General features: G+C 36.4%; 2 protein-coding genes across 2 annotated transcripts in view; both read left to right on the forward strand.

Moving 5' to 3' along the window:
* The first annotated feature begins 261 nt into the window (after positions 1-261).
* Positions 262-35,682, forward strand: LOC149073474 (TAR DNA-binding protein 43-like). The gene is made up of 4 exons (XM_089247424.1): positions 262-600; positions 3,784-3,959; positions 11,273-11,413; positions 33,189-35,682. Exons 1-4 carry the CDS (start codon positions 366-368, stop codon positions 33,993-33,995), a joined length of 1,359 nt encoding a protein of 452 aa, XP_089103550.1. The 5' UTR covers positions 262-365; the 3' UTR covers positions 33,996-35,682.
* Positions 35,683-62,820: 27,138 nt separating this feature from the next.
* The window catches only part of LOC149073475 (divergent protein kinase domain 2A-like), a 9,811-nt gene continuing 542 nt past the window's right edge, over positions 62,821-72,089 (forward strand). The window contains exons 1-3 of the mRNA XM_089246692.1: positions 62,821-63,761; positions 66,899-67,199; positions 70,732-72,089. The exon at positions 70,732-72,089 is cut by the window's right edge and continues 542 nt beyond it. Of these exons, the coding sequence (XP_089102818.1) occupies positions 63,156-63,761; positions 66,899-67,199; positions 70,732-71,039 (1,215 nt within the window). The 5' untranslated portion in view covers positions 62,821-63,155 and the 3' untranslated portion in view covers positions 71,040-72,089. The remainder of the gene's footprint in view (positions 63,762-66,898; positions 67,200-70,731) is intronic.

The raw sequence follows: 72,089 nt of genomic DNA on the forward strand, positions 1-72,089 counted from the left end.
ATAGTGTAATCCCGGCCTTAAGTCGATGTCGGGATGGCAATGGCGTACGTTGTGTTAAATAGAGGCTCATCTCTGCGTTCTATGGCGTTTTCCTTTACAATCTCGCCCAGAACATGTTTGTTTGGAATCGGCGCTGCCGGTCGTGACGTCACACTAATGCGCCCTACTGTAATTTTTAAAAATAAATACGAAAGTGCAGCGAGAATATTTTATCAAACACAGTAATTATTTTTGTTTGTGTTTAGTTGATTTACGGATCTGGCAACGATGTACAGGAGCCATTTTTTTTCTACGTTCTCAATGATTAAAGATAAAATTAATTAATTTTTAGCTGAAAAAGTTGGTAATTCCTTTGGGAAATTAAAATGAGTTACATACAAGTTGTAGAAGAAGAGAACGATGAACCTATGGAGCTTCCTTGTGAGGAAGATGGAACTCTATTATTGTCAACCTTGGCAGCTCAATATCCAGGTGCTTGTGGATTGAAGTATAGGAATCCAACTACAAATTCCTTGAGAGGAATTCGTTTGAGTGATGGCAAATTACAGCCCCCCGATTGTGGTTGGGGTACCCTCATGTACATAGCGGTATTTCCGAAAGGTATTGTAAAATATTTTGATTCTTTACATTTTAATGGTGGATCACTTGTGAACCTCGAATATTACAAATTCGTGAATTTTTAACCTGGTTGTGATTTCAATATAAAAATGCATGGGAGATAGAAACGTGGTCTATTTCGAGGGTGCTCACCCTTTTTTGGGGGAGTGCGGGGCCACTCAATCGGTATTGTAACGTGTTCGTGGGCCGCTTGATTGATCTGGAAATGTGTCGTAGGCAGTTTAAGTGATCTGGAAATGTGTCGTAGGCAGTTTAAGTGATCTGGAAATGTGTCGTAGGCAGTTTAAGTGATCTAGAAATGCGTTAAGAGTTGCGTAAGTGGTGTAAAAAAATGCAGCAAGCCGCTTAAGTGATCTACCAAAATGCAATCAGCCACTTATATAAGTGATCTCAAAAGTGCAGGGAGCCGCTTAGGCCGGTGGTCCACTGGAAGTGACAACAGCTAACATTGAATCAGGCGACAAGGGGCGTCTGACATTGTCCTCTGAAAGTGACCTTTACCTGCTATTGAATTCATAACTGCACTCTCTGTAGACAAGTGTTTGTTAATTTTGAAGAAATATTGAAAAACTGAAATTTTTGAGAAATGGATCCAGGACCTGTATTTATCAAGTCCATACTGAAAGAGACACCTGACACTAAATGAAAGGAGAATTTATGGGTTTGATTAACATGTATTTTATGAAGGGTCTGTTTTTCAGATCCAGAAGTTTGATTGGTCGTCTGTTGTCGTCGCGGGAAAAGATTATTCTTAGTGGAATCTCTTCTGCACAATGGGATCAGTCTTGCGAATGCAAACAACTAAGCATGACTTATTTGTCACTTCCAGTAGGTGACCAACTGTAAGTGATCTTTAAAAATACAGCGAGCCACTCAAATGGTTCAAGTTCCATGCCCGGAATTCCTTATGCCCCGATCTTTTTATTATTAAAAAAAATGGGCCAGGTGTAATTTTTTTTAACTGATATTTTTTTTTATTTTTATGCTTGGTGGTTTCTATTATGTTTTGCACGCTGTTTTTTTTTTCGGCGTCCGTAGTGTCTGATGGCCTTGGTGACTCTTCGTCGGGCCATCAGACGTGTGGCGCCAAAAAATCGCCAAGTGGCGGACCATACGATAGCTGTTCCTCCAAGGTTTGTATCAATAGAAGTGGATGGGTCTCGCCATTGAAAGTCCGGAACAGCTATCGTATGGTCCGACGAAGAGTTGCCAAGGCCGTCAGACACTACGGACGCAGAAAAAAAAAACAGTGTGCAAAACATAATAGAAACCACCAAGCATAAAAATAGAAAAAAATATCAGTTAAAAAAAATTACACCTGGCCCATTTTTTTAATAATAAAAAGATTGGGGCATAAGGAATTCCGTGCATGAAAAAATCTGTAGGTTCATTTTAAATAATAAACTGATAAAACACAAGGCATGGCAATGGATGAATAACTAATAAATACAACGAAATAATATAACGGTATGATACAACCTAAGCAGTAGATAATAATCCAAATAATAATATAATGATAATAATCCACGTAAGCTACAGAAGGGAGGAATAATAATCAAAGAGAGAGAGACGCGCTGGAAATAGAACAACGGCTGCTTAGAATTTTTGAAAAAACGCGGTGAACAAAAAAAATCCTGTTTGGCAAAGCCAGCGCCATCTAATATCACCCAGCGAAAACTGAAAAGATGTTAAAAAATACGGTAACCCAGAGCCCCATTATGACGGTCTTGGCGACTTATCACGAGGAAAAAGTTGCCAAAGTCGTGGCGGGCCATACTGCATCTGTTCCGAAAGTCCATATCCATTTTCATTAAAACATCTTCACTGGACTTGCCAGGAACAAGAGAACTAATTATATGTTATCACAACATTCTGTTACGATTTTATTACATTTAACTAATTATATGTTATCACAACATTCTGTTCGGGCCATACTGCATCTGTTCCGAAAGTCCATATCCATTTTCATTAAAACATCTTCACTGGACTTGCCAGGAACAAGAGAACTAATTATATGTTATCACAACATTCTGTTACGATTTCACGACCGAAGTAGAGATCTAATTAATTTTAGCTATTTAAGTAGTAAAAGCAAGAAGTGAATAATTGAAGTAATAGTGTGAAGAAAAGAGCAATTGTGACAGTGTAACTGCTGGTATTTGAAGGTATAACTCCCTGCCGCACGTGTTTAGACAAGCCAATAGGCTTCAAGGTAATTTCATTTACATATCGTGATCATAAGTTGGGAACATCATGATCGGCCTTGATCGCCACCACCGCTGCCGATAACAACGAAAAGTAAACATTTGTTTTTAAGTGATGACGACTTCTGATTTTAATGCTGGGGGCCATGGTTGCGTTACAACACTCCCAGCACAACTCAGTCTGTAGTACATTGTCATTGGTTATAGACTAGTGCTGTGCTAGGGTTGAAAGAAAGGGTCACTCAAGTGATATGGGAATGTTATGCCAGCCAATATTAAGTAATCTGCTAATGTACCTCGTGCTACTCAAGGGAACTGGCGGTGTGCAGTGGGTACCATTGGCAGCTTAAATGATTTGCAAATGGGTCATAGGTCACTTAAGGTGATGTGAAAATCTTGGGCCATATTATTTGGCTCTTCAGAAGAGCAATTGCTCCCATTTCCTTTTGCTGTAGATCCACGCCTGTGTTGGTCAGTATTTTGTCGCAAAAAAATTTTATACTCTTTACTCTTCTCGGCATATCGGCAGTTCTGGAAAGTGTCATAACCAGCTCACTGGTTCATCCCAAAGAACCTCCATTGGATTAAATTCAGGACTCTGAGCAGGTCACATCTGAGCTATTAAATCACTACTTAATTATGTATCTAATTCTTCAATTTACTGTGTATTGTGACTGGGCACATAATCATTTTGGAACAGGTATGACGCCATTACATAGTACAGAAACAGTATAAACAACACAAAATTGTCTATAACATCCAAATATGTTTTGCCATTCATTACCACTGGCATCACCCCTTTATGTAATCATAATTTGCATATTCCTATAGTTCATCAGGTGCCCGCCCGGATTTTAGTATAAATTTAATTCCTCAAGAACTATTTATCGATTGTGTTTATGAACTATTCCCCCAATAGAACTTCTTGGTATAAGTTGAATATTATCACATTTTCTTTTAGTTCCTGAAAATAAAAGGAAACTCTGTGATCAACTAGAGAATTCTACAGCAAAAACAAAAAGAATGGAAGCAAAACCAAAGTGCTCCGATTTGATTGTTTTAGGATTACCCTATAAAACCACTGAACAAGAACTAAGAGAATATTTCCAAACATTTGGAGAAGTCATCATGGCTCAGGTATATATTTCATTACATTTATGTTTATTGCATGGTAAACACTCATTTTGACAATCTTGAACATTTGGACTTCACAAATAGTTCATAAATGAGAAACTTGTTTAAAGACAGGCCATCTTTTCAGGGTTCCAAGCAACCTGTAAAGTCAGAGAAAGGGTAAAATATTTGGCTAAAGTCGGAGAAATATATCCAAATATTTGATAAAAATCAGGTAAAATTTCTGTGAAGGGAAAAAACAAATGTTGAAAGGTTACAATTTTTTGAATTATACTTCATTCTTCCAGAGTAGGGGTCATTAACCTTTTTTTAGTTGGAGCACTGCCTATATCCATCATCAAAAGAAGAGCACATTTTCGGTAAGTTTGACCTACCCATGAATGAAATCGGAATGATTTCAATCTTTCAATGCAATTTGTGCAAGCTGTTCACTCGGGACGTTGGTCAACTGCTCGCAAGCATGAAATCGGACACAAGCATTGAGCATTCTAAATGCTTCGTAGAGCACTGGGTTGAAGATCCCTGTTCCAGAGGAGGGTCAGGGAAATGGTGAAGCAGATTTTTTGCTGGGAACCCTGCATCGTTCAGAACCAGAGGTCTAGCTCGAAAAAACGTGTCAAATTATTCATAAATTAGAGGTTCCCGAAATTGAAGGGAGACTAATATTTTGATACAGTGAATCATCCCCCCACTCCATCTGGGAAAATCTCCAGATTTCTGGATTTCTAAAGTTGGTATATCTGTGCTCAGTTTTTGTTATATTAATCAGAGATGGCAATGACGCGCTATAGTGTATCTTATACGGAAGTTTGGAAAAGGACTCATAAAAATTTGGTTCATGCATCCTCCAGGACGCGTTCTTTCCTAGTTCTAAGAAGGAAAAAATAGAGAAAAACCTCCCCAACCTTTTTCTTTTCACCGTTTATCACGATCGCGTGACCTTGAAAAGGTGGCTTTACTACTTCGTGTATTATATTGGTATACACGCGGGTTGTAAGGTGGCAGATTTCTAGTTGCTTCCCTGAATGAGGGGCAGTGTACAGAATTTGCACATTTCAGAGTTTTTTATTCCCCTGTAGATTTTCTCCCCTCTGGTGTGCAACTGGAAATTACAGTACTTTCGCGGCTATCTGCCGGCATTTAAAGACAGCGTCTATACGGCGTACATTCACCTCGTTCTTACAAGATTGCAAATGCACATTTTTTTGAAAAATCATTAAGGATTGGGAACGCGTGTTCAAATTGTGAAACATTTTCTGAGATCGTTCAGAAAAAAAAAACTGAAAACTCTACCTTTAATATCCAAAGTTCTGTTATCTAGCTGCTATGTGATAGTCACTATTTCGCATCGTAAAAATCATGGGCGTGTACGCAGAATCAGCTTTATGACTTACAGGATTTCTCCTCAATGCCTTAGGAGGGAGACAAGAATTTCTTCCACAGAAATTGTGGGTCACTAATACTCAAAAAGAATTTCAAATTAACAATAGTATAAGAATGTATTTTCTTCCCAATATTTTAATTTTCTACAAAAATATTTTAAATTTTTGATCTTCTTGGGGGGGGGGGAGCATGCGTATAACCCCCCAGATTTTTCCTTTGGTGAAAATGCGGGTTTAGAACCTGCGATTACGCAGTTTTAATTGGCTAAAAATACGATTTTCTAAGGTTTTCTAATTTTGAGTTTGCTATTCCTTTGAAAAAAGCTCTGGTTGTCACGACAATCACACATGCCTACAACAAATGTATACATTAAATTTCAAATCCACGCATTACTAATTTGGAGGATATGCAGGGCCACAACTAGGGGTAGCAGCAGGTTGAACTAGTGCCCCAGGCTCTGGACTAGAGGGGGTGCCAAATTCAATCTTTAACTTTTTTTTCTACATTATACTGAGGTGCCAAAATGTGTGCTTGCCAACACACACACACAAGCATACTGTTAAGGTCCACCAACACAAATCTTACATACAAAGCGCCCATATTCAGGTGTCAAAATATGTGGCCGTTCAATTGTGACTGATCAGAGTGGTGGACCATCAGGGAAAGAAAATCATTCTACCAGAAAATCGTTTTCAAAGGATTTATATGAATAGGGAATCGGAAGTGTCTGAGAGAGTGTGTACTGAGAGAGAGAGAATTTTATTTGCTTCAAATTTAATCAGAAGATATTATTGAAAGAGCTAAGATTTTTTTTAACGAAATAGAAAATTACTCGGAATTAATAGATTTATTTATTAGTAAATATATGTGCCTCTAAAAAAAAACTTTTAGTTACAGTGGATTCTGCTTATAAAAAAACCTATGACAATTTTAAGCAGGCAAACACTTTAAACAGGAAATCTTAATGAGAATTACTCAAAAGTGTTGGAAAAAATTCATAGAAATACCACTGAATTGTGAGGGAGGGGACCATATATTTTTTTCAAGATATTTTTTTTTTGAGGGACCCACTTTCACTCAAAAAACTTGAAAAACATTTGTAAGGTTAAGATTTTGAATTATATTTCTTTACAAGTGTTTGTCAGAAAAATAATCAAGTAGCGTTTGCTGGGAATTTGTATTGCATCTGGAACAGAGCTATTTCCTCTGTTATCAGGTGATGTTGATTTGTGTGATGCTCAAAGAACTATTGCTGCGGAAAAAAAAAAAAAAATTTATTCCATTTCATTGAGGAAATTAAGATCATAAATTTTCCAAAAAATTACAGCAGGATGTGTGATTAACTTTTCGCATAGTTTTAAAATTTCTAGGAACACTAACCTACACATTTTTGAGACTAGGCCAGTGCCTCCCAGCTTCCACTTTAATACGAAAAGAATTCACTGGGTAAAGATTTAAAACCACTAATTTATACAAGGTGGGCAAAAAGTCTGTAGAAACTTTAAAAATTCATAAAAACTGGAAAAATAACCGAAATAAATGGTTTGCAGTGTTAGTATCGCTAGGTCACAGGAATTTTAAAAAAGACAGCCGATAGGTGGCACTGATGTACACAATGCAAATAATGAACAGAATGCCTCCAAATCGTTTATTACAGCAGTATGTGTTACACATGACCCCCAAAGCAGAATGTTTAGCACTGTTTTACGATGAGCCTTCAGCTGACTGGAAATGTTCTGCTGTAAAAATCCCCATACATGTAAGTGTTTTTTTGCACTTTTTCTTAACATTCTTCCAAATTGTTCTGCGACATACGTCGCAGATTTTGGCACATTCTGCTTTGGGGCACATGACCACCACCACAGGGAATAACACATTGCAGGCGAGTCACAAATCCAACTACAACAGAGTGCAGCAGGTCCGGATGTATACATGACACCTCTCTGTGCAGGGTTCGCACATCCTTACAAACTCCTTAAATACTCCTAACTTTTCATTTCCTTCTGGAAGGGCCCTTATAACTCCTTACTTTTTTACGCCTGAAAAAGTCTTTTTTTTTTTTCTCTGAAGGGATGATCTTTCTTAGAATAGGCATTCCCCATGGTGATGAATAGCAAGCATTGCCTAGAAAAATAAGAGGAAGCTTCCCCTGAATATAAAGAGGAAGAAAAGAGAAAAAAAACCCCGCTCTTTCCCTTTGTAATAGGAAATGTGAAAGCAGGGGATGGGATTGGAACATCCAATGGTTGTGCATACCTGCCAACCGTTACGATTTTGTCGTATTTAGTAAATTAATACGATTATACGCTTTTGCTTCTAAAAATACGATTTTTTACCGAATCGCTAGTTTTGACGTGTTTTCCTGCCTACGTCGCAAATTGGTCAGCGTTGGAAATCGATGGTCCGTAGAACGACATCACTCCGCTGAACCAGTAGCCGAAAATTCCCCCATGCCCAGTGGTGAGAAAGTTTTTTTAAGTTTTTACTAATGCGGCGAAACGATGTCTCGAACCTCCTATATTACGCAGTATACTGAGTGCAGACCTCGCAGCTTTCCTATTTTTCCTACTATTTTCCTACTTTCACAGCAATCAACTTTTTTTTTAACCGCAATTCTCTCCTACTATTCCTATTTTATCCCTCCTTCCCATTTGCTTACAGTCAATATCTCACTACGAAAATTCCGAGAAACCGCGAAATGTCATTGCTTTCCGCAGTTTTTTTTTACGTGTTTTATTCACATTACAACTCGCTGCTGAAAAGAAATGAGTTACATAATGACGTTACACATTTGCGTTTTCCAAGCGTGGCGCATCGGCTCAGGACGGCTATATAGTATATGACCCTGGCGTCATATACTCTATAGGCTGCATGCTCCGGTTTAAAGGGAAGAGACACAACATGAAAATGAAGGGAAGATCGCTGAAAGGCGCTGCACACGACACTTAACTCCTCCAGAAGCAGTCTGCCAATCACGTCCGCCGTAAAGCGCTGTCGTGAGCGGTATTGCGCTCTGTAGGAAAACAGTCGTACTGCTTTTCATATTGATGAATAGACGGCGTGTCGCGCTGGGTGATTCACGTTGCGCGCAGCATAGAAAACCTGCTAGTAAAACCCGGCTTTTAAAAGTGACAGCCCGAGCCACGTCTGGTTTTACAGGGGGGGGGGGAAGGACGAGCCGCTATAGCTGAACCCATTTTTTTTAACTTTCAGAAAATAACTTTCGGGTATCTTTATGTTAGGGGTCATTCAAGCATTACCTCAGCATGGATGGGGGATTTTCGATTTGCTGACTTGATGACGTGGAGGGGGGGGGTGGATGATTCTTACGTCATCAACCACCCTTTATAAAAAAATATGAAATATTCTTAATGGCGTTTTACTCGGTACGCGAAAAACGAGTAAAACTTTTCACTAGTTTGTGGGCACCTGAACTAACATTCTCCCTATTGAGTCCCCTACAGAGCCACTCTAGTGATCTTCAAATACTTAGCGGATCCAAATGCTCTGGAGCTGTGCTGCGCGTCATATAAGTGATCCGTGATTATGCCGCAGATCAGTTAAGTAATCTGGGAATGTGCCGCGGATAACTTGAGTGATGTAGAACCGCACTGGTGGCAGGACCAATGCTCTAAAACTTTGACACATGTCACTCAAGGGATCGCTTAATGTGCCACAGATCGCTTAAATGGTCTGGAATTGTGCCACGAGTCACTTAAGCGATCTGTAAATGTGTCACTTGGTTCATTGTTACAAAAATAGATTTAGGGACAGGCCACATCATAACGCCAGGGCCACATTTGGTCCACACAGGCCGAATGTTTACCACGGGTCAAGAGCTTAGAGAGGTAGGGTCGCTTCAATTGAGCGGCCCGCGGCACATTCCAAGATTGTTTGAGTGAGTGATTTCCGGGGGGGGGGGCCTTTCTTTCTTTCAAACCAAGGTCTTTCTTTCTTTCAACTCAGGTCTATTACCATCTAAGGCAATTTACTATCTAGGAAGTTGTGCTGGAAGTGTGTGTGTGTGCCTAGAGCTGCTGCAAATATAAATAATTTTGTAAGAAAAATCTTTGTCGGCTGGGGTTTTTATTTTGAATAATTGGAGGGGGAATGAATATCACTTTTAGAATTTTTATAATTTATGTGATGCTGTTATGAGTTATATTTTTGACTAATACTTGAAGGTTTTAGAACACTTTGGTGATGACAGAAAGCATGTATGTGGATTGATTATTTTATGAATTCTTATGATGCTGGGTAACAAATCAAAACTTGTAATTTCTGAACCACTTCTACATCTATATTTTTGAGAAGAGGGAAAGTTTATTTGCAAATTAAAAATAAATTTGTATATGTGCCCCGCCCCTTTTTACTGTAAAACTTGTAAGTTATGAAGTTCGCCATGACTCCTTAAAAACTGTTTGAAAGTCCTTAAAACTCCTTACTTTTCATTTTGAAAATTTTGTATGAACCCTGCTGTGGATTGCATCTTCGACAGATTGGATGGACCGGGGATTTCAAATATCCCCATAACCAGAAGTATGCCGATGTCAAATCTGGAGATAGGATGCCATGGGAATCTGCAACGCCTGCTGATTTTGTATTCCCTGAACATCTGTATCCCTTGACTGGGGTAGCAGTGCGACTAGTTGCTCCATCTTGCGTAAACGTGACTGTAGAAAGCGTATCTCTTTCACACAAACATGGCACAACCTTCTCACGCAAAAGCGTTAAATAAAGTTGTGCATTCACCGTAGCCGTTTTCCACCCATTTACTGAATTTTACTTATAACTACTTCTCACTCATTTACTGGGTGGAAAACCCAGTATTATATTGGTATACACGCGGATTGTAAGGTGTCAGATTTCTAGTTGCTTCCCTGAATGAGGGGCAGTGTACAGAATTTGCATATTTCGGAGTTTTTATTCCCCTGTAGATTACTGGGTGGAAAACCCAGTAAATTTTTCCACCCACTGCGTTTCAAAGAAGGAGGGTCCTATGATGAACGAACCTGTGAACCCATGCCACACTTGTCACTTTTGGGGAATGCAATGGTTTCTGCATGTACTCACATGGATTACACGTCACCCAGATGCGACAGTTATGGGTATTAATGTCGCCATTAAAGCGAAAAATGAGCTTCATCTGTCCATAAGATGTTAAAGACCCAGGTGGGATTCTGTTCGATTTTGGAGAAAGTCCACCTCGCAAATGTTTCCCACTGTACGGTATCTGCTGGTAAAAATTCATGACACCACTGCAATCTGTATGGGTACAGATCAAGGATTTCATGAAGAATATTGCGTACCCAGGATGGTGGTAAGCCCAAGCGTCTGGCAACTTCATGAGCGCTGCTGGTCCCTACAGCTGATTCGGACACTAACTTCTATTTCGGCTGCAACATGCGGCGAACATGCCTTCCTTAAACAATGGTCGTCTGGCTTCTACACTATCCTCCAGCATTCCAGTTTCCTCAAACCACTAAACAAACTTTATGAGGCCTGTCATTGTTAAAGACCCTTTTCCAGTCCTCACATTCTTCTGAACTCAGAATTTACGTAAGGCAATGGTTGCCGATTCCTGGTACACGTAAAACATCACCAACAAAGCTTTATCCTTTGCACTCAGCATCCTTGTCCACACGCATGGTTTACAACGGTGAACTGGTTGTGGATTAGGAGCGGAAGTTCTTATAACTGTCTCATTTGCATATTTGCACTGAAGTCGCTCGTACCAGCGCCATCTAACAGGTGTTTCTTTTCCTATTTAAAAAAATTCCTTTGACCTAGCTATGCTAACCCTGCAAAACGTTTTTTATTTCGGTTATTTTCGTATACCCTGTAACTCTCCTTTCATACTTGGTGACTTTTTTTCTGAATCTGTTGTTACTTAATAGTTCTATTTAATTTTATCTGTTATTGTTTTGTTTCAGGTCAAGAAAGATCCAAAATCTGGTCAGTCCAAAGGATTTGGTTTTATAAGATTTGCACAATATGATGCGCAAGCTAGAGCATTATCCAAGAGGCACATGATTGATGGCAGGTGGTGTGATGTAAAAATTCCTAATTCAAAGGTCAGTGACCGTCTGATATTAATTACACTATAGCAAGACAAACATTGGGCAACATCTATATTTGTAACTGAAATTTCCTGTATCCCAGAGTTATATAGTTAGGGCTGTTTTCATCCCTTTGAAGCAGGGTTTAAGCTAGATAAAAAATTCCTTTAGGAAAAATTTTAAAATGGAAAAAAAGCTTAGGGGTCATGCAAGTATTACATCAGCATCAATGGAGGGGGGGGGGATTTCCTGATTTGCTGACTTTTAATGGGGAAGGGGGTTTAAATGATGCTTACGTCATCAACCATCCTTTATGAAGATATGAAATATTCTTAATGGCATCTTATTCTGTGCTCCAAAAAACGTAGATAAAACCTATGGATAGTTATTGGGCACCTGAACTAACATTCTCCCTATTGATAAGTCCTCTACACAGCGACTTTAGTGATATCTAAATGTTTCACGGATCCTTTAAGTGCTCTGGAACTGTGCCACGCATCACTCAAGTGATTCGTAATTATGCCATGGATCACTTTAGTAATCTGGGAATGTTCTGCGGGTAACTGGAGTGATGTAGAACCGCACTGGGGGCTGCTTAAGTGCTCTTAAAATGTACTACGTGCCACTCAAGGGATCTCTAAATGTGCCACGGGACTTTTAAGTGTTCTGCAACTGTGTCGTGGGTTACTTAAGTGATCTTTGAATGAGAAAGTGATCTTTGAGGCCTACTTCAGTGATCTGGAAATGGGCCATGGACCACTTAATTTTTCTGGAATTGTGCCACGGGCCATTCAAACTATTTGTAAATGTGCCGCTTAGTCCATTTTTACAAAATTAAGTTTGAGGGGGTCACATCAGATAACCTTCAGGGCCAGATTTGGTCTGCGGGTCAAGTGTTTACCATATATGACTTAAAGGGTGAGTCGCAATGAATTTCTTAAAGAGAAATTTTGAGTTCTTAACCTTCAAATAGCATTGAATTAACAGAAATTTATTATAATAACATATTAAAAGGTATTTCTTTAGAAATTTTAATTAAAAAAAATTTTTTTTTTTTCGTCTGGGGGAAGCACGAGCCCCTGAAGCCCCTCCCGTGTACGTTTCTCATCCCACCAATATGCATTAGGAAGTAGGGGGCAGTGCCGACAAGAGGGGGGGGTCAGAGTTTCGCTGACTTTTGCTAACAAGGGAGAAGGGGTCAAAAATGGCTAAAAACTTGCTGATGTAATACTTGAACGGCCCCTTAAGCAAAAAGCTAAAATGTTAATGATTGATGGATGTCTACTCATTTCGTACTTCCTGTATGTATTTTTGCGAACGATTTTAGCTTCAACCCCCTGTTTTGAAGTCACGCTTGCCACCTTGGCTCAGTGGGTGTGGTCTCGGAGCTACTGCATGATGTCTGTTCCCAAATGCACTCAGCAGGCATCACATGAAACATACTAATTTTTTTACATTTTAGTTGTTTACTTTACGGTTTTAAATGAATGATTTCTCATTCAGTGTTTTAGTGTCAAATGGGTGTGTGTGGTATTTTTATAATATTTTATTATCTATAAGCTGAGAAATGGATTAAATCTATGAAATAGTTGGTAAGTAATGTGTCTTTCGATACTAGCATTTAAAATAATAACTTCAAACATTTTATACTAGGATTTTTTTATATTCGTTTCCCATGTTTTTGTTGCAGTTGTATGTAGTAACAAAGTCCAAGGCTTTCAAAAGCTACACTTAATTCAAATGAATTGGCTTTGAATCACAACCCAATAAAAGTTAACTAACGTACATTATTCAACTGAAATGGATCTGAGAAAAATATTCATAGTGGAAGTTACCTAATAAGTCAGTGGCTCCTAATAAGCCTGAATTTTAAAAATACTTTTTGGGGTGAAAAAAATTGCAGAGATTTTTGTTTTTATACGACATCAATATTGCTTCAGGAATAGTATGGTTTGATTCAGTATTTGTATTCACTGTATACCGAATTAGGATAAACCCAATAACTCTAGTTTGAAAGGGAAAAAAACTTATCCAATTCACATTACTTTGAATAGTTTATTCTTTTATAACAAGTTCTCCATCAAGGTATACATTTCAACAATAGACTTAAAGGGGAGAGAGATGATTTTTTCCTCAGCCCAATTTTTGAAAGAATGACTTTTTTTCTGGATATCATTCCGAGGTGAACTCTGTAAGAAAAGTCTACTGGGCTCTGCTGTGAATCAAACCCTGTCTTCTTGCAAACTGAGCAAGTGTGTATTCACATACACCACTGGAGACATGACCATTCCTTCCTTATTTATGCTTTGTGGCATTATGAAGAGCCTAAATGAAGAAGGAATACAGTCCAAAGGCTTGGGGGGGGGGGCATGGCTGAAAAAGGGCAAGAAACACTGGATAGAGCATAAATCAGTTTTTCCCAAAGTTGGTAATATATTCCCCCTAGTGGGCAATGCAATGGGGCCAGGGAGCGGTAGCAGCTACGGGTGTAACATAGGATCCTATAGGTTCACTTGAGTTGGAGACAATGAGAGAAAAAATTTCTGAAGAAGGGGACGATGGAAAAAGGCGTGGGAAACTAGGGCATAAATGAATGTTTATAATGCTTATTAACAGATGTTCCTGCTTCCTGTGATGCTAATTAAATGTCAAGTCACCAGTCCACTTTGAGCAGCTGTTGCATACAGAGCAATGTTCCAGTCGTGTTAATGTTGGTATCAATCAATGCAAAATTTTTAAAATAGTATTTTTAAATTGATTGAAATGTAACACTTACTGTATTTGTGTAGTTTGCATGGAATTTTGTGAAAAGAATTGTTATAAATTCCTACTGTCTGCTATGTGGGGAGAAAATACAAGTAAGCTTCAAGGAAATGTATATCACTTGATAGTTCCAACTATCACAGATCTATAAGTGAGTTACTTACCTCAGTCAAAAAAATGTAAGCTTCAGTCCATATTGTGTCCACGTATACCATGACTATTAATAAGTCGCAGGGTGATGTGTTTGACCCTCATATATATAATCTATATATATATATATATTACAAGAATAGGGTATGTGACTTTTTTAGTTGTGTTCCAACACGTTAAGGCATATATAAAGATAAGGAGATTTTAAATTATATCATAGCTATGATATAATTATGTTATATTGTTATATCATATATTTATAATATAGTTATGTTTGCTGTTTGCTAGAAATTAGCCATATAAAGCCAAATTTGGTTAACTTGAAGTCCAAAGTCACTGAAAAAAGTCTGAATAATAAAAAATTTGAATTATCCAATTTATTCCGGAACCGTAAAATTACTAATTGCAACCTAATCATCAATATTTATGGATGAAGGATATGATAATTATCAGTTATTAAAATTATATCCTTATTTACAAAACTGTTTCCTAAATTTTAATAGTTTATAATTATAATATAATTGTTCTTTTTCTGATGTATTATTCCACTGTTCTGGAATCGGCATCACTGCAGAATTTCTTGACCATGTTCAAAGCCTGATTTACGGAAACAGTTCATGATCATTCATTATGAAACTGTTTCTCAAATTTTTGTTATCATTCTTATGTTACCTACCAAGGATATATATTTTCATTAATGTATTACAATCCGAACTTTCTGATACTTCCATTCTCTTAATGATCACAAAGAGATTCAGCTTTTGAATGTTACATCTTGATCAAAATGTTACATCTGGTTCAAAAGCATAATTGGTAGTAAGTGGTACATATTCTTGATGCACTCCATGCCTGTTGGGCATTAAATTGTCAAAAAGTGTAGAGGGGAAAAAAAAAGAATTTTCAAAACTTTTGTCTTTAGAGATTTATTCTTAACAACCTTGTCGAGAAAAGCAAAGTCTGGCTTTAGAATTTTTAAAACTAAGTTTGCTCATACAAATATCATAATTTTTTCCTTTCAAACTTCAAATTATCCAAACCATTTGAAAAAATTTTAACATTAAATTTAATTAGAAAACTCAAGGGAAGTTCGTGAGAGTTCAAATTATCCAAAATTTGAATTAACCAAGTTCTTCTGTATATTGTATTTTCCATACCACAGAATTGTACTCAATAGATTATTATATCCACTAACAGCTGGGGACTCTTAGTGAAGTGTCCAGACCCAAACTTGATTCACAGAGGCTTCCGAGATAGGTTGTGCAAATCCAGTTACAGCCAGCAGTGGTTAGATCACAGCCCAAACTTGATTCACAGAGATTTCTGAGATGGGCCATATAAATCCACTACAGCCAGGGATTCTTGATCTGTGGGTCACGACAAAATTATTGATTATATACCAAAAACTGTAACATGTTGCAGAACAATATTGGGAAGAATTTACCACAGAACATGTTCAGTTGCAGAATAATGCAAAACATTCTGCTTCGGGAGCCAATTGTGTATGTGACATACTGTTTGGAAATGACTGCCTTATTGCATAAACTGAGTGGAATGGAATAAATATGGGGGTAGATCTAAGGGGGGGGGGAGATCTAAAAGCAATAAATTTTTTCTTGAGCGTTAGAAATGGACTTAACTCCCATATTTCCATCTGTTCTAGGTTGATGTTGTACACAACTTTGCCTTCTAAATTAATTGACCAAGCATCACCTTTGAGAAAAAATCTACAAAGAGTTCTTTTGGAAGGCAGGAACAGCAGTAGAAACTCTGAAAATGCTAAAATAATATTTCACATCAACTCTTTAGTGACGCCTGAAGCTGCCTCAGAACAGTAGTCTATAACTTTCAGAATAACACTTGCAGACAACACGAGAAGTCAGGTCAGACCATGGAACTTTCAGAGCAGTATAAATACTACTAACATATATAGTCTGTATCTTAAATTCTGTGGCATATCACAAACATACAGTCGAATCCAGATTTAATGAATCTGAAGAAATTTTGATTATGATTGATCATTTTTGATTCTATCCACAACTCACCCCCTATATCCTTCTCCAAACAAGGTATCCTAAAACTTTTGAAAAAACTGAAACCCTATTCTGTTGGCCCTGACGACATGTGCTGATGAAGTCGCCGACTATCTTTTAATCCTGTTCAATGTTTCACTAAATTCTGCTACCCTCCCGAACGACTGGAAAATCAATAAAATTATTCCTATCCACAAAACGGGTTCACTTTCCAATCCCCTTAACTTCAGGCCAATAGCAATCACCTCCTCCTGCTGTAAAATCTTCGAGCATATTGTAGCAAAAGAAATCCGTATCCACTTAGACTCCATTAGCTTCTTTTTCCCCAACCAACACGGCTTTAGACAATCTCTCTCTACTACCTCTCAACTGGCCCTCTTCATCCACGACCTCTCTGAAGCCATTGATAAAAACCTACAAACTGATATCGTATTCCTAGATTTCTCTAAAGCCTTTGATAAAGTTCCCCACGATAAACTTCTCAAATTCTCATGCCTTGGCCTTAACGTACAATTACTTAATTGGGTGGAGGCTTTCCTAAAACACCGTAAACAGTTTGTCCATTTTAATGATCATAACTCACCATCTGCCTCCGTAAAGTCTGGGACCCCTCAAGGATCGGTCCTCTCCCCGTTACTTTTCCTAATTTATATCCATGACCTTCCTCAATCCCTCAACTGCACCACTAGACTTTTTGCTGATGACTGTGTAATTTACCGTATCATTCACCATCAATCTGATCAAGAACTTCTCTAACATAACCTGGCTTCCATCGCCGACTGGTGTTCCCTATGGCAAATGCCAATGAATATCTCAAAAACGGTTCACATGAAAGTTACCCGTAAACTTCTTCCTCTTGAATACTCCTACTCCATCAATCATTTACCGTTATCCCAAGTTTCACATATCAAATACCTTGGTGTCATTATTTCAGCCGACCTACGTTGGAACAAACACATCGACTACATTTACCAGAAGTGTCCTAACAAACTTTTCTTCCTCCGCCGCAATCTTAAACACTCTACTCGGGATATCAGACTTCTCTGTTACCAAACTTACATATCCCCCGTCCTCTCCTATGCTGCTGAAATCTGGGACCCTTACACCTCCAGTAATATAGACAAACTTGAATCAATTCAAAATAAATCCGCCCGATTTGTTCACGACTGCTGGTCATCTTTCATTTCTGTGTCCGAACTTAAAAATGAACTTCATCTCCTCCCTCTCTCTACTCTTCGTCTCATCTCTCGATTAACATTGCTTTATAAAATTTTCCATGGTCAGTTCAACATGGATACTTCTGGTATCTTAGCCAAACCATCCTACATCTCTAGAAGACTCGACCATTCCCTTAAAATAAAACCTATTTTTGCTTCCACTGACTGCTTTAAATACAGCTTCTTTCCTCATACCATTGGTGAATGGAACAAACTCCCAAGCTCTATTGTTGAATCTCCCTCTATCACTAGTTTTTTATCCAACATCAAACAATATCTCTGTCATTCTCAATCGCATCCTCTTGTATAGGCCCAAGGGCCAACAATATTGTATAAATAAATAAATAAATAAATCATAATGCAATAAAAAATGAGCACTCAATTTAATTTTTAAAAAATTTTAATTGGAAGCTCATTAAAAACAGCACCTAATTGGCACTGGAACCTAGAAGACTCAGACCACGTCGCTCCCCCCCCTTTCAAAGCAACTATCTGAGATCACAGAGTCCCTAAATCATGCGCTCCCAGCGTGCATGTGCCCTTGTGGGCCGTATATATGGACGTCTTGTGCAACCCTATACCCCATATATCTTGCTTTGTTCTAAGCGTGATGGGGCATGGTAGTCCAGGTCGATCGGAATCGGCAATAAATTGTAGGTCCTGGTCTAAGTACCCCTCGTGTGCAGAAAACGGGTGGGAACTCTGCTCCAATTGCGCCGCACTGCGCCAAAACTAATATCTTGTGCCATCCTGCTCCAATAGCGTATTTTCGCATTTTTCTGCACCAAATAGTGAATTTTGCTTCAGTATGCCCGGAATTTCAGAAAGGACGCCAAAAAATTTTTGTTCCTGCTAGCCACGAAGCGTTTCTTTACGAGAGAGAAGAGCGTGTTTTATTCCACTATACTTAAACTATCGGCCCCTGATCGGGCTTTCCATCGCGAAACCCCGATATTGTCCATGACGAACTGAAGATGGTTTGCAATGCCTTTCAGCTTTAAAGTGCAAATTCGAGTGTTTCCGTTTAAAAAAAAAAGTCTACACTGGAAGCAGCAGAAATTACTGTAGTCGATTGTCATTGTGTTAAATCCAGATGTTTCGTGAAAAAAATTTTAATTCCGGGAGTAAAAAGCGCATGTCCGCCGAATTACGAATGTTAGTTTAGAAACTTTGCCGAATAACGAGCGTTAAATCGTTAATGTTGCAGAATAACGAGCGTTAAATCGTCAATATCGCCAAATAACGAGTGTTAAATCGTCAATATCGCCAAATAACGAGCGTTAAATCGTCAATCTCGCCAAATAGCGAGTGTCAGATCGCCAATCTCGCCAGATAATGAGTGCTAAAATTCTCCCATTTTGCAACAATTTCTTTCCAAGTATAAAAAAATTAAAAACTTATAAAAATGTTTTAGCTCATTTGAAGTGCTGCTGTTCAAGGCAGCAAATAGTGCCCTCAGTAAGCAAAAATCATCTTAAATAGACGGGTGCAAAAAATTTTATGATAGCCGCTCTTTCAAACAAGGTGTCAAAAGCCTAAAACACAAAAAACAAAAATCAAGCTGACGAAAAGATGTTTGATAACAAACGACAGTGCAGTATTATTTTGAAAAGGGTTGAGGGTTAACGAAAATATTCTTGTTAATTTCACTGTTCCAATTTATAAATATCTGCTCCGAATCCCATATTTTGCTGCTCCAAATTCCGAATTTGCTGCTCCAAAACTGCTCCAAATCCTGAATTTTGCTGCTCCAAAGCTGCTCCGAAATGGACTTAGTCACTTCCCACCCCTGAGAAAATGACAGTGGTGTGACAAAAATGCTCTAAGCGTGATTCTACTTCGTTCTGCTAACCCCAGACCCCCTCCCCATGCCGGTTTTCTTTGTATCTGAGCTCTTACAGCACCTAGAATGAAACATTCTTTCTGACAAGTTCCGCAAGCTCGACCATGCACTATGCAAATGAAGCCAAATCCGGACCCTCTGCGAAAAACCTGCCCACTTCACCATTTTGAAACACTCAAAAACCTGTTTTTAGCCCACAGCATGAGGCGGTTTTGACGGAAAACAGGTTTTTGGGCATCGAGTAGAGTGGCGGGTTTAGACGTGGCTTTACAGATTGCCTTCCGCGCACAGACAAAACAGATCGGTTCCGAGTTTGTCTTCTATCAAACTCTCTCACGTGCGCATACAAAATCATAATTATGGTAAAGATTGATGCAATTTGGAAAAAATAATAAAACACAGCGAGAAACTTAAAGACCCAATTTTTTTAAAATGTTATTTCTATAGTATTGAGTGTCTCCTTTAGCTTCATAATTTATTGCGGCCGTCCGTAGAAACTACAGACAATTCGTAGCAGTTGGCAAGTCTGAAAATGCTAATGATTGACAGATGAATGTCTACCCGTTTCGTACCTCCTGTACGTATTTTTTGCGAAAGTGGCTACTACTTCCTTTGCATTCTAAGATTTTCTTTCTCATTTTGCAAAAAAATTTGACCGTAGCTTAAACCCTGATGGGAGAGCATTTTTAGGGGTGCGAGGTAAAAAAAAATTGCAATATGTTGACTGATTATTCAGGGAAATTGAAATGATAAAAATTTAATTTTTCAATTCCTAAAGAAATATGAATCGTACCAATATTTTGACACCTCATCTTCTGTCATACAAACTTTGCATTGTGAAAGTTTCTTTTTTGATTAGCGATCATACTTATTTTCCATTTTGGTTGAGAAAAAATACCATTATTTACTTAAAATATTTCATGGTTTGTTTACATTGGTATCCCGTGTTATTAGCATGTTGTGCTTAGATTTGATACTAAATCTCAAAAAATTAAAAAATAGTAAGTCATTTTAGTTTCGTTTTTGAATTTTCAAAAAAAAAAAATGAATATTAGCCATAGCCAAAAAGATATTAAGCAATGAGAGTAAAATAATTTTTAGAAATTGATTATTGGATAATTAATGTAATCAATTACAGAAAAAACCCTGAATTTTCTAACAGTTAAAAAACATGTTATCCAAGGAGGTGCGGGAAGGTAAGTTATATTGCTCTGAGGGTGTGGGAAGGAAAAAAGGTTGGGAACCACACACACACACTGCACTACATCAATCCTAATAGTAATTCAGCCAATCTGTTGTATCGATTTTACCACGCAATCTTACTTTGTATATAAGATGCCAACATAACATGCTCTTTTTTTAACAAAGGAAATCTGTGTTCAAAGGGAGAAAATGTTCAAATTTTTTTTTAAATATCTCCAATTTTCAAACATTACATTGTTTCTGGAAATTTGTTTTTGCGCACATCTGTATATATACGTTTATTATTTCAACTGTGATAATTTATAAATCTCTAAGCCATGGAAATAAAATTACATTGCATGGTGAGCAAGGGAAAGTTGTACATCAATACAACAAACCACATTTGTGATTTTTTTTCCTTAATATTTTTTTAAAATCATGATGCTCAGTAAATTTCCATATTTCAGATGAAAGACATTAACAAAAGACTTTGGCAGCCACCCCTGCATAACATTTACCTGCGAGTATATGATTACCATTGTGTTTAACCATCACATTTCTACATGTAATTATTGGTGTGAGAGGCTGTTTTGTAGGATTTTCATTGTCAGTTTTGTGGAAAAGGTGTGAACCTATGTGAATTGTTTATATTTAGAACGTGGATTCTTGTCCTCAACATTGTACAAGCCACAGTAATGTGGATTCTGATTTGGTTCTTTCGGTAAGCAGAATTCTTGTTAATTCTGTTTGTCAAAAACACTTATATATATATAATAAAGTTTTAAAAAAAAAATACCCATAACAGTGCATTTTCATCATTTTTACCATTTTAATACATCCTACGGGCTCTTGTCTGTCTTTTCCTATTTTTTGGTAAACTGTCCTACTTTTGTCCAAGTCCTATCAACAAAATTTGTGTAAATGATTTTAATTTAGTAGGGAATCACATTGATATATTGTCAAATACAAATGTAGTTGATTGCATTGCAGTTAATGATTCTATCAAAGCATAAATTTTATTGTTTTTAAGGTTATTTGTGAGGTGTATGTGAACCATTTGGTTTATTAATTTTTCGTTTGCTTATTTTGAGAGTTCAACAAGTAGAGTAGTCATTAAAAACTTCTCTATCTGGATCGATCTTATTTCATGGTCTTGGACAGTAACATAAATCATCCAAAATTATAGTGTACATTTTGTGTATAAGTGAGACAAAATTTTTGCATAACGAAGCAGTTAGATACATAGGCCTATTTTAGATTTGGTTATTCTGATGCTACCCAATAGCATTAAATTGTCCTCTGCATTTTTAGGGCATGCAGAGGCATAAACAATATTTACAAAGCTCTGCGAAGAGCTAGAAATGAAAGTGCTTCATTTATCAAAAACTATGACACTGGCATGGAACAGTAAGATGTAAACAAATCCCTTCTAAGAAAGGATAGACCATGCAGTGAAACCATCTAGTTCTCCTTATTTGCATTGGACTTGTGATTTACATATTTTTGCTTTTGAAAGTAGTCTGGCAAGAGTGTCATTCTTAAAGAAACTTGCATGTCCGCATAATTTGCTGTGCATCATGGAAGAGAGTTGACAGACTGGACTTTGGAAGACTCCTAAAAAAAATGTAATATATGGTGAGGAGAGACAGAAAAGAATTATATTTGTTGTTGCTAGTACACTGTTTTGGCCAAAAATTGTTTTTGTTACAGAGTCATTCCTGTCATTTTGCTTTGACTCCAGTGAATCTTATAGGGTTCTGAAGCAATGCTATGAATTTTTAAAAAATTTTTAAGCAATTTTTTTTTTTTTTATGTTGTGATTATATGTTGTCTGGGGGTGCCTCCAACTTCTTAGTTTTACTTTTTCCTACTTTTTTAATTTTTTGAGTGGGAATCCTGCATCATATATATATATATATATATCATTTGTCAGTGATGTTGATACTTCTGGATATTTTCTTATTATATGCAAGTATCGGCTAACCTTTTATACACGATGTGTATTCTTTGAACTGGTCTTTTTATTCTGTGTAGTGTATCAGAATTTGTATCATATTTCTAAAAACATTTTGGGTAGTTCATAAGTTCTTTGATCTCAAGGTGTTAAAACATTCTGAGATGACAATTTGAAGATTGGTATGTGGCTATTCATAGAGATTTGTTTTGTTTGTGGTTTTGGTTGTGATGAAAGCTCTTGTTACAGTTGCATTTTCTGTTTTAATTTTTCGAATTGATAGAGTGCAGTGCTGCTTATTGCTTAATTTGCATTCATTTTTCAATACTGGATTTTGCATTCATAAAATGGGTGAAGAAATGTCTGAGTTGAAATTAGTTATGGATTTTTCTTATTGTGTTGAAAATCCTTTATAATTTTTCTAGGCACTAAAAACCTATCAATAAATATTCATACATTAATATATATTTATGGGGGGGGGGGTGTATTAATATTTTAATTGCAAAATAAGGCATTCTATTCATCTTTGAAAGCAAGTTCTTCAATATTGTCTTTTTTATGAACTTTTGGAAAACTTAATTTTTTGTATAAATTATCAAAAAAACCAGTAATTTAATTGTTTGCCATTATGGTGTAAAAATAATTTTAATTTTTCAGTTTTTTTTAAGTTACACAAATAAGGTAAATACCAGGTCTTGAAAGGGCGCGGTAGCCCAGGTTGATAAGATACTTGCATAAAGTACCAAATGATGTTTAGAGGGGTCACAAGTTTGATACCAGGGTCAACCTTGTCAGAAAACTTTCCTGGCATAGGGGTACAACAGAAACTGCGACATGACAGCAGAAAAAATTGCTACTGCAAGAAGCCCCCATCGCAGGGTTAGTGCACCAACTTCTCGATGAGTATAAAAACAAGCCTGCCGCTCGGAATCGGCAATAAATTGTAGGTCCCGGTCTAATTAACCCTCGTGTGCAGAAAATGGCCGTGGTGTGACCAAAATGATCAAATGACCAGGTCTTGACAAATCAAGGCGGGGGAATTTGTTGTCAATCAAATTTCTTTTCCAAGTCTAAAATAATTTTCTTTCATTTTTTCCAGGACTTTTTGAACTCTTGATGTGTGTGTTGATAAAGTTTCTGATATATTTTGCTAAAATGTAATTTGAGTGCAATCTCATTTAAAAAATTGTGAGCAGAACTTTTTATCCCCATGGACACCTGGCACTTGTCAAGCACTGGTATATACCGCATGTACAAGCCAACTTAAACTCTATTTGCGGACCACCAATGCTGCAAAACATTAAAAACCAGAATTATATCTGAAAAATAGATATTTTAGAGGGAGGAAAAGTTCATTTCTAAGATATAAATATTACAATGAAATCTGATTCCACCAATAATAATAATAACGTGATCCTCACGTATTCCCAAGGGACCAGCATGATCCGTCCAGGGAATTTGTTAGTGTTAGTAAACATCCATGCCCGAACCGGGATTCGAACCCAGACCTGCACAGTGAGAAGCTAGTTCCCTAACCACTCGACTGCCAGGCGGCAATATGCCCAATTTGTTTATGCCCTGAACACCATGGTGTACAGCAGCGGTTCTCAACCTTTTTTGACTTGTGGAGCCCTTTTAAGTAAAAAGATTCTATGGCGGAGCCCCGTAGGCCAATTTTTTAATTATTCATCAAAGTTATTGATCCATTTTTACTATTTAAAAATATTTATAATTATTTTTTTAAATTTACTTTTTTTTTATTTTCCTTGAGCGGCCGCAGAGCCCCTGGAGAGTGCACAAGAAACAACGGTTGAGAACTGCTGGTGTACAGAGTTCGTACAGTCAAGTTTATTTTCAAGTCCTTGAAAATTCGCATAAGTCCCTAAAGAGCTGGTTTTAAATTTTCAAGTACTTTTTAGAATTTTTTTTCCAGATAGTTTTTGGAAGAACACCTTGATAAATTTCACATTAAGGTGTCTTAGTTTTTTGCCCCCCATGTAAGTGATGTCATTGCTTGAAAGTGTTATTGTGTTACATAATGCTACCTACAATTTATGTAAATGGAAAAAAAAAACACTTGGTCCTTATGGTCTTAAATTTGTAAAAAAGTTCATTTACAAGGACAGATGAATGGTTGATGTACAAAATGATTTGTGGCTGTATCTTCTCTGTATGTAGTGTGAGTGAAGCTACCTCTGTTTTGTGTAAACAAAAACACATTTTTTACAAGAGTGTGTGTGAGATTTGAAGCTTTTCTACAACCCTTGTGGGGAAAAAAAAGTGGGAAGTGCATTTTTAATATCTTATGGCAGCAAAATCCATTCTGTCAAGATTGATTGCTAAGTGTACACAACGAAAGTGTTGCTAAGAGCAAATACTTCTGTAAAATCATCATACAGGGTAGGGTATCTACCAACATGGGAAAATCATGGAAGTCAAAAATTTGCAAAATAGGAAAAAAGGTCACATTCGTACACTGATGTTGGTTTAACACCAAGTTCCCTGAAATTGGATGAAAGTTGGTCTTCTAACTTACAAAAACTCAGTTAATGTGAGTTTGTGGGTAGTTAGGATAATGGTTTCCGAACTTTTTAGACTCACAGAACTCTTTCTTATCGAAATTTTTGGTAATTCAAATTCCTAAACAACAATTATAAAAACAATTTCTTCCCCACCCTATCTTAAACTGTATCTGCCACCGTATAAGTGGATCATCACTGCATATGTTCTGTGTATTGAAAAGCATTTTTGACTGCATGGTCACACAAAAGATCTTGCTTTGAAAAAAAAATCCTGTTAAAATAGTTTTTAGTAAAACTAAAATATCTTATTTATCATGGCAATGACATCTAAGCACAAATCTTTCTATGGTCAAAACCGTATTTAAATGTGTACTCTACAAAAAACTAACCCCTCAAAATTTTGTAATTTATAACATTGACCTAACTTCTCATCTTTGATATCGCCACAAAATTTAATCTTTCTTTATTTTCTGACCCCACTTTCTCTTTGATTCATTATTCAACTGTAGTCCTGTCTTCACTAAAGTAAGCAATCTGAATCTTTTAAAAAAAATTAAAACCCCACTCCACTGGCCCCGATGGGATCCCAAATCATATTCTTAAATTTTGCACTGATGAAATATCTAATTATCTATTGATTAGCTTCATCTCATTAAACACATCTAACTTGCCCTCTGACTGGAAAATTGATAAGATTATCCCGATTCATAAATGAGGTTCTCTTTCAAATTTCCTTAATTTTAGACCAGTTGCTATCACCTACATGCTGCAAACTTTTTTAGCACATAGTTGCCAAGGAAATCCGCTTACACATTGATTCAATAAACTTCTTTTTCCCTAATCAGCATAGCTTTCGATCATCTTCATGAGTAACTACCCAATTAGCTCTTTTCATACATGATTTATCAAGCAATATCTACAAAAATGTCCAAACTGTCATACTTTTCTTGGATTTCTCTAAAGCTTTTGACAGGATGCCCCATAATAAACTTCTACTCAATTTCCAAAACCTTGGCCTATGTGTTCAACTGCTTAAATGTTTGGAAGTCTTTCTCACCAACCACAGTCAGTTTGTCTCCTGCAAAAGGCCAGAACTCCCCATTTCTCAAGGTTGAGTCTGGCATGCCCAGGGTTCGGTCGTCTCACCATTATTATTTTGGATTTATATAAACAATCTTTCTGATTCTATCAATTGCTATATCAGACTCTGCAGACGATTGTGTTATCTGAAGGTTTTTAACAGCTGGCTAATGTGAAGATGTATTTAGGAAACAAAATTTAACTGCTTTTGTGGAGAATTGAACCCGCATCCTTTCATTTTCCTAGTGAATGCCCTGAACCACTAGACTACAAAGGCAATGAATATATCAATCTTTCCTCCCGAGCTTGTGTGCACTGAATGGAACCATGCATGGACTGTCGGACCTAACTTAGGCCAAAATTCACAATTGCTGACATTGCCACCAAATGGCGACTTAAGAAAAAAGTGACATCTTCAGATTGCGTCATCTACCAAACAGTGCACAATGAATCCGACCAAGCATCTCTCCAAAGTAACCTCAACAGTATTTCGGAATAGTGCTCGTCCTGGCAATTACCCCTCAACTCTTCAAAAACAGTCTTTATGAAACTTAATTGCAAAATACTTCCTCTCGATTCTTCTTACTCATCAATATCTCTTTAATCACTGAGGTTTCTTATTATAAATATCTGGGTGTAATTACTTCTGCTGACCTTCAATTGGGACTTCCATGTTGATTATGTCTTTCATAAGTGTCTCCAAAAACTTTTTAATTCATCAAAACTTTAACCCATTTATGGCAAAGGTACTAAAAATCAAAAAATTAAAAAGTGAATATTTCGTGTTTTATTGACCTAAAGTAATACAAAAAAGAAAATTCCGTGAAATTTTGAAAAGCAGATTCAGAGTACTGATCCGACCTATATATAGGTCGCTAAGCATTTAAGCTACCAAGCTATGAAAAACCTTGAAGCATTTTACATGCAACCCAACATCACATTTTTCACAACGAGTTGTTTTTTACGAATGGCACTGAGCACATCTTGTTTGTTTCTCTTGAGGAATCGCCCAATGGTTCATTCCATCAAATCTTGCTTGAGGTATTCCATGTGGTTGCCTCCCACATTGACCTGGTTCTCGATGTTTTCCAAAGGATTCTAGATAGAATCTTGCAACCCTTCTTTTAAAATTGAGCAAATCCAGCTGATTATCTCCAGCACAAATTCTGTGTAGTTGCCAGGCATTATTTATGGCCTGGTCCAAAAAGTATGCTACTAAACAAAAGTACCATTTCTTTCCTCAAATAGACACCCTGTATTTGTTCACATTCTGATCAAGTCGATCAACTCCACCCATATGTTCATCATGAACTTTCACCATTCTTGGCTGTTGCACAGTGATACAGCTTTTCTTTGCTGATGAAAATCTACTAGTAGTTGCCATTGGGGCCACACCCACAGCATTAGAGCACATTGTCACAACATTATTGTCATTCCATCGGCAAAGGATGATTTCGGCTGTTTCATCCACTTTGTAGTCACATGCTCCTCTGGCTTTTTTTTTTCCAAATCATTTTGTCTCACCAAAGGACACTTCTCTATTCGATTTTCTCTAATTGTACCTGTGCCTTTTATACCCATAGCTTTTAGTTTCTCCATCAGTTTGAGACTCATGAAAAGTTTGTCAAAACAAGTGTGATAATTTAGGGGGTGTCGCTGACGTATGATGTTGGCAAATTTCATCATCATATCTCCACCCATTCTTAAAACAGCATCATTCCTCTTGTTATTTTTCCCTTAATATGGTTCAAACCATAAGACATATCCGAGAGTTGTACATCCAGACCATATTTTAAAACCAAATCTTATTGGTTTGCCTCTGAGACATTGCTTGCACCCATGGTGTTCAATATATTCGCACATAGATTCATCTACGCTATAAAATTCCTCTGTAGGAGCATGCCATAAATAGTTTTCACTCAGTTTTTCAATTAGGGGATGCAGTTTTGCATATTTGTCTTCCACATCTAAGTTATTATTATCAGCAAAGTGCATGTTAGAACAAATGCGATCAAACCGGTCCCTTCGCATAGCACCTGCAATGAGCTCACAGTGTGAATCTGCACTGTTTTCCCAGTACATCCTTCTACGTGGAACTTCAATGTAGCCGCTAACAAGCAATATCCCAATAGTGCATTTCATTTCTTCAATTGTGACTCCTAAATTTGTATTATGTTGCATACATAGCATATCTGTTCGACTCGGTAGCAGCCAACTCGAACACACCGTCATCAAAAATAAGTTCAAAGTTGAGTAGGAGTCAAATTTTTTGACAGAAGTTCATCTAAACCAGGAGATTCATCTCTGTTCCATTCACCAAACACAGGGACAAGGTCACGATTATGTAATTTTCTGTTAATTTTGTTAGTTCGAGCCTTCTTTTCTGCCACAACAGGTGCAGGGGTGGGAACTCTGCGCCAAAACTAATATCTTGCGCCATCCTGCTCCAATAGCGTATTTTCGCATTTTTCTGCGCCAAATAGCAAATTTTGCTTCAGTATGCCCGGAATTTCGGAAAGGACGCCAAAAAATTTTTGTTCCTGCTAGCCACGAAACGTTTCTTTACGAGAAGAGTGTGTTTTATTCCACTATACTTAAACTATCGGCCCCCTGATCGGGCTTTCCATCGCGAAACCCCGATATTGTCTGTGATTGTGGAACTGAAGATGGTTTGCAATGCTTTTCAGCTTTAAAGTGCAAATTCAAGTGTTTCCGTTTAAAAAAAAAAGTCGTCACTGGAAGCAGCAGAAATTACTGTAGTCGATTGTCATTGTGCTAAATCCTGATGTTTCGTGAAAAAAATTTTCATTCCGGGGGTAAAAAGTGCATGTCTGCCGAATTACGAATGTTAGTTTAGAAACTTTGCCGAATATCGCCAATGTTGCCGAATAATGAGCGTTAAATCGTCAAATAACGAGTGTCAGAACACCAATCTCGCCAGATAATGAGTGCTGAATCGTCAAACATCGAGTTGATTCTTACGAAATTCTCTCCCATTTTGCAACAATTTCTTTCCAAGTATAAAAAAATTAACAACTTATAAAAATGTTTTAGCTCATTTGAAGTGCTGCTGTTCCAAGCAGCAAATAGTGCCCTCAGTAAGCAAAAATCATCTTAAATAGACGGGTGCAAAAAATTTTATGATAGCCGCTCTTTCAAACAAGGTGTCAAAAGCCTAAAACACCAAAAACAAAAATCAAGCTGACGAAAAGATATTTGATAACAAAAGACAGTGCAGTTTTATTTTAAAAAGGGTTGAGGGTTAATGAAAATATTCTTGTTAATTTCACTGTTCCAATTTATAAATATCTGCTCCGAATCCCATATTTTGCTGCTCCAAAATTGCTCCAAATCCCGAATTTGCTGTTCCAAAACTGCTCCAAATCCTGAATTTGCTGCTCCAAAACTGCTCAGAATCCTGAATTTTGCTGCTCCGAAATGGACTTAGTCACTTCCCACCCCTGCAGGTGACTTCTCATCACTGGAATCTAAATCTGGTACAACTTGCACACGAAGCAGGCTTCCTGGCAGATTACTCAGGGTGCCACTGTCATCTTCATCACCAGAATCCTCGTCTGTAATATGTCCAGCTGCAGTGTCAGGTGGTTCAACGTATATATCAGCATGACTTAGGGCAGCTCCATCCTTATAACCCTGTTCTTCAATACCAGTTAGTAAATCACATAGGCGTTTTGGCATCTTACTTGATCCATAAAATTTGCATGGAGGTACTCCTCTGCAAAAAATAAAAATAAACTAAATAAATATACAAGTATATATGATGCATAAAAATAAACACATATTTTTGTTGTTTAGGGCATTTATAATCAATGCATACACCTGCTAAGATTTGAATAGTGTCATGATAAAAAGATAAACAAAACTAACCTTATATATGCCTAGCGTCCTACATCTAGGTCACCCTATTTGTATACAATAGGCCTAATGACACTTCCAATTTTCTAATTGTATCTTTATACTTTTCCGATAGAATTAACCATTCCAAAAAATTGAAACCCATCTTTGCATCCATAGATTTTTTCAAATTTAGTTTTTCCTTGAACAATAACTGATTGGAATCCTATGAGAATATAAAAATTATTACAGAAATTAAAACGTAAAAAGTAAACATGTGGAAAAAAACCCTACCAGATTTTCAAGATCCTCAAGATATGGCTTAAAGTTTTAATAATGACTATTAGAAGAAATTTAGATGATACTGAAGAAATTAAACTGCCCTTGCACAATACAAGAGAGTATATTCAATAATTCCATTAACTATGTTTTACTCAGAAACTTCTAATGAAATGTTAAAAGGAATATTATAATAACAATTAAATGATAAAGCAAGTGGATACAATAAATTAATTGTATTTAAGTGAAAAAGTTGAAAAAAGTTAGTCTATATAGCAATCCTATATAAACACAATTGATAACTTCCTAAAAGACATATTTTATGCATGGAATTTATTCACTAATAACATGGAATTTTAGCCTGGGGTGGGATGTGTTATTTAATCTTTGTATGTTTATACCATAACAAAATAAGGTCAATAAAATAAGTATTAACTCTAACAACAATAGTGTCACACTCTTAACATAAGACAAATATATGTACATATAGGATTATAAAATTTGTAACAGTAAGTTACACATGGCTAACAATGAAAAGTAATAGAACATCGCCGCTGTGGTGGTCGAGTGGTTATAGTGCCGGACTCGTGATGCGAGGATCCGGGTTCGAACCCCACAGTGGTGGTCGGCTGAAGTTGGTTTTCTGTGGTTCCCAACTTCAAGGCGCAAATGCGAGCCGATCTCCCCGTTAAAAAGTCTCGCCACAGAGAGCAACAGTCCTACAACGGTAAATCATTCAACCATAACACTTCACTCATAGTTTGTAAAACTGGGGGCAGATGACAGCACTACACATAACAAGCATTACACAGAAACAAACTTTACGTCAGGTTGCACTACACGTACACGCACATTCCCGCATGTACCGATTCGTTGGGGGGTTCCGGGGGGTGCATGTGTGGTGTAGCAGTAGTAGGTAGGGGCTCGGGGATCCATGATGTTCAGCCACCTCGTTGGGCAATTTGCCTGTTGTGGCGTTGTATTTGTATTTGTATCAACTAGATATAGAAATATTTATCAAATGTCAAGAGTCCATAGAACATTATTTAAAAAAGTTTGTTTTACTGCTCTTAAAATACTAAATCTTTTTCACACAATGAACCATACAAAAAATAATTTAAATTCCAACTTTAACATTTATTCATTTGCAAGAGACAAACTATGAAGCAATTAGGCAATAAATATGATGCTTGAGAAGCTCAACGCGTTGATGTATATCAGGTGTCCAACTTCTTTCTGTTCACAGGCCAACATAATGGTCAACTATAGTGTCGCAAGCTGCATCAGTGGTGCAACTTCAGTGTATAAGCCGATCCATTATTAATTGAATTAATTAGTTATTAAATTAATTTTATCACTAGAAATAAGTTTGTAAGAAGTTTGTTAATCGAGAAATCTGCTGTTGGAACCGATAGTTCAAATGATAATCGCAAATTTAATTTTTCATAGTACTTTTACCTTGTCGCGAGCCGCACAAAATCACTTCACAGGCCAGCTGTTGGCCACCCCTGATGTATATGGTTTGTGTGATACTAATTATTTTTGTGAATATTGCAAGAAATTAACATTTTGAAATTTTAACCGTCTGTGTATGCATACTGAAGTCAATCTTTATAACTATGCACAGCGCTTTTTGTTTTGCTTTATATATTCGTGCATGAGTTATATTTGAAAAATTATATACTGGCATATATTGTTTGAAAAAATTTATATGCAATATTGATCACACTTAACATAATGACCATAATACCGCCCGATTATTTAAATATTTTGGTGTATATTTAAATGAGTAGAATCAGTGGTATATTTTCAAAACTTTTTGAAGGCATCACCTGGAACCCTTTCCTTGTAAAGGTTTTTTTTTAAAAAAAAATTCAACACCTTAGAGGTCATAAGGGTAATTTTCAGATTATGAAATCCATGGGAGCAAAGCCATGGTAACAGCTGGTAACCAATATATTTCAAACAGTTCCAGCAAAAGATATTTTAAGAATTAGTAAAGTGGCTTATAAATTGTTAGTAACTCCATGTAAATTATGAATGGTGAATTAAAAGTTTTCAGTCTCTTATACATGTGTACTTTGTTTTATTAATGACCTTTTTGAAGAAAGTCTTTTCAAACATCTTTTTGAAAAATTTGACGTAAAATTTTAATCAATTTATGTCCAAGAGACATATCACTACTTTTGATATGAAAATTTGTGAAATAAATAAAACTTGATTAACATAATCCAGAATCACCTTTGTCTTAAAGCAGGGATACACATTCTTTTCAGTCCACGGGCCAGAAATGTGTATGCATAGGGTTGACCACATATGTCCCGTATTTTATGGGAAATTCATCTGATTTTCCTTACAACAACCTTGATGAAATTCCCTACAACATTTTCAGCCATTCCATTTCTTTCTGTATTTTCAACTAAGCTTGTTTGAATTTTTATTTGCTGAAATCAAGGATTGAAATTATTTTCGTAGCTTTTAAATTGTACTATGATAATTATGAATAATTGTCATAATTATAGTTATATAAATATATATACATATTTGCCAAACACGTACATTTTTGTTGCAAAGTTGCTTGGGGAAGGGGGGCTCATGTGGTCTGAGCTCCTAGGCTTCAGTTTCTATGGGGTGCTGTATTTTAACGAACTTTCAATTTAATTTAAAAAAAAAAGTGTTGAGTGATTTTTTTATTGGACTTTGATTATGTTGTCCTGAAGGGGAAGTCCCTTTCTCGGGGGGAAGCTGAATGTAAGCTCAACATTCATTGCTACTGAGAGGCTTTGTGCCAATGTTGGCATGTCTGGATTGCAGGGTTTCTACGGTACCGCTTACCTTCCTTGTGCTGTAGTTTACTAAAACAATATATATTTTGTTGATTATATGATATGAAATTAATGTCAAAAACTTTTCAGGATGGGCAACAACATGAATTAAACAGGAAAGTTTTCATTGGACGATGCACTGAAGACATTACCACAGAAGACTTAGAGGATTACTTTTCTAAATATGGTGAGGTAACTGATGTTTTCATACCAAAACCATTTCGAGCATTTGCCTTTGTGACCTTCTTAGATCCAGATGTTGCTCAAAGTCTTTGTGGAGAAGATCACATCATCAAGGGTGCTAGTATCCATGTAAGTAATGCTGTTCCAAAAAATGAAACACCGAATTTCCAAGCTCGAAGAGCAGCTAACCAGTTTCCGCTTTATCCTCCTGATGTAAGTGGATATGCTGGTGGGAGCAATCGAAACTCATCTAAAACCAGTGGAAATGCTAATGGTGGCATGTGGAATAGAGGCACCAGCAATGAAATCACAAACCTAGCACAGCTAGGTAGTACTTTGGGTTTGTTAAGCAGTGGCCAGACTGCAACAACAACACCAACACAACAGGCAGGGGCTAAAGGTGTTAATACAACTCCTCCAACAATGAGTATGGGTGCTCTGAACTTGAATGCAGCTTTACCTCTCAGTTCAGCTGTTGTTGCTGCTGCATTGCAGCAAGGATTAAGTCTGTTTGGGGGCAATATACCTCCTCCACCTGCAGATAATTCTCAAAGTACAAATCCTAGTCAGCCAGTTGTTAGTGCAGCAGCTGTTAGTGCTGGTGGTACTGCTAGTGGATTTCATGGCTGGAATCATGCAGGCGTGACTGGTGCACCAGGTCAAGCCCAGTGGCCATGCGATGCAAAACAAGCATATGGCTATGCTAACAATTAGAGTGTTAGACCACATTCCAGGTTACAAAATTCTGTTTTAAATTGCTATTTAATGTATTTCTCCCTTACCAGCATTAAATTGGTAGTATGTATTTCTCATCCCTTATGCTGATACAGTGGGAATTACATATATAACATGACAGTGGATCCTTGTTATTGTCAAATTTTATTGTGGGTGCCATGATGCTTTTAAAGCAAACCCGATGGGATTTTTGTGAGAACTACGGATATTTTGTGAATTTGAAAGTGTTATTAAGTTTTACATAAAGTTTGTTTATGATTAATCTCAGATCTATCCAACAGAAATTAAAACAAAATTAATTCACTTTTAGAATGTATTATAATTGCCAGTTTCCAAGCATGCAAATTTGTATTTTAAAGTTAGTTTAATTTACTAAAATTTTAAACCTGAGTATAAATGATATTTAAAATCTATTTTTTATTTAAAATTGTTACATAGTTTATAAATTAATGTGTTAACATGACGAACATAAGTTTGTTAACTTTGTTTAGTTTTTAAAAAAATCATTCTCTCTCGCTGATGTTAACAGCTGTTGTTTGCTTTATAAATAAGACCTGAATTGCTTTTTAGAAAATTTTTCAGAGTTTTTTTTTACTTTCAGCTTTTTAACTCTTTCAAATATTTTTATTTATTTTGATCAGTATTAATAGAGCTTGGTATTGTTATCTATATAGCTACAGTAGACTCTCGCTAATCCAGCACATATCAGACTAGGGTGCGGTTACTGAAAGTTTGGTGAAAAAAGCACATTTAAATAATATCTTCTGTGCACAGACACGGAACGACGTGTTTTTATCTTCTAAGGTTGAAGACAACATGGCTAAGAATGCTGGATTACTGCACAGGTGGGACTAGTGCATGGCTAGATTATTGAGAGTCTACCGTATGATTAAACTAATATCACAGGTTCTGACTTTCACAAGTATGAAATATGTTAAATAAGGTAATTATATTTTAGTTGAAGTCATGGCAAAAGTCTGATTTAGCAAATAATTTACCACAAGAATCTCGCTGCTGTGAGATAGTTGCAATGCACCATCAACAACCTAATGTTGAAGATATTACAGTGTATATAGTGACGAGTCTGTGTGATAATGACAATTTTTCCCACTATCACGAGCTCTTATCATAATGAACTTTTAATGTATTAGACAAACATTTTATTGTGATGCTTCTGCAGGGGATTTTTTTTTAAATTTTTATAATAAGTAAAAACCACACATTTTTATAGGGAGGGGGCTGTACCCATAGTACTGAGATACAGTTGATTTAGAAAACTGAATTTATTAAGGTCAATGCTCAAAGGTTTTGGCACAAAGTGCACATTATATATATAGAGTCATGAATGAATCACAATTGGTTACTCTGTACCCATATTGTATTATTAGTACTTCATTGGCAGTGTTATTGAAACAGTGTTTCGAAACTTGTTTTTGAATGCACAGAAATGAACAGGAATGTATAATTGAAAAAACGCTGTCTGTATATTCATATAAATATATAAATATGTACATATATTGAAAGGTGTGTATAAAAAGAGTAAGCTTCTCTATTCTGTGTAAATCTGGTGTTAAAAAAATTGTTGATATTCTATGGAATAGAGCAGTTTATACGAAAAACTAATATGAAACTATTTTCTTTTTTTAAAAAAATATTCAAAATAGGTAAAAAAAAAAAAATAGATCAATCATGTTTAAAAATATTTTGTGGATGGCTTTGAAATAGGTATTTTAATCAGCAAATTTTCAGTAGTTTCAACTTACACAGTATAAATGCTTAATTCCAGGCTTGTTAATTTCATGTTACTTGGAAAGAAAGTTGTTATATCATGTGTAATAGCATTAATTTACTTCACTTGTATCACTTAGTTTTTTTAAGATTGCATTGATATCTCGTGTCAGGTAATGAGTGATTCAACTTCATTGAGTAAGAGAAGTTATAAGGCTTTCGTGAAGCACTGTTTTCTTCAAAAAGTGCTTGGACACTATTTGAAAATGTCTACTGAAAAAAATCCACTTGTTTATATGGTATTCAATATGGATTCAATATTGAATACTTGATGTACGAATTTTGAATGCTCAACGTACTGGCGAATTGAATTTACTGGCAGAAAAATCAAAATTTTCAAAAATATCCAGCAATATGGTTCTGGTGATCTATCTTCTGATTCTCTTTATCATGAATTCACAATTATTATCTAACCCAAGTTGCTATTAACTTGAGAGAAATTAAGTTTGGGCAGCCGTATTATTGATTTATTAATTTCGCATTTGAAGACTATAGAAGCAGGCATTCTCACAGCATCACATTCTTCATGACCTTTTTTTACTTGTACATTCACAAAAAGAAAGAACTGCATAAGCAATAGCAAATTTATTTGTAAAATTTTTATGGGGGAGGGTTATAACAGTTATTTTATTTATTGCATTCTTGTGGAAAAATTAATCAAAAGTTTCATCTTTCAAAAACTGAAGCTTAATCCATGGGGTTGGAAATATATTCGTTATAGACATGACATCATTTCTGAACAAAATGGTTATTCTCTTTCCTGTTATCTCAAAATATTGTGTATCAAAATACTGGAAAATTTGGTTAGCTAAACTTGTTATGTGTGTTGCATATGTTTGATATCCTTCAGATGAGGGACCAAAAATTTAAATTATGATATTTTAAATTGTAATTATATATATAAAAATTTATTATTCTATAATTAAATTGTTATATATAAAAATTTATATTATTAAATATAAATAATATAAGGGGTCAAATTTAGGTCAGGGCAATGTTCCTTCTGAATTCTTTTACATGTGTAGGCCTGTTGTATTGAGTTGCCACATTATTGGTTGTTATCAAAATTTTGTGAGCTCTTAAGCATTTTTTGCTGTGCAGTCATGCATGTACGCAACTTAGAGCAAACATTGGGCCAAAATAAAACATTTTATTTTTTAGTTAAAAGCAGCATTTCCCGACCTGTGATCTGTGGAGCTGCTCCAGGAAAATAAAATACATCAGTAAGTTTCAGTAAACGAAAGGAAAAAAGGGGGCTTCACTATAGAAATTGAATTCCAAAAGGGGCTGCACGAGTTGAAAAGGTTGGGAATCACTGGTCTAAAGTAATTTGTTTAATCTTACTCGGGTGGCATAAATGAACTTTGGAACTTGCATGAAGTACATAAGTCAAATATTTGCATGATGGACATGAGATAACGTATTTGCAGAATCTATCCAAGTTCTCTGCTTTATATATATATTCCTGTTGTTGAAAGAACAAGAAGTATAGGGCATTATGTCATGAATTCTAATGGTAAATTTTTTTCTAACTCTTTGAATGTACATTTCTATGATAAAGGAAGTTGTGTTTGACAATCTAAGGTATGCAGTCTATTTTTTATTTTATTTTTTTGTGATGAGCCTGTGAGTGGCTGATACTTGAGTCCTTATAGCATAAGTTTTGCAGTATGAATTATTTTTCATTAAGCAATGGAACCTGTATGAATGTCAATTGGACTGAAATTTTTTGTTTTAGACAAGTTTGTTTTATAAAGGTTCACATCAAAGCACTTATCATTGATGAGACTATCTTTTAATTCTCTTCGAGACAGGTTTCACTGTAGATGCATGTGAAAAGATTGATTTTTAGGTATTATTTTTGGTTTTCCACCTAAAAATGTTCAACGTTAGTAATATTTTATAATTCTTTTTTTTTTTCCTTTTATATCAGAAATAATCTTTACAAGGGACATTTCAAAAGTAAGTTCTGTTTAGGTGTTTAAAAAAATTGTTTTAGTCAAGTATGCGCAGAAATATATTTACTGGTTTTGTATTATTTTAATAAACATAAATTTTTTAATTTAATAAAAATTTTAAGGTGATATATTGTTTTACTTTTATTTACTCAGTGTAACAGTGAGTAATGATAAGTGAGGCAATAAACAATCTCTTCATTCAAGAAGTCTGCTCAGTGGTCAGGTTCCTTAATGCAAAAGGACAAAACTGAGGCAAACAAACTCTATCTCTCCTAAGAGATCATGGCAATTGTGTTTGAGGATCAAATGGGTATGCCTGGTTGGTTTCATGAATCCTAGACAACCTTCATATTGTGCAGGTCTTCTGTGATTTAAAAAATGTGGGCCCAATTTGAAAGCATTACTGAATTGGTGGGAAATTTCATTCAGGGAGTTGGAAAAAACCTTGTCCTACAGTGTCAAAAATGTGTAAAAAAAATTATGTGACTACAAAAATGGTGAGAATATATATATTCTTGGAACAGTTAAACCTCTGATTTCGCCCTTGCCTCTCTTTTTTTAATAACCAATTTTTTAACAGCCCTTAGGCTGCACACATAGTGAGGTGACCAAGAGGAATGGGAACGTATGATAGACATTAGTGAAAAACAGTTGCATTGTTTTGTTCTACACGCCACGTACTTGAGGAGCAAAACAAAGAGAAAGAGGCCACTCAACGAGGTGCATGACTTGAACAAGTTTGTTTTCACCTCTATCTGATTAGTCTGTTTTCTCCTTTTTTTCCTTTGGAAAAAAAGCTTGTACCGAAGGATCATCATCACACCCTTACATTTCAGAACCCCTACAGCCATTTTCTCCATCTTCCCCTTCCTTTACTATGTGCTGACATCTTTTCCTTCATCCCTATGTAATTTTGGTCCACCAGATCATTCCAAATATTGAAAAATATTTGGAATGATCTGATTCTCATCCCTACCTTCTAGACCAGTGTTTCCCAAAGTGGGCGCCCTTCCTGGAGGGGATTCAAAAAAGTTTAGGAATCTGTTCTAGTCATAGAGAGAGAGAGAGAGAGCAACAAGCCTTATGGGGTGATAGGCTTTTTGTTGAATTTTTTGGCATTTATCTTTCATCAATAGTCAACTCCATATTATAAGAGAGAGAGGAAAATAGAAACTCGAAACAGTTTTGTGTGATTCTCCATGCATTTATTTTTCATTCTCTCTCATTTTTTAGTTTCCCCTTTTTGAATTGCTTAACCCTTTGCAATCCAAAGGTTTTTTCAGTACTTGATCTGTGCAGTTTGTGATTCATATTTTCTCCCCCTGCATTAGGAAGGTCCCTGGTTGCTAGTTATTGTGATTTTTTTTTTTGAATAGCTTATAAGTTTTGTTAAGAAGACAAATTCATAGCAGCCTCCCAGTAATCGTAAGGAGTCATTATAGCAGCGAAGTACCTTTTTTCTTATGTCAAGGTGGACTCGACATAGAACTGCAAAGGATTAAATATGAGCTACCATGAAAACGTGCTTGCTAAAAGCAACAGAATTGCCATACAGTTAGCATTGTACCAAACAAAATACATCAATTTGCTCATTAAATCCAGACTCTCGCTAAAAGCAATGCCGTTATAAGTGGGTCAGACATATACATGTATAAAATTTTTTTGGTTTATGTTTGACTAATGCAGCCTACCCCCATTTGTAAAGGTAGCCATCACTAATGTTTCTTTAATGTCATTCAAAATACACACAAAAATGCAATGCCAACTATCTCAGATTATGTGCTACTGATATTCACCAATTTTGAGGGAATGATGAAACATTAAACTGGGGCTGAAACAATTGATTGCTTAGCTACTAGAGAAGCATATGGAAATTGTTACAAATCCATGTGGTACATGTATTTATTTTAAACTTTTTCTTATAAGGTTAGCTGCTTATAATCAAGGCTGAAAAAAATTCATGTAATAATTTTTGTTAGAGAACATAGAAGCATGCAACTTATGGTAATGTGTAAGGCTGTTTTTTTGTTTTTTACAACCCTGTATGGTTTACTAATACTTGAGACTTGGTTATTGCAAATGACTGTCCAAGTTTTTGGTCTTTTTTTGCTATTCAGTAACTGTTGATACTTATACCCATAATCAAATTTGGAAATGGAAAAAAAAAGTGTTAACTGGGATTTATTAAAGTTTTGTTACTTTCAGTGTTGTCTCATTCAGCCACAACACACAAAATTTAAAAATATTTATGCATATAAAAAATATTATTCAAAAAAATAAATTTTCATAAAGATCATGGATTGTAGAACATGGGAATGAATGATGTATGAATCAGACTAAAAGGATGGATATTAAATAACTCACTGTGAAAATGGAAAACAATTATTTTAATGAGCAGTGGTATATGTAATACTGTCAGTATGATGTGATTAATTTTGTGGTAGTTAAAAGTAGTTTAAGAAAGATGTGAATGCATAGAATGGTTGTGGGGAGTGAATTTTTTTTGGTAATGGTGGAGAAAGAGCTTGTTTCATGATGTGAAAAAAAAAATGCTGAATGAAATGTGTTTATATGAAAGATTTAAAAAAAAAAAGAATGCTAAAAAAGTGATATATGTGATTTCCAGATTGAATGCAGGAATTTGTGCATATGCAAAGTAATAGAAAGTATGTGAGAGAAAACAGTCTGTGAAATCTTTCACTGACTGTTTTTAGTGGTCTTGTTGGTTAATTGGACTGTCATTTTTGTGATGTAAACTTTTGTTCAACTTCACATTACTACACTTTGAGTTTATGGTTCTTGTTTTTATTATTATTTTTTTTTTGCATGTGCTTCTGTTTCATGAATGTGAGCATATGGTCTTTTGATTTGGGAAAAATTTGTGTGTGTACATTATTTGTCCTGGATGGTTGGCTGATAAACATTGTGTACTGGTTGCAAATGTACTGGTTGTTTGAGAAGTGAAGATTTTGGATGTATCAAAGATCATGTCTGTAATTGAATGTAAAGTGTGTGTGGTGTGATGTCCAGAAAGTTCTGTATATAAGAGGATGAGTTAAAATAAAAACTTTTCATTTCCTATGTGTCTGCGTCAGTGTATTTCTAAGTTTTTAAACATTTTGCAGTGAGGCCATTTTATGCGAACAAGATCTTTGAGAAAATATGGGTAAAAATATCTTCTGCGACATGAATAACAAGAAAATTCTCATTATTGCATGTCTAAAAGTTTGTCTTGTTGAATGTTGGTGTGAATGTCAGTTCATCATACGATCCATAATTCGTGAGTTATAAATGTGATGTTCTGTGATTTTTTATCAGTTTTATTTATTTTAATATATATTACATAACAGATAAACTAAACTTCTCAGTGAAGTGTTTTATATTAAATAAAAAAATTTATTTTTTAATTCTAACCAACGATCCTGATACCTTATTAACAGTTTTCGACTCATCAGAATTATGGTTCATTTATATATAAACCTATTTATATGCATTGAAAGGTGAGTGGAAACATGTATAAGTATTTAAAGAAACATGTCATCACACGTAATCATGCTTGACCATGAATAACTTATGACATAGGTTGTACAAGACTTAAATTTGCCTATTAAATATACAATTTGATTTAAATTATATACTTATCAAGACAAAATATAATAGATTCATCTATTAAAATAACTAGTGTGATGATTTTTTGTAGTAGTGATAGACGTAAGTATATAAATTAGAAGTGATTAAAATGCATATTTTTTTATTCAAAACTTTTCCTGAAACCATGATTTACTATGGGATATTATATTCTAGATGTACATTCAAACCTCATTGAGAAGAAAATATGTATTAACTATCTGAACTTTTTCATGTGATAATGGTGAATAATGGTAATTTCTTTGTTTTAGTGACAAACATGTAAACCACCAACTTCTCTTTAAGACATTATGGCAATCACACCTCTAATGAAAGAGCCCCAAATCTTCTCTTCAAAATTTCATTCCTTAAAAAATTCCAGGGTATGTGGTTTCTCAATGACTGGTTCCTCACTGCCTTTGTCCTCCTTGGAGTAGGCTCTATAATATGGCAATGCTGTGCAACTTTGTAAAGACATTTTTTTTTTTCTGTCTTGCTTTGTCAGATTCACTTATCTCACAACTGAGGGCACTGCATTGTGGATATCATTTTTCCCATAAATCAGGATTGGACAAATCGCATGCGCTAGGTCACCATGGCGACTAAAAAATTGGTATTGGCACCTGAAATTTTCTTTGTGTAGATACTAAGTTGCAGGCTGAGAGCAGTCCAAAATGTTTGGGATGTTTAGCAGCATATTTGCCAACATATGAAAGGGTAACTATATGCCCTGAAAAAGTGTAAAGTATTATTTTGGACCTTTTTCTCCAGGTAAACATTTTTTGGTGCCTAGATTTTTTTTAGCGATTTGTACAGCCCTGCCATAAATTGTGATCCAGCATTAGTAGTCTGAGACTTCATTAGCAGTACAAGGTGGTGGATACAGACTTTCTTTTGGACTCTGCATGCAACCATGCAAAAGAAAGGCATGTATACATTCTGAAAAATCTATATACCTATGCTGGTAGTTATATTGAATAGTGTATTATGGTTTTATTACTTTTAACAAATATTTATTTTTTTCCAAATAAGCATAATGAAATTATTAATTATCCTGAAAACAGGTGAATATTTACCTATACATGCACAATCATTTAACTACATATTCTGTTTCATGTTTCTTTTCATAATTGAATAGCTACTATGTCGATACGAAATATTTTTGATGCACCTTTGAGTGTTTAAAAAGGTTCATCTGTATATCATGGTATGGCGCGTATACACTAGCGAGCCAATCTTGCAACGCACGACCCCCTGCAGCGATTCTCATCTGCTTGTGGGTACACAAACTCCCTTTGTGTTCGTTGAAAAAACAGATTCCAGGTGGGTCCAGTGAAAACAGCTCAAAAATCTTTCACAACACCGTACAAATTACTGAACAACCAATTGCAAATGCTTTCATTGCATGATCCGCTCGCTAGTGTATACGCGCCTTTATAGGTTCTGCTGGTATCAAAACTTTGAATTGTTAATGTGAGGAAAAGTATTTGAACTATTACCGGATGTTTCAGTAAATTTATACTAATATAAATAATTCTATGTGTTTTGAAGCAAAGTTCATGCATTTGTTTTATTTAATAGCCATTTTTTGCTAGGTTATTGTTGAATATTTCTTAATTCTCTCAATTTTTTTTTTTTTTTTCAGTGTGCAATCGATTCTCAAGCTTTTTCACTTCATTCGAATCTGATGATAAAAAAAAAAACATGATTATAGTTAGTCTTCATAATTAAATGATATTGGACAGTTTAATGAGCTTGGATGTGATATCTATGGAACACCATGGTGTGACCATGAATGTCATTCATAGCATACATAGAACAAGCCCAATGGGAAACTATCACTTTCTTGTGTGTTTATACAAGTGGGGATATCAAAGTGAAGCAGAGCCCAGCTCTTTTATCCATCGTTGCAAAAGTTACTCAAGCCTTAAATTTAAAATATGAAGTAAAAATACAATAATGTGAGATAGATCAACCTGAGCTTTATCTTTGAAAAGAATTGAAGCGTAACGGGGCAGGTTATGTGTAAAAAACACTTTAGGTTTCCGTAGGATTTTTTCCTAGAATCCTTTTAGGATTCAGTGTACAAGTGTTTTGGATTATAAGCATGTTTTAGTTGCTCGTAAGCCAAGATTCCACTGTATTTTTAAGAATAGGGTATTTTCTATATAATACAAAGCATAGAAAACTCAATGCTATATAAAAAGAGGTGGTTCATACTTCCCACTAACATTAAGCTTTTTTGAATTCATCAATTAATTGGAAAATTTCTTCACCTGTACAACTACTATTCTTCAAAAGAGATCAGGGTCGGATCTAGACATTTTTCAGAAAGTGAAAATAATATTTTGGTGCCCCCCCCCCCACCACCTCAATGATAATAAATGTGTAGGAAATTTTAATGGACAAATATTCTGCAAAGAATCATAATTACAATTTTTTTCAATATTTGTAGGTTCCCCAAGAATACGGTCGATGGCAAGACTATAACTATCGAGGAATATAGAACGAAGTTCTAATTTTAATTATGTGAGCATCCATGGAATTTAATGGAAATTAATAAGGTGAATGCATATGAAATAAGGGGCTGTTCAAGTATTATGTAAGCAAATTTTTAGCCATTTTTGACCCCCTCCCCCTTTGTCAGCAAAATTTCGTCATCATCTCTGCCCCTCTGAATCTTAACGCATATTTGGTGGGATCAGACACGAGGGGGAGACCAGCGATCAAAAATTTATTTTTTTAAATTGAAATTTTGGGAGAAAATACTTTTATATGTGGTTATAATCGATTTCTGTTAATTTCAATGTTATTTGAAGGCTATGAACTCAAAATTTATCTCTAATAAATTCATTGTAAATCATCCTCCAAGCCATATAATGGTAAATCTTATAAATGCTCTTGGCCTGCGGACCAAATATGGCCCTGGGAGTTATCTGATGCAGCCTGCCCTCCTCCTAATTTTGTGAAAATGAACTGTGCGGCACATTTACAGATTGCTTAAGTGTCCTGTGGTACAATTCCAGAGCATTTAAATGGCCCGTGGCACATTTTCAGATCACTTAAATGATCCGGGGGACAGTTCCAGAACACTTAAGCGATCTGTGACACATTTAGAGATTGAGTGACATGTGACATAGTTTTAGAGCTTAAGTGGCCCTCAGTGTGGTTCTACATCACTCATGTTACCCGCTGCATATAATTATGGATCACTTGAGTGATATGTGTGGCACAGTTCCAGAGCACTTGGATCCGCGGAACATTAAGAGATCACTAAAGTGGCTCTGTAGGGCACTTATTAATAGGGGGGAAATGTGACTTCAAGTGCTCACAAACTATCGAAAGGGTTTTTTTTTCATTTTTGGCGCACCGAGTAAGATGCCATTAAGAATATTTCATAAAGGAAATCGGAACACCCCCCCCCCCCCCCCCATCGATGCTGACATAATACTTGAATGGCCCCTAAGTAAGGTATATCAAAAATTTTATTGATAATTACAACTGAAACAAGTCAAAACTCCTTGTTTCTGTTGTTACTCTACCATTCATGTTGTAAAGAGACTTTCTGGCCTAGAGTTTGGCAATATCCTTTATTATTGCATCCGTATCCATTTTATTGAGAATGTCATTTTTAATGGACAGCAAAGCTAGTCCATCCATTCAATCGTTCTTCACTTATAGTCATTGGCATATGCGAAGGGGGGGGGGTTGGGGTTCTAACTCCCCTCAAGCCGAAATTAGTGTTATTTTGCAGGGAAAAACTTAAATCCCCCCCAGAGATAAAAAATTGAACCCCCCCCCCCCTTTTGTGAAAATTCTGCGTACGCCTATGCTCATAGTTGATCTTAAATAAGTCTTTGTAGTTTTTCAAAGTTAAAATTAATGTTCGCCACTGACATTGGAAGCAGTATTGTGAGCAGTATTCTAAAGTTTACAAAAACTTTGGAAAATGAATCCACATAGCCATTTTTCATGATTAAAGAAGGCTTTGACTAGAGGGGTACCGGAGGTCAACGTAGTTACAAATATTTGGAGTTTGTTGAAAGGAATCATTTCCATTAATGCCATAATGCCACATTCCTCTTCATCGCTCAACACAATTTAAAGATTCAAACATGCTTTCTTTAAATCCTCTTTATCCCGTGTTTGCAGGTTGTCTATTTCATATAGAAATTCGAAGCTTTTGCTGTCGTTTTCCATGAGCTGGAACCTTTCTTTCGCTTTGTCAAGCACAACATTGAAAAAGTTTACTTTGAAAGATCTTTTCCCTGCCCAATAGGTTCATCCTCACTTTCATAAGAGAATTTTTTTTTATGTTCCTTGGGTGCAGACATGAAGAAAATATTGGGGGGGGGGATGCTGAAAGTTGCTGATCGTCCCATATATGCGGGACTGAAGTGCGTACGCAGGAGAGGGAGGGTGCATTGCAACTGTTTTTTCCAGAAATTATTGTATGGAGGCTCAAATTACTTCAGTCCCTAAGTTCCGGCACCTATGCTTGGGTGCATTTCTTTGTCTGCAAGCACTAATAGCACCTCATGTTTTCAAGAAACCCTTGGACTTTTTTGATGAGATTCATTGAACTTTGTAGATCACAGGTGACATTCTGTAACATTTTACTAACTGTGCTTATTTTGAACAGTGTCTCATGGCAGGTGACTAAACAGCAAAGGAACTTGAAACTCTCCAGTTTTTGAGCAATTCCCAAAGCAGTGTTTTTGCTAAAAGCATCAATTTTTTTTGCATCATGGGAGGCTTCATAAAACAGCATCATGAATTTGCTTGGGATAGTGAGGCTTGACTGTTTCCTCAACTATATTTCTACCACTTTATTATTGGAAATCTACAGAAGATTTCTCATATACAGATGTTTCACCAGCCTCGCTCTTTTGTCAATAGTGTATTTAGAGTAAGTTTTTAGCCATTCTACCCATCTTCTTTCTCTGATCCATTCAGTCATCCATCGTTTTCTTTGCTGTAATTTCCCAAACCCTATCTAGGCGCCATAGAAATGTAACACCTCCTGGGGTAACAATATACCCCAAGGATACAACAATAATTAACAAGTAACCTGCATATGTTTACGAGTGTGTTTTTTTCAAACGTGACAGCAGTATCAGTTGCCTGAAAATGTACCCAGTATGCCTTAAAATAACAAACATCTGAAAATTATTTTCGGTTAAATAACTGTTCAGCTAGTTTGCTATGGGACCCCAGAAAAGGAGGCAAGATTCGGAAAATACTCGGGTGCATTTTAAGTGGGGAATATCGGGAGAGAAATCCACGGGAAGTGATTGTGACCGTGGCGTTAGTACCAATCTGCCAGTTGATGGACGAGTCCGTTCAATGTTCTACCGCTCTCAGCTCAATTAACCACGCTTGGCACCAAATGAACTGTTATATCGCCATCACCAATTCACTAAGATTGACGTTGTTGTCCTTATTGCTGTTATTATGTAGTAATATTTTTTTGGAAATATTCATCTTTAAAACAAAACCTAAAAATCGTCCCCCTTCATTTGGCGACCTCGTAGTTCGCAGGATTCAAGATCTGACCGTGGAAAAGATGGTATTGTAGTATTGATTTGGCCTTTGCAGTCATCATAATAACTGATTACCAAAGGATATATACCTTTAGACTATATTATTATAGTGGCATTAGTTGCCAAAGCAAAGGGATTAATTTTCACAACATTCATTATGTCAGGCTTTATATGAATCCATTGAATGCATAATTGCCGCATTTTTCTCCCCACAACTGTATTTCTTTAAAATATTGTAATCTGCAAACACTTAGGCAAATAATGGATCTGCATAATCAGCCACAGCAGGGGAAGAATATTATATTCCAATATGAACTTAGTAGTTTAGTAGTAGAAATCTACAGAAACTATGGGTGTTCCATAGTAGTTGGCAAGTATTTATATATCTAACCAAGCGTCATGATTAGTTCTTAAAAATACAAAACATTCATAAACACATTTTGCCTTGAACATAATATAAAAAAAAAGGTTAAACTAAGGCTTGGCAAATCAAAAAAAAAAATTATGTACAACCAAATTTTTTAAGAACCAAGCACTTAAAAAAAACTAATCCTGAATGTTTCTTCCAGAACTGGATGAGACAACTTTTCACATGGGAAGACTCACTGTCACAAAATCAGAAAACTTTGTGCCATCCTTGGACTGCAATTTAGCAATCACTATAGCCCGGAAGTTCAGGAAAAATGTCATATTTCATGTTTTAATACTCGCTGAAACATTTGTTGAGTGGAAGACGATAGAAGAGGAAGTGAACTCTTTGAATTATTACATTTAAAACATATTATAAAGGAAGATGCACGAAAGAAACAGATTTTTTTTTTACACCATAAATACACTGTAAACAATCACGGCTATGTATTTCATTAAATTGATGAGCAGCCCTCAGAGGGTGTGCGACAGATGCTGCCACACAGTGCACTGCACTTGATTTTTTTAGTGCACTTTTGCCTGCCTATTTCAACTATTTTTAGTGCCTAAACTTCCAGGGTCTAGTAATCACACAAAAAAGTTTGGTCACTAATACAGATTTTTAGTCACCTTGGCGACCTGGCAATTGTCAAACCCTTGGGATAAGTTATTATTGTTACGTTGGTCTTTCTTCTTCTAAGTGTTGAACACCTTAAGTCTAAGCCATTCATTTTGACCTCCTTGCTCCATTTTTATAATGAACCAAATTTTATTTCGAATGTTGAAATTTCTCAACTTTTCTTAACAATACTGAAACATTGTTTCCCACCTATCATCAGTTTAAAATAAGAAATCTGATAAGATATTTTTAGTTCTTTCTAAGAGGACCATAATTTGACCTGTAACGCTATAGACACTTTCATTGCATGCACAGCAAATATTTCGTTGAATTGTAAATTGAAATTTATTGTAATATATATATGTGTTCGCTTCAGGTAATTGAAGCATCTCTACTGACTGACTAATGGTAAAATACTAGTTTGGCCAAAAATTTAGCAATTTGAATCACTGTATCTTATCTGAAAGTTAGACTATCTTTAACCCCACCACACTGCTGGTTGGCTGAAGTTGGTTTTCTGTGTTTCTCAACTTCGGAGCATGGGCCTACAACAACTACTACAACAGTACAAATATTCAATCATTACACTTCACTCACAGTTGAAAAAGTAGATGGCATCATTAAAATACATGTACAACACTAGATACACATTCAGACTGTTAGGGACACATGCACATTTCTGACACAACTCATTCGGCAGTAAATTGCCCATGGTGATAGACTACTTTACCACACACCAACTCTGGTCATATATCACCATACAGCAATTTCCAACCAAAGGAGTTGGGTGGGAAATGGAGGCTCCATCCATCTGTGGTCACCCCAGGCTCGGTAGGTAAAGAACTTTCTTCTAACGTTCTATGTCTGGATTCGAACCCATGGACCTTGATGGTAACCTTCATAGTGGAAGACGAGCATCTTACCACAGCGCTACTTTGGCGCCATGGTGATAGACTGGACCTATGCTCTATTTGAAAGAAAGACTGACTTTCCTTTGTGGTCAAAACATGAACTATAGAATACATTTGGTGGATCTGAAAGGACTCATTAAGCATCGTACCCACATTGTCTTGAAAAGGAGCTATTGGTTTTGTTAAGAGTTATTTTGCTTGTGGTTTCAACTATTAACAGTCTTTAATATTTGTTTGACCATTAATAGTCAAACATACAGTTCATAACTATTGAGTATTTTGGTTTCCTGTTATGTGTAAAATAAAGAAATATCAGCCACAAAATTTTTTTCCTTTCCAGAGAAAAAAGTTTTTCTTTAAAAAATATTTGCATTAATTTGAGTTTGAACCAAAGTTCTTTTTAAGAAGCTTTTTTTGAAGTATTATCCTGGGCAAAAGCATCAGACAGATGACAATGGGAAAATTTAGAGGCAAGATACATTCAGCAGTGGATTGAAATAATTGGTGGTGATATTCTTGTCACGGTAAAAAAATGAGGAAAATTTATGAAGAAATGATTTATAATAATCCATTACATTGTGCAGTGTTAAATGTGGTGAAACGGTTTTTCCACAACTGTTTTTTTTCCCAAATTTCCACCATTTTTTGAATTTAAATATCTCAGTGACTGTTGGTCTTAAAAACATGGAAATTTTTTTGTTGGCCTCAGAAGAGACAGGGCAACAACTTTCTAATTTGGTTTTGAGCACATGGGAACTGTATAAAAAGTGAAAATTTCTTTATTTTTCCATGTATGCAACATTTGTACACATTACTTGAAAACTTTTTGTGATTGAAAGTATGTTTCGAAAGTCAATGGCTATAGAGATATTTGCAGTGCAAGCAATTTGACACAGCCTGTATTATGAAAATTTGAACTTTTTAATTTTCGTGGCAAAACCTCATTTGCCACTTGTAGTATCATGCTATGTGAGTCCTTTTTTCCGACGGAGCCTTGGATCTGTTAGCTCACCTGTCAAGATGCCACTGTCCAGTTGTAATTTTTATGTCTGCAGGGCTCCCACTCGTTTTACTTTTCGGTAAAATGTCCTACTTTCTCGGTTTCCTCCTGCTTTCTAGTTTTTGTCCTACTTTTTTACCAACTCCTATCAACAAAATTAATTTAATTGATTTTAATTGAGGGAATCCTCAATATATTGGCGAATATTATAAATGTTGTATAGATTGCAATTAATGATTCTGCCAAAGTAGAAATTGTATCGTTTTTAAGGTTATTTGGGGAGTGTATGCAGACCATTTGGTTTATTAATTTTTCATTTGCTCAGTTTGATGGTTCAACAAGTGGAGTAGCAATTAAAAACGTTTGTCGGGATGGAAAAATAATTTTGTATTTACTAGTTCATGGTCTTGGATAGTAACTAGCATTCATCACTCAAAATTATGACTAGGTTTGGTGATTCTGCAGGGTGTCTGCCAAATATCAAAAGCAAAATTCGGGGACTTTTCTGTGACTTTTTCTTATTTGACAACATGAACCATGCTGGACTGTTTTCAGCGGTTTCAAACTGAATAGCAGCCCCCTAGGGGTTAATAAAATAGGGAGTTTCTCTTGAAAGGGGGAACACAAGGGAATATACAAAATAAAAATATTTGATAAGAAATATATGTATATTATTTTAATCCTTCGAAACTTTGCGCAGAGAATGAAGAAGATATCAGTGCACATACAGACATGCCAACATTGACATGAAGCCTCTCAGTGCTGAATGCTGAGCTTCACAACAATGGGGGGGGGGGCAATCCCACAGTTGGTGGCTTATTCTAGGTTTAGTGATTTTGATGCTACCTAATAGCATCCAATTGTCTTCTGTATTTTTAAGGCATAAACAATATTTACAATGCTCAGCAAAGAGCTAGAAATGATGATTTGTCAAAATGATGACACTGACATTGAACAGTAAAATGTAAAAAAAAATCCCTTTAAAAAAGTATTAAAACACAGTAAAACCATCCGGTTCACCTTGACTTATTTACATCAGTCCTTGTAATTTACACATTTTTCACTATGCTTTTGAAGTTGTCTCGAAAGAGCGCCATTCTAAAAAAAACCTTGCATATGCCTTCATAATTTGCTGTGCATCACTGAAGAGAGTTGACAGACTGGATTGTGGAAGACTCCAATTAAGAATGTAATATATATATATAGTGAGAGAAAAGAATTATCTCTGTGGTTGTGCTGGTATACTGTTTTGGCCAAAAATTGTTTTTGTAACCAAGTCATTTCTGCCATTTTGCTTTGGCTTGAGTCAAATCCTATATCACACTGAAATAATGCTATGGGGGAAAAATGTAATTAAAAAACTTTTTTAGGGATTTTCTTATTATGCTATGATTTTATGGTGTCTAAGGCCAGTATTACACTATAAAAGTTTTGTAAAAGCTCTTTGATACAACTCGAAAAATTCAACCAATAAGATCACCGGTTGCATTTAGTCGAATGTAACCGATGCACTTATTGGTTGTATTTTTCGAGTTTGATAAAAGAACTTTTATCAAAATTTTACAGTGTAATACCGGCCTAAGGCCAGAATTAAACTATAAAAGTTCGTTTATAAAACTTGAATAATTTAACCAATAAGGTTATCAGTTACATTTGAGAAAATGCAACCGATACCCTTATTGGTTGAATTTTTCAAGTTTTATAAATGAAATTTTATGAAACTTCTATTGTGTAATACTGGCCTAAGGGGGTACTTTCCCTCGTCCTATTTTTTATTTCAACTTTTTCCTGCTTTAACTAATTTTTTGAGTGGTTGCCCTGTGTCTGAAAAGCTTGCTCTCCCATACGAACTTGAGCAGGGGGTTCTTAGGCTATGATTTTTGTCAGGCCTCTCTCAATCCCAATGGTATGTTTTGTATCATTAATGCATGTGAAGATATTCTCTTCATAATTTTTCAGTTCCAAAAAATGTGATCCAAGTAGTGTATCAGGAAGGTTTCTTGAAATAAAATTAATTGACGTGTCTGTTTTTAAAGGTGTAGAAAATGAGATTGTTCTCTTGACGTCAGCTAAACTCCATTAGCTCTTACTCCTCCCCTTCTATTCACTTATATATTTTTTTCCATTCCAGTGTTTTTGTGAGATTCGTATGACTAGGTTTTTCATGTCATTAAGTAGGCATCAGCATTTAATGATATCATTTTCAAGATGCATAAAGAGTTATGCAGGGATTATACTATGAAAGTTTGATAAAAGATGCTTTACAAAACTTGAAAAAAAAATCCATAAGCCTCTTGGTTACGAAGGTAAATGATACGCTTATTTGTTGCATTTTTCAAGTTTTATAAAAGAACTTTTATCGAACTTTTAGAATAAAGAGTCAATTTAATTTTCACTTGTGTATATATGTGCTAATACAAATTATCTAAACTAACTAACAAAAAGGAAATTGGAGCTTGTTTTTTGTACAGGTAGGTTTTCAAGTCTTTTTCTAATTTTAATAATGCAAACATCATCCTTGTTTTTGATACACATTTTCATCGGTCCAACCCAGATGACTGAATAGGATGATTTCAAAATGACTTTTATGCTGTTTTGCTCTTTTGTATATGTATGTATGTTTTATAAAATTCTGATATTCAAGTATAAATAAATATTTTTTCTTGTTTGAATGGCATCTTTTTTTCACTTCATAATTATTAGAGTACCTCTGTGTGTGAAATCATATTTATGAAAAGGTTCATGCAATATTACTTTTCGTGTGTAGTTTGCCTCGTGATTTAAAGAAATTCGAGTGGAGGCGAGTGAAATTTTTCTTTGAAATTGAGGGAGATCAAATTTTTGTTCAGTTGGAGTTATGCATCATATCATGTGACATGACTAGTGTATGACTGCACAAAAATTTGATAATATAACGTGTTATATCATCAAACAAAATTTCTCTTCGATTTTGGTGCGATAAGGAAGCTTTACACTTTTTATGTGGCTAGAGGGCGCATGTGCCGTTTTTTAATTGTCAAAAATTACTTCATTACCTGTAACATTGTTATAGGCGATTACATAGACATAGCAACTTGCTAGCATTGGCGTACGCAGGGGGTTCTAACCCCCTTCTGAAGCCGAAATTATAGTATTTTGCAGGGGAAAACGTAAGGGCCCCCCCCCCACACTTCCCGAGAAAATTCTGCGTACGCCTATGCTTGCTAGTCATTCCCGGGCACCGTGTTGGAGACCCACTGGTCTAGAATAAAGCTGAAAATACAGTTAACTCTCTCGGTTAATTCGAAATTCAAGGGGACAGCAAAAAATTTCTAATTCATTTCATCAATATAGCATAGCTATTTTTTCCACTATAAAAAATGAGATCTTAATATAATTATAAACGTGTATTTTTTTTTTTTTTGAACGCTATCACTGTCGTCGTAACTGATTGAATAAAAACTTAAAAGATTAAGAAAATTGTTTCATTTGTTATTTTAGTTTTTTTTTCCCTTTTGGATATGATCCAAGTACTCCACACTCATATACAAAGTTGAGCAACAAGTAGCAGCACAACTTCGTAATATATGTGTGGACACGTTCTGTGATATATGGAACAATTCGGTATTCCGTAACTTCCCGTGGACAGAATAACCGGGGTTTTTTTTTTTGTAATCCATCTCGGATGGAAAACTTGTAACAAGTCCCGCAACATTTCATGGAGTTGATGTAGCATCAAAGCCGCTTGTAAGTTACTTGACTCTTAATGCAGCGTTGATGTAGCATAGACGGGGATGGGATGGAGGGTGATAGAACTTCAGGTGAGGGCCCAAGATGAATTTTTTTTCATATTAAAATGTACTATAGAATTGCCCGTAAAACATTTTGGCATGGTGCAACACCACTTGTAGAACAAGGCCGCCGCACGAAGCTTGTGACGTCAATGAAGGCCATCTCTATTGCCATTGGGTATACTGCAAAAAAGGTAGATATTGCATGCGTCGGCCTGCTATATGCAATGGCAATAGGTGAAATGGACGTTACGAGCTTCGTGCGGAGCCCTTGTTCTATAGGTGGTGTTGCTGGAGACCCGTAGAAGGGAGATGGGTCAGTTGCACTGCAAGTTTGTAGTGGCTACCGAATTGCACTGCTTCGCTCATTGTCTATGTCCACTTCCTTGCTGATAATCGATTGTTGACGGATAACTTTTTTCTCCCCGCATTTTTCCTTCCCACTTCATCTGCATAGGACAGGATGTGTATAGTCACTGTCATAGAAATTTAGATTTTTGTAATTGTAAATTAATATTGCATAATATTCCAAACTTATATTTACCGTCTAAATTGCAAAATTAATTTATTGAAAAAAAAACGCACACGGGTATCAATACAACAAAATTAAAATTACTGCACATGTCGACTATTAGTGATTAACTTGCTGTTTCTTTTTCATAATAAATGAAATTTATTAAGAGATTTTTTTCTTTGAAAAGGCTACCTGACCTGCATATCATCTATATTCAAGCGGTTTGTGTGGCTATTGTTTTTCACAAACAAAAATGAAAAACCCATTTCGCAAATGGGAAGCGACTAGTAGAAGTGTTTTCAAAGCTGTCTTCCCTAGCTTTGAAAATGGTTCTAAATAAGAGTTTTGAAAATTGCATTTAAATATGCGTGCGTTGGCTCGCATTTCAATAAAATTTTTATTTAATTACCATAATTTTCATTATAAGTTTAAAAAGAAATGTATTTGAATTCGGAACTTTGAAAAAAAAGCACCTGGAAACTGCCTATAAATAGAGGCGTATTTAACGTCGGGCGCAGCCGGTGCGCTCACTGGACCCCAACTTCTGAAGGGCCCCACAAAACCTAAAAACTTTACACTTTCGCTAATTTAAGGCGTCCAATACAGTATTTTCATCTGCTCCCGTAGCCTCAATCCACCTCTGCGCACACACGACGTGTTTTTCTAAATTCTTTCAAATTATAAACTATCAACACCGGAGGGGGGGGGGTCTGGTCTATGAGATGTCAAAATGCAGGGAAAACCTGGAAAAAGTCGAGGAAATCAGGGAAAATGGCTCACTTTTGTTTTAAAACCTGGAAATTTCAGACGACCACCTGGAAAATCGTCACGATTGTCGTCTGATCGGAAAAAAAAGATCGATAAAAAAAATAGAGAAAAAAAATTTCCCTCGGGAAAAAAAGGGAATTCCGAAACATCGTAAATATTGATTATCTGTAAAATATCGCAATGTATCGCAAAAAACTAGATACTGCCGAGGAGGAACGAGGATTTAAGTTCGTGTGGAAAAGCGTATTGCGACCTTATCGTAACTCTGTAGTGTGTTTCCAGAAACATAACTACGCATCGAAGAAAAAGAGCTATGGGTACAAAGCTCAGTTGTGATAATTCGTTTTCTTTGCTTTAATTTCCCAAAAAAAAACCCTATCTAGGCGCCATAGAAATGTAACACCTCCTGGGGTAACAATACACCCCAAGGATACAACAATAATTAACAAGTAACCTGCAGGGGTGTAATGTGATAGGCCTCCTCGTGGTGCACCCTGGGTAACGCCAAATCTATCACACGTCATTGTCTTCGCATATTTGTGCTCATATCATTCACATTTCAATATAGCCCAGATTACATGTTAATTTCCTTACACCTCACAATACTTGTCTTGCGTCTGTCTGTCCTGTACATGTCCTTGTCTTTTGTGTCCAACCCCTCATTGTGGGCCCCGCTCACTCGGGGAGGGGTCCTCCCGGATGGGGCATTGCTTCTAGCATATGCCGGGACGCTGTCTACCTGCGTGTTTGCTGTGCGTGGAGACCCGTAAGGCTGGAGATGGGGATCCTGGTTAGCCTGATGCGCTAGCTTTGGCCTCGGATTCAGCCGAAACGGGAGGCCTGGATTAGCCCCGTCTGATTAATATGGATGATGAGGCCTGATTAATATGGATGAAGAACTACTAACAGAGGAGCTGGCGTCTCAAGGCGTAACATCAGCCAGACATATTATGAGCCACAAAGATGGCAATCCAGCTCCATCACGTAACGTAATCCTGACATTCTCATCACCAACATTGCCGAAAGATATCAAAATTGGCTATTACAGCCTCAAAATCCGGCCATACATACCTAACCCCGTAAGATGCTTCAACTGCCAGAAATTCGGTCACTCACGAACGGCGTGCCGCGGTCAATCCACCTGTGCAAAATGCGGTGAGAAGGACCACATTTCAGACAACTGCACTAATTCACCATTCAAGTGCGTCAATTGCGGTGGCAATCACCCCGCATTTGACAGAAAATGTCCGAAATGGAACGAAGAAAAAGAGATCCAGAAGATCAAGGTCCTTAATAACATCTCGTATATCGAAGCACGTCGTCGCATAACATCTAACCAAGCTCCAATAGTTGGTAAATCATACGCCAATACGATTTCACAATCACCGACTACTAACAAGACTAACAGTGCCACCAAAGTTTCTATTACAACTCAGACCGAACCAATAGCTTACACATCTACTCAAACTTCATCCAATCAACCTTGCAATAGTTGTGGCTGCTGTTGCTCCGCTGGATTCCGGAGGGAGTCCACTACCTCCGAAGAAGCGGGAAAAGCAACAGCAAACACATTCAAAATATCTACTGGTACAAAACCGAAAATTAGTTCTGGAAATAAAACAAAAAAGTAACCTTTCAAGACGGGGTTTCCAAAAAAGCCATACAGAGAGCTTTGAAACATCCCACCGTTAAAAATGTGTCACTTATCGATGACACATCGATTGGTGACATGGATCTTGACAATCCTGCAGAAACCGGTGCAACTCGCTGCTAGATTGACCGGAATAAATTCAAGGACCTTGAACCGTCTACTTCTATTTGAAATTTAAATTTATGGCCAACATAATTCAATGGAACATTCGTGGTCTTAGATCCAATTATGAAGATCTCAAGGATTTGATCAATCGTTATCATCCTGTTTGCGTGGCACTCCAGGAAACTTTTACGAAGCCCTCGGAGACATGGAACATCAGGCGACATTCCCTGTTCCGTATTGATTACGATGACGGGAGTAGAGCTTGCCGCGGTGTTGCTCTGCTGGTTCCACATCAAGTGTCGTCGCGCGTTTTAACGCTGCGCACGAACCTGCAAGCCATCGCGGTGGAAATCTCTACAGGCCTAAGAGTTACCATCTGTTCCATTTATTTGCCACCAAATGACACCATCTTACAGAGAGATCTAGAAGATCTGATTGATCAATTGCCACCACCATTTTTTCTTCTTGGAGACTTCAATGCACATAACATGATATGGGGTTCTAACAGCAACACCCCTCGTGGGGAAATGGTTGAACGGCTGTTAGACGACATGGACCTCGCCATCATGAATGATGGCAGTTTCACTCATTTCCATGCCCCAAACAATAGTTTCACTGCAATAGATCTATCCTTATGTTCACCCTCACTCTTGCCGAACTGGTCCTGGTCGGTCGATCCGTACCTCCACGGGAGCAATCATTTTCCTCTAGTGGTTAAGTGCCTTGATCGAAGCCATAGCATACCTGAGGGTCCTCCTCGGTGGAAGCTTGTGGCCGCCCGATGGGCAGACTTCACGATCAAGGCAGAAATCACGGAGGATATGGTCTCGCAAGCCGACGTTGACCACTGTGTCGACCTTGTGACCAGTTGCATGATCTCTGCAGCAAATGAAACAATTCCGAAAATCTCCTCGAAACTTCCGAAATTTCCTAAACCTTGGTGGAATCACGAATGCAATCTTACAATTAAAGCTCAAAAGAAAGCATGGAGTAGGTTTCGGCGGTATCCTACCCATGAAAACAAGTTGGCATTTTTAAAAGCAAAGGCGATAGCGAGAAGAACCAGGCGCCAGGCTCAACGCGAGTCCTGGCAAAAGTTTACGACGGGAATCAATTCATCGACTTCATCCAAAATCATTTGGGACCGGATCCGAGAAATCAATGGTCATTATCAGTCTCATCCCATCACCATTTTAAATACCAATGCCACTGTCATCAGCGATGTGAGGGATATTGCGGACACCATCGCCGCCCATTTCGCCGCCGTTTCCAGCGATGCGAACTATCCCTCATCGTTTCATCCCATTAAATCATCAGCCGAACGTACATCGTACACCTTCCAGCCTTTTACACCGGAGGGGTACAACTCATTGTTCACCCTTCATGAACTGACGACGGCCTTGGAGCGAAGTCCTGACTCGGCTGTAGAGCCCGATGCTATTCATTATTCCATGATTCGGCATCTCTCACCAGAATCACTCTCACATTTACTCATATTATTCAATCGGATCTGGATCAGTCATTCATTTCCTGACATCTGGCGAGCAGCCATAGTTCTTGCATTCCCGAAGCCTGGTAAAAATCCTGAACAACCGAACAGTTACAGACCTATTGCTTTGACCAGTTGTCTACGTAAGCTCATGGAACGCATGGTCAACTATCGCCTTATGCACTACCTTGAGGTTAACAATATTTTATCCAAACATCAAAGCGGCTTTAGATGGTTCAGGTCCACAACATGCAATTTGTTACGCCTTGAGACATCAATTAGACAAGCATTTGTAAAGAGGGAGCACATGATAGCCATATTTTTTAACATAGAAAAGGCCTACGACCGTACTTGGAGGCACGGAATTCTTTCCGACCTCTATAACTGCGGCTTGCGAGGCAACATGCCCATTTGCATTAAGAATTTTCTTGCTCGCCGCATCTTCCAGGTACGGATTGGAAGCACATTATCAGCTCCCCACATCCAAGAACAAGGTGTACCTCAAGGTAGCATTTTAAGTGTAACACTTTTTATTTTAAGACTCAACGGGGTGTTGAACCAACTCCCGTTGTCAGTCACTGGCGCACTCTACGTGGATGATCTGTTAATATCGTATCAATCAGTGAATATGAGGTCAGCCGAGAGACAATTGCAAACCACACTCAACAAGATCAACAAGTGGGCTCATAATAACGGCTTTTCATTCTCCGCTGACAAGACTCGCTATGCACTTTTGTCGGCGTCGAGACCTACACGATGACCCACAGTTGTTTCTCAATAACAATCTAATACCTATTGTAGAAAACACTAAATTCCTCGGCATCATATTCGACAAGAAACTCACTTTTAAACCACCTCATGTTGCACAGTTAAGAACTCGTTGCATGAAGACGATGAACCTCTTGAAGGTCATCTCTTCTACATCGTGGGGAGCAGACCGTAAGTCGCTCCTTCTTTTATATAAAGCTCTAATAAGATCGAAGCTCGACTATGGCTCCATTGTATACGGGTCGGCACCTCGGAGCTATCTGAGTGTGCTCGACCCAGTCCACCATCTTGCCCTGTGGATTTGCTCTGGAGCTTTCCGAACGTCTCCAATGGAGAGCCTGCATGTCGAATGCAACGAGCCATCACTGACATCAAGACGCCAGCAACTTTCCTTGAAATATTATATCAAGATGAAGTCTTTTCCAGATCATCCACGTCATCGTCTCATCTTCAATCTCCCTCATTTCATAGACTTTTTGCTGCTCGCCCTTCATGTGTTCCGACTTACGGTCTTCGTATGAGGGCACTTGTGGAAGAACTAGAATTAGACATCAGTCGTGTGGCCCCAGTTGCCAAGAAACTCGTACCATGGGAGCAGTCTCTGCCAGATGTCTCTCTTTCATTGTTATCATACTCTAGAGCCACCACAGCAGATGTTATATATCGACAGATATTCTTTAGGCACAGGGGTAGGTACAATAGGTACTCTCCCATACATACCGACGGCTCTAAGAGCCCTGGGCATGTCGGTTGTGCCTACATCTGCTGTGAGGAGACATCTTTCAAACTTCCTGACACATTCTCTATTTATTCGGCAGAACTGTACGCAATGCTTCAGGCTCTACGTCACATACGACGCAAACGCCACCGACGATGCATCATTTATAGCGACTCTCTCAGCGCATTGCAAGCACTGTGTTCCTTCAGTTTTCACACTCATCCATTTATTCATGCCATTTTCCATGAACTGCATCACCTCATCTATCACGGTACCACAGTAAAATTTTACTGGGTACCAGGTCATGTTGGAATACCGGGCAATGAGAAAGCAGACACCGCAGCTCGAACAACAACTAACATTGATAATAGCCTTTTGATACCTGCGAGTGGCCACTTCTCAATCCTCCGGGAAGTGATGCATCGCCGCTGGCAGGATCATTGGAATAACCAGGTAAATAATAACCTACAATCCATTAAGCCCACACTTGGCCATTGGCGTTCGAGCTGCAGGACCAACCGAAAGGAAGAAGTTCTGCTTGCCCGGTTGCGCATAGGACACAGTCGCCTTACACAATCATATTTGTTATTACGGGAGAGTCAACCAGAGTGCCCTCATTGTCAAAGTCCATTGACCATTGTTCATGCTTTTCTTAAAAATTAATTTTTATTTAACTTTCGGATTATGCTTAAAAGTAATCAGAATATGATATTTCACCATTCCGTCATTCAAGAGGATCTTCAGAGGGGTATCTGATGCGAGCTCTAGCAATTTCTCCTTTTCTGGAATCGACAATGAAGCCGGTTCAAAATACTCTTCTTTGAAAGGATTCGATATCCACCGATCACCCATTTCCGAAAAATATTTTTCAAACGATGATTTTAATCCTTCCAAGTGGCCGACTGTTAAATTTAGCTCGGCCTGTGACAAGATATCATGAAGTGTTTCAAACACTTCCGAAAAAAAAGGGCTACCTCGTGCCGAAGTTCTAACAGCAACGTCATGACTTAACCCCGGGACAACCACCTAACTTCGGTGTGCAAAAGCAAAGCGTCGTGAAGACTGTCCATGTCTTCACACAACAATTTAAATAATTTGTAGTTGGTAGGATTCACCTTGAAAAAGTTTACAACCTTGATTGCTTCATCAAGAACGTTTCGCAAATTTGGAGGCAACGGTTTCGATGCAGGGATCTGTCTGTGAATATAGCAGTAAGTCCATTTCATTTTGGGAGCGACTTCTGCCACGTGTGCACTACGGTCTGAGTAGCAACCTTCCGTGGATTTTCCTCCATCTGTTGTGAACCCAATGCATTTTGACTATTTAATTCTTTTTTCAAGGAAATAATGATTAATTGCTTCAAGTCTTTAACAGTCGTACGAGGCGACTCCTTCAATGGGTGACAAATAAAAAGATGAACTTCGAATTTTCTTTCAAGTACTTAGCAATTACAAGTAACACAGAATATTGCGTAACGTCGACTTGGTTAGAAAAAAAATTCACAACTTTTAACGTGACTTATGACTGTGCTCTCAACATCGTTTGGCATGTCCTGTATTCTTCGAAATACCGTATTATTTGACAGATATTAAACTCATTAAGGCGTGTATACACTAGCGCGCGGTTCATGCAATGAAAGCATTCGCAATTGGTTGTTCAGTAATTTGTACGGTGTTGTGAACAATTCTTGAGCTGTTTTCACTGGACCCACCTGGAATCGGGTTTTTCAACGAACACAAAGGAAAGAAAGGAATACAAAGGGAGTTTGTGTACCCACGAGCGAATTAGAACCGCTGCAGGGGGTCGTGCGTTGCAAGATTGGCTCGCTAGTGTATACGCACCTTTATAAGAGCACTTTCCTCTGCAAACATGTATCTGACAGCATATTTTCAACAATAGTGTGATTTTTTCCTCGTCTCGCAATACGATAGCTAATGTAGTAGGAGGTTTCGGTAGCTTTGGCAGAATCACTTTTGGAAGATTCAAAATATGTTTTCACGTTTAAAAGTTGTTATTGGGCCTTAAGAGCATCATGGGCCCACGGGTCAACTGATTTTTCTGAGGCTCTACCTAAAAATTTCTCGAAAATTTTAATCAGTTATCATTTTTGCGAGGCCCATCTTCTCTTGAGTATGGCCATGCCTTAAGTCGGCACTAGGCCATACCCCTTGTGGCATGGAGCTTATATAGCCGTGGTGACTGAACATAGTTTGTTCTGTTCTACTTTTCCTAACCGATGCTAAATCATGAAAATAGGTTTTTTTTTCGTTTCTTTGGATATCAGTATGAAATAAATGTCATAATTTCGATTAGATTACTAATTTTACTGATTAAGAACATTAATAGAGTATTAATTTAGAGAGAGTAATAATTAAGTAACGAGTTTAATAATTGATTATTTTATTAGTTAATACTTTTATTCATAAACAATTTATTAATTAATATTTTTATTCATTAAAATTTTTATTAAAATTTGAAATTTTCGCCTGCTATGCAGGGCCGTCTTAAGGGCATCATGGGCTCCTGGCCAAGTGATTTTTCTGAGGCCCTACCTGGAAAATTCTCGAAAAATTTAACTACTTATCGTTTTTCTGAGGCCCCTGGGCCATGCCCGGGTGGGCCCATGCGTTAAGACGGCACTGCTGCTATGTCATTTGTACGAATACACTGGAGCTTATATATATTCCGCTTCCAGTGCCCTTTTTTTCCAGCGCCCCACCAGTTTAAATTTCTTATAAAATGGCCTGATATGCAAAATGACACAACTACGTGGATCCACGTATTTTTGCCATTTTTCACTATAAAAGAGGGAGACAGAAAGGAAGCGAAACAAAAAAACACAACAAAAGCGTCGACGAAACGCGCAACGCACGACGAATTGATTCTTCGAGAACATCCGGAAGCAGTCAGCTAATCACACCCCCACGTAAAGCGCTGGCGTGAGGCGCGTTGCAATTCTTTGGGGAAACAGTCATACCGATTTTCTTATTGGTGAGTGAACGACGTGACGCTATGGATGATTCACGTTACACGCGGCGCAGAAAACCTACTCCTAGGAAAACCAGACTTCAGCGCTGGACTATATACCAGGATGTATGGTCAGAATGTTGATTCCTGTTGTTTTGCAATCATCATCACTATCATGTTTATTGGTCATTATTTACTTGAGCTAGCATTAGAAGAGAGAAGAATGGAAAGTGTTGGAATTCCCGTGTTTTCGGTAGCTTTTCCGTTAGTATATTTTTATGACATGTTCTATGCTTTTGTGGAATGTTTTTCTCAAACAGGAGATGGCCCGAAGGCATAAAGCCCTGTATAATTGAAGAAGAAGAAGAACGGGCTAGCAGACGCTTTTCTTTAAGAAAAATCTCTCTTAAACGATGTGATGATCTCAGCAGTTATAAGGAGTGCGGATTTTTCTTGATGAAAGCACCGGACTATACTCTTTTTATAATATGGTGTTAAGTGTTATTGAGTTAATTGTTATATCTTTATTATCTTAATGAGAAAACGTAGAGTAATATTGCTGTCAATCTTGACAATAGCTTCAATAATTCTAATTAAACATGTCATGAGACTACAAATAAATCCCGCTGATGAAACTTTCACTAATCTCGGTTCCTGTCCTGCCTGTTACGGTAAAAGTTTATGCCCAAATTTTTTTCATGGTGATATTACTTTAATTGGAGGCAGCAAATTGAAATACTTCAAATATATCAACCGAAAGAATGTATTTTATGGAAAACTAAATGGAAAAAGGATTGTTTTGAAAAAGCTAGCTCATGACTGGGAAATTCGTGACAGTGAGATAAAACTTTGTAAACTTGCGAGTATGATATATCCGTGCAATGTTAGTGCTGCTATAATGAGTCTAGTCAGTGATGGATTCAGTGGCGGTAAAGATTATTTTGTCAATATGTTGAAGACTTTTGAGGCTGTTAATGATATAGCAACTTGCCCATCTGAAAGATTGTTAACCTATATATATGACAAGATTTCGTTTAAAGAACATACTGATTTAAGTATTCGAAAGACAGCCACTTCTTTGGAACAAGTTGCGGAGATGATGTATGGAATGCTCGTAAATCCAGAATCTGTGATAGTGCAGGTATGTGGCACTAAAAAAACATATAAAATTTTATTTTTGATTAGATATCCGCTCTGTTTCAATTAATACTCAATGAAAGTCCTTATAATAATACTCAAAGGACCGTAGAAACGCATCACTATAAAGGATTTATTGATGTAGATGGAATATATTAAAACACTGTGGAAAGTGCATTGGTACCAGAGAGGTGGAGGGAAAATGCAGAGAGATCCATATCATTACATAGGCCATTGGTATTGTTAGATATGTGTAATAGACATAGACTTGAGGATCTGGAGGAGGGGGCATGATGATGTCAGTATTTACTGATCTGTAATTTACTGTAAAAAGCCAATTTTATGAGCACACATTGCAAAGAAAATCTCTTTTTATGAGTGATTTGCAATGCACCATCAATGACTTAATGTTTGAAGGTTTCTCATTGAATAATAATTAAATATGCCTTTTGCTTTGCTTTTCACCTATGCACAAACAAGTTATTGCAGCATCACCATGGTTTTCTGCTATACAAGATTTAGTAGGCATGGCACAAGTCTCTTATGTATCAACATGAAATTTATTCCCATGAGCAGTGAATTTGTTATTTGTTTTGTGGCATCATTGTCCACATTGTGCTGGAGTTCAGCAAATCACTCAAGGACAGGGGCATCGGAAGTGTTTCTGAACTGTGGGTGCTCATCTTTAGTTTTATATCGGAAATTTTAATTTCTGAATCAATTCTGGGGGTGTCGGGATCCGTGCCACAAATTACTATGGGTGCTTGAGACTCCTGGCTCCGACGCCACTGCTCAAGGACAAAGTATAGCATGTTTAGTATGGATCCAGCTTAAGATACTTATTGCTCATAATGACAAGTCTGTTATAATGACAATATTTCTCGATTATAATTTCTCTGGGTTAAACTTTCACGATATGATTATAATTTCAGATGGGAACAGATATGAAGAAAATTTAGCAGGTTGCCTAGTATAGTGTGACATCCCCTATATATAGGATTGAAGTGGATGTTGCATTTCACAAGTATTCCTAGCTTTAGCATCCTCATTTTAACACAGTTTTGAAAAGTTTATTTAAGAAATCACAGCCAATGAAATTTATCCTACTATTTATTTTGCAAGCTCATTTTTCGAATTAAAATCAAAGATACACTGTATTCCCCTAAATTTGAGTCACAAACTCTGGATAATTATCAAGTATCTAGACTCAAAGAATTTATTGAGTTTGCTGGTTTAAGCCTTGTTTGTTCTTGGCATTTTAGGATCCCTTCTGTTCTACAAACTATCCAGATAGTTCCAGCTTTATTTTGCTTTTTTGCTACCACAAATCTTAATTTATTAAGAATGTAGGATACTAAGCATATTCCTGTACATAGTTTCCTTTGATCAGTTAAATCAAAGCATAACTATTTAAACTTAGAATAAATTGTGAAAATTTTTTGCATTTCTTGATCATATTTGCCAAATTGGAATAACTAGTGGAAAATTGAATAATTGCACCTCAAAACATGATATTGTAGTACAAAAGCGATGGCATATTTTTCAATCGTTAACATGCAGAAAAACCAGAAAAGTACAATATCTGTATTTTCCTTATTGGGTTGACAGAAATGATTAAAGCCATGGCCCTCACAAGGGTGGGGTTGACAGGGTTCCAGCCCAATTCTCATCATTTTTTGCTTTTCATGCTATAAATCCATTGTTGAAGGGTCTGAAAAATATGGTCTGGAGGTCGCCAAATATAAATATCCCAGATTAAGTATCCTGCTCGGGAATGTAGAGGCCATGATTAAAGCGATAAGTAAATGCTTGAACTTTTATTATAATTATCAAATTCTCCTATGTAAAAAAATGTTTGTAACAGTGATAACCTGTTATTTTATTCTTATTCGCTTAGTTATTCAGTACTTAATATAAACTTATTGGCAATGCTTTTGGAATTTTGATTAAAAAAAAGGGCCCAGTAGCCCAGGTCGATAAGATACTCGCCTAAAGTACCAAAGGATGTTAGAGGTGTCACGAGTTCGATACCCGTTTGTCCTTATCAGAAAACTTTCCTGACGCAGGGGTACAACAGAAATGATGACATGACCACAGAAAAAATTGCTACCGCAGGGAGTCCCACATCGAGGGGTTAGCGTGCCAACCTTTTGATGAGTATAAAAACAAGCCTGCCATTCGGAATCGGCAATAAATTGTAGGTCCTGGTCTAATTAGCCCTTGTGTGCAGAAAATGACAGTGGTGTGACAAAAATGACCAAATGATGATAAAAAAGAGTAATCCTAACCAACATTTTTATGAAGAGACAAAGAATGCTGCTCACCAGCTAAATCTTGACAGTTTTGTTGTGAAATTTTATCAGCCTCTCATACCAATAGAGAAAAGATCTACTCTTACCAGAGAACCAGGCCATTCATGTGATTGGGGACAGTAAGAAGTAAAACTTAAGCCTCCAGGGCTCTGCCCTTATGATCAATGTTCCTTCTCAGCTGTGTGCGACTGCTCATAACCAAAAATGCTTCAGCGCTCAAAGAGTTTTTACCATGCAGAAAAAAAATCACTGGGTTGTAAATAGTAACATTTTATTATTCCATGAAGATGTAAAAATTCTGTGTGCAGAGTAACAACAGGGCCTTGCTGATAAAAAGAAAGAAGGCATGTTGTCTATGATCCTAGATATCTCTTCTAACAATTTTAAATTTTCATGAATTTAATTCCTAATTTTAAATATTTAGTCGTCGAGTGAATGTTATTTAACAGAATGATTATTCATCTTGTTTGACAGTCAGAAATTTGAACTCTTGTGCTAAAGTTGATAGTTGAATTTCTATTTAGTTATTAATTAACAAATAAAAATTCCATTTTCAGCTGATTCATTAAATCAGGGTTTTGACTGTGAAAGTGAGTTCAGTTCAATGATTTATCAAGGAAATATAAAATTTAAAAAGGATAAATACCTTTTCTGTTTTCCTTTCAATATAAATATATTTTATATGATGTGTTTATTTCTTATATATTGATGATTTGATGTGTATTTATATTTCAAAGAGCTAATTTTTCTTTTATTGTGTAATACTGGCATAGCTTTTGATGTTTTTTGTTGTTGTTGTAAAATCAAATTTCTCTGAAATATATTGTAGGCATTTACGCAGAGTGAAGGGTGGCCGTTTCCAAAGTATATTGGATCATGTGGGCGCCTAATTGTTGTCGAGTACATTGGGCTGTCATTGTCATATTATGAAGACTCTCCATGGATCCAGAGGCTAGATCTGTCTTACCAGTTATTGCAATTAGCACAGCAACTGACTGATAATGATCATGGTTTTGCTTTGTATCTAACAGATGTAAGTATGGACAATTTTGCCGTAAGACCAGATGGAACGCTACTACTTGTCGATGTTGAAAGTATTGTCATTGTGGATCGACTGAAAATCAGAAGTGGTGTGTATAAAAAGTTTTTATTATGCTCGTACAGAAAAAATCATATACATCTAATTCATTAAAAAAAGTAGTAAACTATGAACCTGCTGATAAATTATGAGGCTAGTGGTTTCCAAGAATTATGCAAATAGAATTCCAAGAATTATGCAAGAGATAGGCTACAGCTGTAGCCCTATAATTTTTCCCACCATTTTCAATAATGTATTTTGCTCTTCATTTAATATTAATAGAAATAAGTTAAGAATATGGGTTTTAGTGTTTGTATTTGAAAAAGTGATGAAACCCTCCATTTTTGAAATATATTACATATGCATTTATTATAATATACTACACTGCTCAAAACAAGTAGGGGAGCAAGCAAAAAAGTGAAGAAAACCGTGCGAGACAGCCACGTATTGGCATACAATGGATAGTACACGCGTATCAATGCGCAATACAGAAAAACGACGTAAAAAAATTTGGAATTAAGCTTTAATTCTTTGAAAATATGGAAAAAACATGAAAATATGATTTAGAGCAACAATTTGGTTACATGTAAACGATAAAAAAAAAGTACTGTTTAGACATGATGCATGAGTTTTAATAGGGGGTGTGGTCTCCTCGAACAGCTAAGACTGCTGCACACCTGTTTGCCATGGATGCGATGAGGTTATCGATCAGACTTTGGGGAAGTCTGAATCGAAGTCACAATCGAATTTCACAGTTACGGCAGTAAAACAGACGTTTCTGCAACATCCCGATTTCTGCCCTTATCTCCTTTTTCTGGTTTTTGACGTCATGAACTTTGATTTGCATATGAAGTTTTCTTCCGTTTCCTGCTAGGCTTTAAATTATGGATGATTCATTTTATGTTACTTATCGGTATACATCTTTGCATAATTTTGTTAAAACCATGTGCTCCCCTAATTGTTTTGAGCAGTGTATAATAGTTCACTATAGTTTACATGCGTGTATACAGGATGAAAACTCTTATCCTTTGACCAATAGTTAATTACTGAATCGTTAGTTCTTAGAAGTAAATTATATTTACAAAAGATGTTTTTCAAATATTATCACACATCATTTCTAGGCTGACCATATTTCCTCGAGATAAATATGGGACATTGGGATTCCGAATACGGGAAAATACGGGACATCACCAATTATCGCCAAAACTAAACAAAGTTGCCAAATATTGTTAAAATTACGGAAAAACCACAATGGCGGGAAATGATGCATTACTGCAAACTGCATTGGATTAAAATATATTCCACGAAAAGAAAAACAAAAAAAAAAACGTTAACCAAGGCAAATGTGGAAGATTAATATTGTCATATATAATTGTAATTATCATAAAATAATTTATGAGTTGAAAAATAATGTCAATCTTTGACTTCAATAAAGAATAAAAATTCAAGTAGGCTTCGTGTAAAACACGCGAAAAACCGGGACACTTTTGCCAAAAAGCCAGGACGACCAAAAAAACAGAAAATACCGGGACTGTCCAGGGAAATACGGGACGTATGGTCACCCTAATCATTCCAGAATCTGTCAAATTCTCAAAAAAAGTGTGCTGTTGCTTTATGGTAAATCTACGTGTAAACAAATCTAGAACAAAATATGGAAAAATTTTGCAAAGTTAAAGATATTTTGTGTGTGCAACAGTTTTTTATGCAGTTGCTTCAATGTAATAACCAATTGTCACAGTGAATGCCATTATTAATTACCATTCCCAGAAATATGGGAATCACTGTGGTTAGATAAATAAGGGGATCATGTATATGCTTTATGCCATAGTTTCCCAACCTTTTTTGTCCCATCTCCCCCTTCTTCAGAAAATGTTTTCTTTCATCACCCCCCAACGCAATCCAACCCATAGAATCCTATGTTATAATCGCAGCTTAGACTACCCCCCTGGAACATTCCATCGCCCACATTGGAAATCACTGCTTTATGATAATAAAGAAAACATCCTGAAAGCAATGAGAAATACAGTAAAACCTGTCTTTAACGGAACCCATATTACGCAGAAACCAGTCTTCAACAGAAAAAAAATGTGGTCCAGTGATTTCAATGCCAAAATGTACATTAAAAAACCTGGATTAAACAGAACCAGTCTAACAGGGAAACAGAAAGTAAAATTGTACCCTTCAACAGAAAATTTTACACAAACACTGTGTTTGGTGACCAAAAAGGATCATACAAAATGCTAAAGTGCTGCACTGAAATTTTTTATGCAATCTATGCTTGCAAATGTGAGTTCTACATCATCCACACTTAGATTGGCCAAAACCGTTTCTGTATTTAATGCTGTGGTTTTGATAAGCCATATGTAGTAAAGTTGCTTTCTGAAATTGTAACAAAAGTTTTCAGAAAAGCATTCTCTTCCATGGGAGAAATCAGTGTAAGGGTTGAATTTCCAAATGCAAGACTTACAAAATTGCATGTAAGCAGTGTGCATTCCATGATCGCAAGGCTGAGCAGGGACATAATTAATTAGAGAGAGGCGAAGGGAGTAACTGCCCTGGTGGCAAATTTTAGGTAGGAACAAAAACACTTATAAAATCATCGAATTTTATAGTAGTAGGGGCAGCAAAATCATGTTGCTCTTTTCCTCACAAAATTCCTAGTTACGGCCCTGATGCTGAGGATTGCATAAACAAAGACGATAATGTACAAACTGAACTGGACACGACAGATATCTACACTCTAATTGAAAATTTTTGAGAAAGTTAAAGAACATAAATGTTAATGTCCTTATTTTAGAAAAAAAACAATGTAGGTCAGAAATTATTGTACAGATGTTGTGAAAACCTAAATGCAGTATTTAGTAATTATAGACTAATTATTTATTTTTTTTATCTTATATATTTTTAAATTATTTACTTTATCTTCAATTAATTTATTTTAATTTTATGTCAATCACACACAAGATTGTTGCATAGTTTTACACATCAGCTGAACCTTTATTAAGTGGAAACCGTGTTCAACGGAAAAAAATCTTGGTCCCTTGCAGTTCCATTGAAGACAGGTTTTACTGTATTAAGAACAGAAGAAATATGTTTTTTGAGATGTAAAAACATTACGTTTAAATTATTTTGGATTATCTTGAAAAATAGAACATAAGCCTTGATATTCTTCGCATTTTTCAGTGCAGTAAACACATATTATGTTAAACACTCACCCTGCAGAAATTAACCTAAAGTCGATTGGAGAACTCTGTCCAAGAAATTTAAGTTATTATCAAAACTGGTCCATCAAAGAAAAATGACTAAATTCAAAACACTATTTACTTTTAATGAACCCAGGTATAAACTTGTATTTATCCCAAGCCACTTCAATCTTTGCTTCCATCTTCATCATAACTACTGAAACATTTAGTCCAAGTCTTCTCTCTCCAATACTTTCAATATCTCCCAGTATTTGCAATAATATTATGCCTGTGGTAATTGATTATCAATGTTGTCAAGTGAATAAACATTTTTTTGCTAAGAGTAGTGACTTGTTGGACAATTTTTAATTTATATTTTTCAATATACTTATTATTTTTCAGCTCGAATCAAGAAATGGGATCACATATATAGCAGCAAAGGAGATGCATGTCGAGATTGTTTGAGTTTTTCCGCTGAAGATTTATGTAGTCATGATGTATGCGATCATAACTATTATGCAATTTGTAAAGGCTTGCTTGTTCCAAATTCTTATTATTCTGTCAAGGGTCTTATGCATAGTATTCCACTTGAAGTTCAGAAAAAAACAAATCTGTCAGCTCTCTTAGAAGAGTGTGGAGACCCTGTATCTGATATAGGTCGATATATTGTGGTGCCTAAACTTCTTCAAATAATGAAAAGTCTTCTTTAATCATCTGTGATAGACTTTGTTTCCATCTGATTTAGTCTATAAACCAATATCATATTACAGTATTTTTGGCAAAAAAAATTTTGAATGTAGGTTGTTTGCTCAGCTAAAAATTTTTTATTAAATAAATTTCATCATGTGCTCAAAGATTATTGTATTATCAAATCGATCAAAATGTGTCAGCCAAAATATGCTAACTTGTTTCAGTTTAGGAGAGGAAATAATCGGAAGCCATAAGAAAAAATTTTTATATTGTTCTGTGATACTTTTTGATGATTAAAAGTGCTTGAGTAAAGATCCTTGAGCTTCATTTCCATGCTTGTATGATGAAGCCTGCTACACCTTCAACATGTGTGATTATGTTATATGATTAATTAGTAATATTAGTTATTATATTGAATTTTTTTTATGATCAAAGATTGAAAATGTTCAAATGTATCTCATCAATATAGGCTTATATCAATTATATTTCGTTTTCACTAGTCTTTATTACCATCAGTGATATAAGTACAGTAGACTCTCACTAATGTGGTAAATAAAAGACCAAGGTTGGCCAGATTATCAAAATCGTAGGATTACCAGAAGGCAATTGAAAAAGCCAGTTTAAATAATATAAACTTCTGTGCACAGACATACGGTGACATGCTTTCCTCTTCTATGCTCAAAGAAAACCCACCTAAAAAATGCTGGATTACTGGATGGGCCAGATTGGTGCACGACCAGATTATCGAGAGTTTACTGCAGGGTTGTTTGGTTGAAACCACGTTGGTTTAAACCATGTGTTTTTTTAAAAAAAAACCAGTTTGGTTTTTTTCAAAAAATCAAATAAAAGTTGCCTAAATATTTTTTTCCTTGAAAAATATCATATTGGTTCATTATTAGCCAAAATGTTTCATTTTTACCACATTTTATATCCTTGGGGTACATTCTGATGGTATATCTTTAAATGACATAAGATTTTATAAGCGGTTTTTTTTCAAAAAGTCTCATAAAAGTGGCCAGAATATATATATATTTTTCATATGAAGTATCTTAGTTATTTAAAGTTATATA

This window comes from Pholcus phalangioides, unplaced genomic scaffold (genome assembly GCF_987345545.1).
Source record: "Pholcus phalangioides strain wild (caught in Gottingen) unplaced genomic scaffold, Ppha-v1.0 ptg000017l_1, whole genome shotgun sequence".
In the NCBI taxonomy this organism is placed as follows: domain Eukaryota; kingdom Metazoa; phylum Arthropoda; class Arachnida; order Araneae; family Pholcidae; genus Pholcus; species Pholcus phalangioides.

What these genes read in the sequence shown, in the direction of transcription:
- LOC149073474 (XM_089247424.1), top strand. Translation starts at nt 366, where the DNA reads ATGAGTTACATACAAGTTGTAGAAGAAGAGAACGATGAACCTATGGAG. An exon ending in CATAGCGGTATTTCCGAAAG is followed by an intron (nt 601 to 3,783) that starts GTATTGTAAAAT and finishes ATTTTCTTTTAG; the next exon opens with TTCCTGAAAATAAAAGGAAA. An exon ending in TAAAAATTCCTAATTCAAAG is followed by an intron (nt 11,414 to 33,188) that starts GTCAGTGACCGT and finishes AAAACTTTTCAG; the next exon opens with GATGGGCAACAACATGAATT.